Source organism: Oncorhynchus mykiss, chromosome 29 (assembly GCF_057628025.1).
Source record: "Oncorhynchus mykiss isolate SJ-2025 chromosome 29, ASM5762802v1, whole genome shotgun sequence".
NCBI lineage: Eukaryota > Metazoa > Chordata > Actinopteri > Salmoniformes > Salmonidae > Oncorhynchus > Oncorhynchus mykiss.
The window spans coordinates 35,732,776-35,804,864 of record NC_143050.1 but is presented as its reverse complement, the minus strand read 5'-3'; the positions used below and the strand labels follow the sequence as shown (position 1 = coordinate 35,804,864).

Below are 72,089 nucleotides of genomic sequence, written 5' to 3'. Positions count from 1 at the left end.
ATATATCTTTAGAGTTCATTTGGGAAACGGTAATGCATTAAATAAACTTTTCCCATGGTGCCCCAGATTCATACTTAATTAATTGTTATATGATTAATTTGAGTAATAATTGAACGTGGTATGTAATTATTTGATCAAATAATTTCCATTGCAATAATGGTACTAACATCACAACACTAGCTAGCTAGAAACATTTGCACAGCTTGCTAGTTAGCTTACATTAGGTAAAGCAGGCACAAGCTAAATAACTTTGTGCCCTTGAGTTTTTAAACAAAGGAAATCGGAGATAAAACTGTTCTATGTTCTACCAATGAAGGGGCGTAGACTTCGGAGCCAAACTTTGCTTGCCTCCAGAAAGAAATGTGTGAGCCTGAAAAACCGAAGGCCAAAATGAACAAAAACATCACAAAATATCTTCATAATTTATGCACGAAATCTACCGGATTGTTTCGGCTGGGAAGCATGCGGTGATTGGTCAGCAGCAGGGATTCTTCAATAAAGTCTTTGTTGTCTATCAATGAGAGACGACTCGTTTTACTGCACTTGTTTAAATAAAAAAATGTATACTGCACCAAACATCTTAGTTTGATGTCAAATTAAGCGACTAAGATCTCTTTGGCAAAAACATCAACATTAATAACTGATTTCTTGAGTTAATTCGGACTATTTTGAGGAAGTCTGTACTGGCTAGGTGTCTCAAAATGAACAAACAGCACTATTGCCGCTTTTTTTCTAGTTTTTCAAGCAAAGGTCTTTTAAGGGAGTATGCCAGCACACTTGTTTGGTTCGGCTAGCCGACTTTGGCTAGAAGCAAAACACCAGTCTCAACGTCAACGGTGAAGAGGCGACTCCGGGATGCTATGAGTAGTCCACAGCGTTGTACGAGATCTTCAGTTTCTTGACAATTTCTCGCATGGAATAGCCTTCATTTACCAGAACAATTAATAGACTGATGAGTTTCAGAAGAAAGTTCTTTGTTTCTTGCTATTTTGAGCCTGTAATCGAACCCACTAATGCTGATGATCCAGATACTCAAAATGAGTATTGCTTCTTTAACAGGTTTCAGTAGTGCTACCATAATTGCAAAAGGGTTTTCTAATGATAAATTAGCCTTTTAAAATGAGAAACTTGGATAAGCTAACACAATGTGCCATTGGAACGCAGGAGTGATGGTTGCTGATAATGGGCCTTTGTATGCCTATGTGGATATTCCGTTAAAAATCAGCCGTTTCCAGCTACAATAGTCATTTACAACATTAACAATGTCTACACTGTATTTCTGATAAATTTCATGTTATTTTAATGGTAAAAAAATGTTTATTTTCTTTCATAAACAAGGACATTTCTAAGTGACCCCAAACTTTTGAACGGTAGTGTAAGTAATCAGATCCTTTACTCAGTACTTGGTTGAAGCACCTTTGACAGCAATTACAGACTTGAGTCTTCTTGGGTATGACGCTACAAGCTTGGCACACCTGTTCTTCTCTGCAGATGCTCTCAAGCTCTGTCAGGTTAGATGGGGAGAACTGCTGTACAGCTATTTTCAGGTCTCTCCAGAGATGTTCGATCGGGTTCAAGTCCAGGCTCTGGCTGGGCCACTCAAGGACATTCTGAGACTTGTCCCAAAAGCCACTCCTATGTTGTCTTGGCTGTGTGCTTAGGGTCATTGTCCTGTTGGAAGGTGAACCTTCGCCCCAGTCTGAGGTCCTGTGTTCTCTAGAGCAGGTTTTCACCAAGCATCTCTCTGTACTTTGCTCCATTCACCTTTCCTCAATCCTGACAAGTCTCCCTGCCCCTGAAAAACATCCCCACAGCATGTGGCTGCCACCACCATGCTTCACCGTAGGGATGGTGCCAGGTTTCCTCCAGACTTGACGCTTGGCATTCAGGCAAAAGTTCAATCTTGATTTCGTCAACTCCAAACTCCAAGATCACCAGACCCGGGCTTTGTCTCAGCCCCAAGTCTTTTTCCCTGTTGGGAGGTTGCAAAGCTTGGCTACACTGCATTACACACTGCAATGAATACTCCAAACATGAGCCCTGGCCTGCCCTGCCTTTTTAGTGCTGCCTAAAACCAGCATTTCTGCAGGGTCAAAGTGGTTTTCCAAAGTCATTTTTGATTCATCCCAAAAACTTTTTTTTTTTTTTTTACAACACTCGTGGGCAACTGTTCATACTCTGAGGGAGAGAGTGCAAAGATGAGAAGAAGAACCGGAGGTAAACTTTGTTAGCTTGTTTTTACAACAGCGCATTTTGTTAGCCCATGATGATGTTATTCAAAGTTATTGACCTCACAGTAAGCCAGATTTTAGTAACTTAAATTTCAACATGTTGACTAAAAAGCTGCAATGACAGATAACGTTAATTAAGCTAACTAACTAAAGTGAGGGACTACCCAGTCTAGCTAGCCGTGCTGCTTCATGAGCAACCTATGAGATTTTATGAGCAAGGTTTTGACAGTACAGTTATTGATTAGCTATCTGGACATTGAATCCAACTGCTGGAGCTCTGTTACCACCCGACAAAGTATCAATAACTAAGCAATTACCGTTTAATCAAGTACTGTCCAAAGATGCACAAAAACAAATAGTAATAAAGATAGCTAGCTTACTTACAGAGACGGTTGTTGTATTTGTAGGAGTAAGTGAATAGGTTATGTGCTTACATCTAACAGTAGCTACATAGATGGCAAAGTGGCTGACAACGTCACGAAAACGATGTGCGTCCTTCCATGGGGCATAAGTCTGCCTGATTCTGGATGGCCAGATTGCTAGCAAGGGTGACACTGCCATGTGTGGGAATCATAAGTGGCTTATTTCAGCATGTTTCATCATGAACACAGGTATTGTGGTTAGTGACGGGTAAAACATTTGAATGTTAATCAGGTTTAAGATTGAGTGAACTGCTAATATCATTAAGGAACAGAAATGATCCCAGATTTGACCTTTAGCTCAATTCACATAAACATTATTTGCCTGTTGTTCATGTTGTGAATGTGTGCGTGTATTTTTCTTACGCGTGTTTGTTAAGAATTCGCCATGTTGCTACGGCACTGATACTATGCCGTCTCTGTAACAATATAGGAGATCTGAGAAAGCAGAACTTCAGACAGCAAGGAAGAGAGGGGAGCAGACAGGGCAGAGTGAGAACACAGGAGAACATAGAGAGAGGGGAGGCCCACACAAGACAAACATGGCACATTCCTCTCAAGTCAGAGGAAGAAGTCCTTGCTAAACGTCATCTCTCAAAAAAAGAAAGATGCCACTCCTGACATGTCCTGTGTATATAAATTGTTTACACCCTGATATGTTCCCATCACTGAAGGCAATCATACAGGCTGCGCTGAACATGCCAGTTAGCAGCTATGAGAGATCTTTCAGTGCATTAAGATGTCACATACCTGCACTAGTGGAAAAAAATGACTCAATTCTCATTCTTGAATAAAAGTAAAGATATCTTAATAGAAAATTACTCAAGTAAAAGTTACCCAGTAAAATACTACTCGAGTAAAAGTCTAAAAGTGTTTGTTTTTAAATATATTTCAGTATCAAAAGTAAATGTAATTGCTAAAATATACTTAAGTATCAAAAGTAAAATTATGAATAATTTAAAATTCCTTATATTAAACAAACCAGACGGCACAATTTTCTTGTTTTTTAAAAATGTATCTACGGATAGCCAGGGTCACACTCCAACACTCAGACATAATTTAAAATCAAAGCATGACCAATGACTCAAGATTGAATGCATCATGACAATTGACAAAGATATACATACTAACACACTTGGGAAAGAGTGAAGTCATAGACAGGTTTGCACCTACAGTTTAATTTGGTTTAATTTCTAATCTTTATGGATGGACTGTGTAATAGAAACATTGTGAATATTTATTTGGCGAAAGGATTGTATGCTGGTATGTACATGTGTGTAAAATTGTGAAGTGTTGTTACTACAGGAGTGTTGGAGGGGGTGTACTTGTTGTGTAATTAAGTAGGTAGAAATATTATCCTGTAGCTAATTGACCTTGGAATCTGTGATTGATTACCACAATTATTATAAAATCATGATTTTCAAGTGTGTTTGGTGCCCCCCCAACTAATCTACAGTTATAATACAAGCCTACTACTAATGAGTTTCTGGAGTTCCAACATAATCTGAAGGATGGCAGCCTAAAATCCTAATCCTGCCATATTGCACGTAACTACAATATTTTTGTTCATTGCGAAACATTCATTTGTGGTTTAGGCTGCCACCATTGGGATTATTTTGGAACTGCACAGTGTGCGCCACATGACTATCTCAGCAGTAATGTGACCAACATCAACATGAGGCTTTTTCAATTATTTTGTATTGCCAATCAAATATTGGACATGGTTTATGAAAACATTGCAACAAAATGATAAATACTTTTCCCAACAATTTTTCTTCATGGAAAATGATGAACTCTGATCACAGCACTGTCCAGATCCTTCCAACCTACCTTACAGCAGTAAACCCCTTGTGAAATCTGTGAATGTGTGGACTGAGGACAGCATAGAATCACTTAAGATATTTATTTTATGTACAGATTGGGACATTTGTCATGAATTAGACGTGCACAAGTCAACACTGATTGTCACAGACAACAAGTGTTGACTCTGTGATACCCAAAAAGCAAACAAAGGCAAACAACAAACAGCACATCACAATGGAGGTAAAGGACTGTATCAACTGCAAGAGGCAAATGTTCAAAAACAAGGACCAACAACAACTGCAACAACTGCTGGGGCGGCAGGGTAGCCTAGTGGTTAGAAGGTTGCAAGTTCAAATCCCCGAGCTGACAAGGTACAAATCTGTAATTCTGCCCACTGTTAACCCACTGTTCCTAGGCGATCATTGAGAAAGAAAGGTAAAAAAAAAAGTTATAAAATAAAAAATGTGTGCAAAAGGAGCTCAACCAAAAGCTCAGTCAGATAAGGAAACGCAAGGAATCAATAAAAAACTAAACTAAAAAAAAACTGTGGGAGTCAAGGAGAACAATCACCAAAACAAATCCTTGAACACACCAGATGAGCTGACCAAAGCCAATTAATTACATGTTTTTGCATGCAAGATTTGATGTGTATAATGTGATTGACTCCATTGTTATTGATGGTTGTGTTCGTAGGTTGGAAATCAACCCTATAGTTGTCACTGGAGTCTTCAAGCACACCTGTATGAATAAGGCAACAGGTCCTGATGACATCTCTGCTTTTCTTCTAAAAACATGTGCAGAGGAACTGACTATGGCAATGTTATTCACACTGTACACAAACGAATGCACTAGACTAATCCTGATAATTATATTGTCAACTTTTCTGATGATACCGGCATTTTTGGTCTGCTGTATAAAGATGCTGAAACTGCTGTGTACAGGTCAGAGATTCAAAAAAGTTAGTCAAGCGGTGTGATGAGAACCATCTCAATGTTAATGGTGTTTGACCCCAAGTACCTGGGTGTACACATGGACAATGTGCTGTGCTGGAAGGTCCAAGTAGAGAGTGTCTGCTGCAGAATCCAACAATGCCTCTATTTCCTACTTAGACTCAGGGATTTTGGAGTTGGCCAGAAAATAATGCTCTCGTTCTGCAGTGCAACCAGAGATTATCCTGGAATATGGCATCAACGTATGGTTTGGTATTTGATCAGTTCAACTGAAATCCCAAATTGCCCACCTGGTACAAACTGTCATGAAGGTCATGGGTGGCAATTATCATCAGCTGTTTGCGTCAAGGGTGTAGACATGGGAGGCCCACCAACTGGAAAGCCAGGCCTTGACAGGCCCATCCAAATAGATTTGATGTGGTTTAAGCATTATTGTGGACTTAGGGGATTTAAAAAATATATATTTTTTAATGTATGTTCTATTAAAAAAAGTGCAATTTTGAGTGAAAATCTGAATAGTATATATGAAAATATAGGATTTTTCACACAGGGGTGCCTTTCCTAAACTGGTGGACCGTTTGGGAACTTTTTGGCAAAAGTAGAGTTATACCCACTTCTTCAGGCACCACTACACCACTGCATAGGGCTGATGGAAAGACAGCAGTCACACACAGCATGATGTTAGAGCACCACTACACAGCGCTGATGGAAAGACAGCAGTCACACACAACATGATGTTAAAGCACCACTACATAGGGCTGATGGAAAGACAGCAGTCACACACAGCATGATGTTAAAGGACCACTACACCACTGCATAGGGCTGATGGAAAGACAGCAGTCACACACAGCATGATGTTAGAGCACCACTACACCACTGCATAGGGCTGATGGAAAGACAGCAGTCACACACAACATGATGTTAAAGAACCACTACATAGCACTGATGGAAAGACAGCAGTCACACACAACATGATGTTAAAGCACCACTACATAGGGCCGATGGAAAGACAGCAGTCACACACAGCATGATGTTAAAGCACCACTACATAGGGCTGATGGAAAGACAGCAGTCACACACAACATGATGTTAATGCACCACTACACCACTGCATAGGGCTGATGGAAAGACAGCAGTCACACACCGCATGATGTTAAAGCACCACTACATAGGGCTGATGGAAAGACAGCAGTCACACAGCATGATGTTAGAGCACCACTACACCAATGCATAGGGCTGATGGAAAGACAGCAGTCACACACAACATGATGTTAAAGCACCACTACATAGCGCTGATGGAAAGACAGCAGTCACACACAACATGATGTTAAAGCACCACTGCATAGGGCTGATGGAAAGACAGCAGTCACACACATCATGATGTTAGAGCATCTATGGAGAGGTGTATTTATACACCACATCAAAGCCTTTTTTAACTCCAACCATATGACTCGGCTCACTGATAAGAGTATATCCTAGAAGTGACAGTAATGCTTTTGAATGAGCACTTTTAGAACGCAATGAACTAAAGTGGTAACTGATAAATGAACCTGAAAGTAACAAACTGCACACCTACTGCCTTTTCAAATGCACTTTGGGGATATAACCTTATGTACTTACGGTTTTATCCCAGCAATATCGAAGCTCTTTTGCAAAATGTAGATGTGGAGTGGCCCCTCTCGCTCGAGTCTGGTTGATGCACAAACACTCCCCTAGATTAACACGTTTGTACTTTATGTAACGATGGTTCCATTGAAACTGAAGCGCACGCCTTAGTGTAAATGCCTGCGCCAAAGCCTGACATCTTATCGTCCATTTATCCACTGTACTTTGTTTTAAGCATAGATGTCATGTATTATAGATGATGCTTGTACCACATTTGACCATGATTGTTTTTAGTATCTCAAAAAGCAATTGGAGTTGTCCACAATGTGGTTTTAAAAATAAAATCTGGAGTGATACTTAAATTCATTTTTTAAACACAAACATACAGCAGGGTCGGGGAGGTCTAATGGTCTCAGACCCATCCGGCTGATCTGACCCTAGTAGCCTGATGCTGGAGCTGACCGGGGGCTCTCACAGAAGATATGCCCATGATAAAGACAGGGTAAGACACCCTGGACCTCTAGGAGGAGACCATGCCAGCAGCAGCCTGAAGGTAGGACAGTTCCTCCAAATCAGATCTCTGTGTCTCAGAGAGAGACAGGAGAGCAGTGGCTCAGCGGCAGTAGACAAAAAACAAAAAAAACAAAAAAAAAAGTAGCAACTGCAGCTTAATGAAGTCAGCACAGTTGATGTAATCCCCCTGAGTTCTCCTCCCGAAACACAGCCTTTCTGCCTCTCCCCCTTTCCATCTACCTCTTCTCCTCTATGGCATTCACCCTCTCCCTCATCATATCCCCCCACACCCTTCCTACCGCCTTTCCTGCAGTATAAATAATTTCCCAGCTCAAGTCAGGCATTTCTCAGGCCTGTAGGATGTAACTGTCCTCTCTTCCTCTCCCTCCCCATTCCTCAACCTCTCCTGAAAGAGTGGTAATGGGTAGAGGAGATGGAAATATAGAAGGACAAGGAATGAGTCCCAAAATACACAGGAAAAAAAAACAAAAAAAAACACGATGGGTAATTGGGCATCACCATCCTTTTCTTCTAGTAGCCATGGAAACACAACTTCATTAGGCTACAGGGGATTATAGCCCCGGGCAAATCTCCACTGACAACCTAAACCTAGACTATTCCCCCTCCACTTAGTAGTGCACTATATGGGGAATGGTGTCATTTAAAAGTTGTGAACTATAGTGAATACGGTGTCTTTTGAAGACAAGCAGTGGGTCAAAGAACCCTCAGTTCCCACCATCTTGTGGAAGACATCCGTATCAACATACTGTAGGCCTACTGTGAGAATGGATTAACACTAGTGTGACTAACTTAAAAACGAAGGAACTCAGACATTCTGATGTTCTGCCCGGTACAGGAGAAGGTGGAGTCAGACAGATGTAGACGTGCTTCAACACAGCAGTTTCCAAACTAACCAGCCGAATGACTCACTCAAGATCCTCGGGAATAACTAAGCAGAAGTTGTTTTTTTTAATGATATCGGCCAGTCCCTGAAGGAGTCAGTACGGTTCACTAATTCATATTAAACTGCTTATGGCAGTAGGCAGAGCATGGCATTAGTCATGTAAACACCTTACTTTGCTCATCTTAAAATCGGCACATGGGTCATAATCAAAGTAAGCATAAGTACGCTGATTAAAACTTGGTTTTAAGGGGCAATTTTGAATGATTACATGTAAACACCTTAAAATCACCGTTTCAAGAGTGTATTATGTCTGTGCATGTAATAGCACCAGCCGACTAGAGCGAGCCTCCCTCTAACACGAGTTACGTGTCCCTACGTCCTATCGGCATCGAACATGTCACCCTCCCTAGCAGAGGGGGTGACCTCGGCAATTTGTTAAAACGAGAGGCTGCCTGGATCTTTAAAGACCCTTGCTCCCGTCGGTTTCAACGTCGATTTTGATCTGAAGCCATTGTGATTTTGCAGCCCTATGTAGCCAAATTGTATCGATGATCGTATGCTATCCATTTTTTTTTTTTTTTTATGTTTTCTTAATTTGAGAATTAACCAATGATCTCAGGCCACACCCAGCCATGATTTGACCCCTCCCTGTATGTGTCCTTTGACGCTATAGAAAGTCACCCCCGCAGTGTTTGTCATTATACCCTGATGAAGACAGCGTGTCTAGCTAAACGTTGGATATTAGGTTATTGCGTCTGAGCCCTTAGTGTGCGGCTCGCTCTATTTTTTCAAGTGTTCTACTAACCAGCACCGCGCCTAAATAGGTGTGCGTTTCTTTCACTTCTAGATCAAACTCCCCAAAAACAACATGGTCAGTCAAGTAGAACCTTTATTTTGAGAGGCGATTTTCTGCATTCATCAAAGTCCCATCAGGTAGCCCGACTTCCTGTGTCCATGTAAACACGACTATTAGGGAAATTGTTCTTCTCGCAAAATATATGTGCACATATTTAATCAAACCACTATATTAATCTGACAACCCACAATAAATTGTATTGTGTGCAAGTAACCGTACTCATTACATAGAATGAATATGGAACATCTGCAGGGAGGCACAGAACTGGGATCATCTGATGGTAAATGTCACCCTCTGTTGGTGACTGGCCACATGTAGCAGAAGCAAGTCATATCGAGACTCAACTGCGGTACATGTACAGAACACACAACCCACCACAAGAGAGACTGTCAAAAAAAAAAAAAAGGGTCCCACCATCACCACCACCACAATCTACACGTCACCACTGGAAAAAGCATGAGGAGTTAAAGAGTTTATTGGTTTGATAAGAGGGGTAAACTGGACCAAGTAACATTGTACAGTACATACGTCAACGTAAACTGCTGTTTGAATATAATTGCTTGAACAATAACATTGTGTCCCACACCGTAAAGCCTAGGCTTTTGGTACATTTAAAACAATAACTGACCGACATTGAGGTTAGATCATCAAGTAGACTCTAGGATGAGATAAAGAATTGGACAGCAAAGAAATCATAAAAAGGAATCCAGAAAGTGCACAGAGCACAATGTTCTAATTTAGAAACCCCTACACCTAATGTGCAAATACACTTCCTGAAAGGGCATTGTGATTTCTGACATCACTGTCTAACCCCACTTCACCCCATTCTAAAGAAGCTGGAATCTTTCAGAGTGAATGTAAGGGAATAGGTGTGGGTTTTTTTGGTGGTGTGTATGTATATATATATAATAGATAGAGGGTGTATATATTTTAGTGTGGCAGCTCGTGGGGCACCAGTTTGTAGTGGGAGCCACAGGAGGGACAGCGCTGAGCCTCGCCCTGATGGAGCCAGAACCACACCACTGCTGTGTTATCCTCCTCACCTAGAAATGGAGAGAAGGGGGAAGGGGAGAGAGTGATTGAAGGAGAGATTAGATATGAGCAGAGACGAGAACAATCGGACAGCCAAGACAAATGAGTGGTATGGCTTCTGGCAACAGAGCGCTACCAGACAGCTGTTGCAAGACTAATATGAAGCCAGTCACGTACAGACACAGCCCACAATCCTCTTTGTGGTGACGGAAGGCACCAGATGAGGGTCAGCCTTGGAGCCAGCATACTCCTTGGGTTTCAGCATGCTGTAGGGGTCCTGGAAGGAATTCAAACAAGGCAGGTTCAGTAATAGAGCCTTATACAGTATGAGAGAGCGAACTACAATAAGGGCAAAGCCCACTAAGAAACCTTGTAATGATACTAGCTAAGTTAGCCAAGTAACATCAAAATCACACGGTCACATGCGTCGTAAAACAGGTGTAGACTAACAGCAAAACGCTTAATTTACCGTCTATTCTCAATGCAGAGAGAAAAATAAGAGGAATAAATACACAATAAGTAACGATAAGTAACTTGGCTACACACACACAGCGTACCAGCCCTGTTAAGAACTCTTTATTTTTTAAAATATGTTTTTATATATATTGACTTTCAATGCTTAATTTACCGTCTCTTCTCAATGCAGAGAGAAAAATAAGAGGAATAAATACACAATAAGTAACGATAAGTAACTTGGCTACACACACACAGCGTACCAGCCCTGTTAAGAACTCTTTTTATTTTTTAAAATATGTTTTTATATATATTGACTTTCAATGTGCAGGGGTCCGAGATAATCAAGGTAGATACAAAAGTATGTGGACACCCCTTCAAACTAGTGGATTTGGCTCTCAGCCACACCCATTGCTGACAGGTGTATAAAATCAAGCACACAGCCACCCAATCTACATTGGACAAACTTTGACCATAGAATGGCCTTACTGAAGAACTCTGGCACCGTGGCACCGTCACAGTATGCCACCTTTTCAACAAGGTAGTTTGCCAAATATCTGCCCTGCTAGAGCTGTCCTGGTCAACTGTAAGTGCTGTTATTGTGAAGTGGAAACGCCTAGGAGCAAAAATGACTCGGCCGCAAAGTGGTAGCCCACACTAGCTTACAAAAGGAGCTTGTTCTCTGGAGTGAGGAATCACACTTCATCAGCTGGCAGTGATGTAGACACCGAGGAACTTGAAGCTCTCAACATGCTCCATTGCAGCCTCGTCAATGTGGACATGCTCGGCCATCCGTTTCCTGTAGTCCACGATCAGCTCCTTTGTCTTGCTGACATTAAGGGAGAGGTATATGTCCTGGCACCACAATGCCAGGTCACGTCTAATCGGTGATCAGGTCTACCACCGTCGTGTTATCAGCAAACTGCAGTTCCTACATCCATTTTCTTTCTTAGAAAAATGTGATATTTACCCATTGATTCCTGACGAATGTAACAAAACACCTCCTGAACTTAGTTCAGCTGTCGTACCCCATCAGAACCCAAAATACCAACACTAGGCCTATATAGCCTCTAAACATGCTTTAAACAATCATTTAGATATCTTGGATGATCAGTCCTTGCATCCCTAGCACTATGAATTTGAGAGTGGTTACATTTCTCCAGGCCCATCACTCAGCTGTTTCAAATGCGGAATGCTGCTTTAAGGTCGATGTCCCTAGAGTTGGAAAATGTGATGAAAGCTACCATTGCTGCACTGCTGTGTTTAATCACTTTCATCCCTACATCCCATGAATTTGTTTACCCATAGAGATTTTACCCTATGACAAACAATGTCAGTTTACAACAAGTTATTGCTCACTTATACATCATTGGAAAAAATAGAGTCACACTTCAATCAGACACATTTTCGGGAATGTTGCGATCCACAGAACTTTGACCTCTAGGGTACATATCAGAATTACCCATTTAAAATGTCTTAAAAAAATTATAAAAAATAAATAAAATGTAAACTTTGTTTGACAAGTGGTTCTGTACGGTCATGAAATTACCTTCCAAGTGATAGTGTCTTTAGAAAGTATTCACACCCCTGATTCAAAACTTTGTAGAAGTACCTACAGCTGTGAGTCTTTCTGGGAAAGTCTCCAAGAGCTTTCAACATTTGGATTGTGCAACATATCCCATTATTCTTAACAAAATTATTCAAGTTCTGCCAAATTAGTTGTTGATCATTTCTAGACAACCATTTTCAGGTCTTGACATATTTTGAAGTAGATTTAAGTCAACTAACTCGGCCACTCAGGAACATTCACGGCCTTCTTGGTAAGCAACTTCAGTGTAGATTTGGCCTTGTTTTTTAGGTTATTGTCCTGCTGAAAGGTTAATTAATCTCCCAGTGTCTGGTGGAAAGCAGACTGAACCAGGTTTTCCTCTAGGATTCTTTTAATTGTTTTATCCTTAAACTCATCCTTAATAATTACAAGCATACCCATAACATGATGCAGCTTGAAAATATGATGAGTTGTACTCAGTAAAACAGAGTTACACATGGAATAAACAAACGTACAGTCAATAACACAATAGAAAAATATAGAGATAATTGTATGTGGGGTGTAAGGATAGCACAGTTACTCCATGCAATTGGCAACAACAAAAAACATGCATCTTTCGCTCCTGAAGTTTAGGCTTAACATAAAAGGGGTTGAAAACTTAAGACATTTCAGCTTAATCGTTTGTATTTAATTTCAAAAAAACAATTCCACTGACATTATTGGGCAGTGTGTGTAGATCAGTGACAATATAAATATGATATATTTTAAATTCAGGCTAGAAAACAAAAAGGTGGAAAAAGTCAAGGGGTGCGAATACTTTCTGAAAGCACTGTATAGAGGAAACTTTTGCTTCCTTAAAAATCAGTATCGGTCTCAAAAAAAAATCACAAATCGGCAGGCTCTGCTAGTGTCACTGGGCAGCTCGCAGCTGGATTTCCCTTTGTAATCTCTGATAGTTTGCAAGCCCGGTGGTCACGAGTCAAATTCCACGTTACTGTTTAGTCACGGTAATTAGGCTTCTCCAAGCTCCAATGCTGCTGGTGGTCATTACCAAACTTGCCAACTGCCTGGTACTCAGCACTCCATTTTCCCTCTAATCACTGACATCAATACAAATGTAATCGAAAATCTAATCAATCACTTCATGACCGCCCATGAGCTCATGTTGTAAAACATTTATGGGCTTGGCAATTGTGTGAGAAAACAGTTTTGATGGATTCCATCAGCTTTCTATAGGCTAGGCCTACTATTTATCAACTTTCCTAATATTAAACACATCACTTTGCTTTACAACAGGAGCATAGCCTACCTGGATGGCATGAAAATGAACCATGGGAAAAGCGTTCAGTCGCTATTTAAGTGCGTAGTTGACAGTTTTCCTTCTCATGCCCCAAGAATAGTTTGATGGGTGACAATAGTAGCCCATCACGTGGATCATGTATTACCACTTGTGAATGATACCCAGCTTGTGCAATAAGGAATAGTAAATGCCTTTTTTTTTGCGACTTTTTGAAAATCATAGTCGCACACCTTATGTAGCCTAGCCCAAAGGCTTATATGATATGGTTTATATTACAACTAAAAAGGCCAAATAGCGCCTTAAAATTAAGCACGAGTTAAGCACACGCATGAGTTAAGTTTGGGGAAGATATTAGTCACCATAAATACGCACCTTTTTAATAAAGCATTACATGCATAAATCGCATTGGCCTTCACTTTCCAGAAGTGTTTTCCCGCTAATTGATTGCAATTTGGAACATTTGCGATTAGAGCCTACTGCCATGTGCGCATTGCTGCGCTTAAAATGTGAAGAAAATCACATAACTTATCAACATATTAAGCTAAATGTTCTGATGTTGTATCAGCCTCATTTATTTTAAAAGATTGATGCGAGTAGTTGTATTAATTTGGGATATATCGCATCCCACAACTGTCCCAGAGTATGTTTGGAATATTGATTTCTTGCACAGTACAGTTGACTAATAGCATAGGTCAACTTTTGTACTATTAGGGATCGTAGATTGACATAGGCTTTGCTTTTCTTTAGGCCTACTTGTTGGCTGACGGAAATAAGGCTATATGGAAACCTCTAACATCTTCAATATGGGCGTCGGAATTGAATTATAGGCTACAGTGCCTTGCGAAAGTATTCGGCCCCCTTGAACATTGCGACCTTTTGCCACATTTCAGGCTTCAAACATAAAGATATAAAACTGTATTTTTTTGTGAAGAATCAACAACGAGTGGGACACAATCATGAAGTGGAACGACATTTATTGGATATTTCAAACTTTTTTAACAAATCAAAAACTGAAAAATTGGGCGTGCAAAATTATTCAGCCCCCTTAAGTTAATACTTTGTAGCGCCACCTTTTGCTGCGATTACAGCTGTAAGTCGCTTGGGGTATGTCTATCAGTTTTGCACATCGAGAGTGACATTTTTTCCCATTCCTCCTTGCAAAACAGCTCGAGCTCAGTGAGGTTGGAAGGAGAGCATTTGTGAACAGCAGTTTTCAGTTCTTTCCACAGATTCTCGATTGGATTCAGGTCTGGACTTTGACTTGGCCATTCTAACACCTGGATATGTTTATTTTTGAACCATTCCATTGTAGATTTTGCTTTATGTTTTGGATCATTGTCTTGTTGGAAGACAAATCTCCGTCCCAGTCTCAGGTCTTTTGCAGACTCCATCAGGTTTTCTTCCAGAATGGTCCTGTATTTGGCTCCATCCATCTTCCCATCAATTTTAACCATCTTCCCTGTCCCTGCTGAAGAAAAGCAGGCCCAATCCATGATGCTGCCACCACCATGTTTGACAGTGGGGATGGTGTGTTCAGCTGTGTTGCTTTTACGCCAAACATAACGTTTTGCATTGTTGCCAAAAAGTTCCATTTTGGTTTCATCTGACCAGAGCACCTTCTTCCACATGTTTGGTGTGTCTCCCAGGTGGCTTGTGGCAAACTTTAAATGACAATTTTTATGGATATCTTTAAGAAATGGCTTTCTTCTTGCCACTCTTCCATAAAGGCCAGATTTGTGCAATATACGACTGATTGTTGTCCTATGGACAGAGTCTCCCACCTCAGCTGTAGATCTCTGCAGTTCATCCAGAGTGATCATGGGCCTCTTGGCTGCATCTCTGATCAGTCTTCTCCTTGTATGAGCTGAAAGTTTAGAGGGACGGCCAGGTCTTGGTAGATTTGCAGTGGTCTGATACTCCTTCCATTTCAATATTATCGCTTGCACAGTGCTCCTTGGGATGTTTAAAGCTTGGGAAATCTTTTTGTATCCAAATCCGGCTTTAAACTTCTTCACAACAGTATCTCGGACCTGCCTGGTGTGTTCCTTGTTCTTCATGATGCTCTCTGCGCTTTTAACGGACCTCTGAGACTATCACAGTGCAGGTGCATTTATACGGAGACTTGATTACACACAGGTGGATTGTATTTATCATCATTAGTCATTTAGGTCAACATTGGATCATTCAGAGATCCTCACTGAACTTCTGGAGAGAGTTTGCTGCACTGAAAGTAAAGGGGCTGAATAATTTTGCACGCCCAATTTTTCAGTTTTTGATTTGTTAAAAAAGTTTGAAATATCCAATAAATGTCGTTCCACTTCATGATTGTGTCCCACTTGTTGTTGATTCTTCACAAAAATAGTTTTATATCTTTCTGTTTGAAGCCTGAAATGTGGCAAAAGGTAGCAAAGTTCAAGGGGGCCGAATACTTTCGCAAGGCACTGTATTTGGTTGACATTTTGATGTATATGCACAAACTCTTCCGAACTGTTTCGGCTGGGAAGCATGCAGACGCCTTAACACCTGCTTCCGACCAGAAATGTGGAATGGTCCAATAGAAATGCGAGTGCAATGTGAGAAGATGTCGTACCTTGGCTGGAGGCTGTGTTAAAGCCAGGTGCAACTTTGCTAAACTGCGTACGTTAAGTGCATCTTTTGTACATTAAAAATATAATTTCTCACTGGTATGAAAATTAGGTTCAAAGGTTTGCAAAAAGTGAGGATTAACATTTTTAACTAGTGATATACATATTGCCAGAGTCCATCTGTTTTATAGTAGTTAGTTTGAATAGGATGTGCAATCTTACTCTCCACTCTATTGATTTCAACATGAAAGCGGTACAAGTGATTAATAAATAAGTGTATGGGCCACCCCCATATCAAAATGCATCACTCCAAAAATGTAGCTGGCTGTCTTCAGTAACTTGTCTTCTAACGAGTGCTGTAAACAATATTTCCAGTTTCCATGTGTTAAAAATAAACAATATGATGACTAATGTAGCACATGCATGTGTAGGTAACACATTTGATGTTTAGGTTTTAAATATATCATGAACTGGTTCAGCATATTCATTGATTTAAACTGATCTTTGTTTTGACATTGGTCTATTTTTCAAAGGTTGTTGCCAACAGGATGTCGTAACGTCATTTTCAACTGGTTATAAGAATGTACCTTCAAAACTTTCGACAGTTCAATTCCAAAAGTATTGTACTTAATTTTGAACAAAACAGCGTAATGAGTACAAAAACGTGATGTGATTTTTTTTATTTTGATGATCTACCAGAAATTATTTTTTTTAAACTGATTTGACTTAACCTGGCCTTGGGTTCTCGAGAGCTACATCAACGCTAGCGTTCTAACGTTAGCTAGTTAGTGCAAAATACTAACTGACATTAAAATATTATTTTTTTAAATACTCCAAAATCTTGACCTACCGCGCCCTGTTGGGCAGCCTTCATAACGATCTTCTCCAGACCAGTGGCCTGCTCCTCGTCGGTGGGGATGCCTGAAAACATGTCATCGTCAGTGTTTGCTAGCAAGCTTAGCTAACTAGCTTGTCAGCTAGCTGATATGATTGGAATTAGCTAGCCAACTAGCAAAATTAGCACTGGGCTACTTTCGCGCTAACCACACTCAATAATGTCGACACTAAGCTAGAAGGCTAATGCACCATCTTTGGCTACGGTCGCTATAAAGACAAAATAGCTCAATATAGAACATGGAAAAATGGACATCTGCTCAGTTAGCTACTTCATTTGAACAAAAAACGGAACATATATAAAAATAATAGATATATATTTTGCTACAACGAACATTTTATGACAGCCATCTAATACTATACTGTTGTTAGCTAGCTCTGATTCATTTCAATAACTAAGCCTTGCGCCATTGCCTGGCATCGTCTGTCCTTGACATCAAATATGTCTAATATGATGCTTCTGCCCAAAAACTCAACATTACCGACTCACCTCCAGCAGCCATGCCGCGGGTGAGAATAGGGACCGGTGCGGCCCGGCAAGTTGTAGCGGCCCTGATGGACGATCGGAGCAGTAACCTTGCAGCCATTTCGACTTCTGGTTGAAAATACAACTGGCAGCACGCTGATGACGTTTAATATTTTTACCTACTTCTTCTTCTCCTTTGGAAGTTAATTGGCGGATCGCATCCAACTTTTAGGTGCACACACCGCCACCTACTGCACTAGTGCGTGATGCCATTCACGTCCTACCTACATTATATTCTTAGATACAATAAATCAAAATTGGGGAAAAGGAAAATTACCCTACCATCTATTAGTCCTCTATAAAAAAACACCACCCATTCCACTATTTAACACTATCTAGTCCTACTCCAGACCAATGGTCTGAAGGGACATATCAATACCCCTCAACACCCCCTGCAGCTGTTCTGCAGTAAATCTTCGCAATCTCAAGCACTTCTCTGCCGCTGCCACTACAACCTCTATTTTCGGTGACTTTCAATTAATTTCTGCTGTACAATTAACCACCATGGCTATAAATGCTAAAAAGCCCATGTTACTGAAGCACATATTATTCCCATTACTCTCTCTTGATCTCTGCCTCCTCACAGGAATCCTCTCACGATCTTTCACCCTGTAGCCATCTTCCTCTAACACTCTTCACTGCGTCGGCATACAACACTTTCTGTACTACCATAACCCTGGCAACCTCAATCTGCCTTTCTATCACCGGACATCTCCGATCTCCTGCCCCATGATCACCTCCACAACTAACACACACAACTTTCTCCACCGATACCACACTTTCCTTCGTCTCATGCCCACTCATGCACACTTCTCACATCTAGACATCGGCCAACACCATGGGTTTAGCACCTACAAAACCTACAGTTTACAAACAAGTTTTTCCACTGATACCACACATTCCTTTGTCTCATGTCCAACTGCACATTTCTCACATCTAGGAATTTCCCTTCTACACACTGCTGCCACATGACCATCATCTTGACACATAAAACATCGTAATGGGTTCGGGACAAAAGCTCTCAGGGGATAACTGACATCCTAAATTGACTATTTGGTCAAAACTCTGCATCAAAACTCAGTAGTACAGACATCTTAAACTTCTGTTGACCCTCAACACTGAATGCCACTCCAGTTATCACTCCTTTCAACGGCACCCTGCTCCGGGAAGGAAAGCAAGTCACAGCTTTTGTCCCCAGTCGCATGGTGCAGAGAGCACGCTCCCTCTGAACAGCAGAAACACAAAAAATCGACATGATTCCACCTACCCAACCTCTTCTCCACCCAACCTGGCACCACATGTGGATCAGACAGAGGACAAGGATCCATTCTCTCCAAAAAATCTCACTCCCACTGGGCAAAAAAAAGACCTTTATCACCATCTGGACCAGGCTCAAACTCAGCGGTCTTCACCGCACATGCCTCCGCAGTTAATTCATCATCACTCTAGTCCTGTTCAACTTCCATCTGCAGCACTCCCATACACTTAATATTTTGTACTTTCTTCCTTTTTTCCTGCCCATCTTCTTACCAACCTCTATGGGTTCCTTCGACTCCATCTCCAAATCAGACAGCCATTAGGGCATAGGCCTACCCGCCATTTTGTCCACCCGTCTTCTTTTGACGCGCTTGTCAAAGACAGTCTGTGCTCTTGTATTAAAAAAATAGATGGGGTGCGTTCAAAGGGCCAGGGTTCCAGTTCCTTAATACACACATACTAAAATAAAATTAACGTAACAAGTTCTAACTCCCTCCCCAAGCCCCGGGGCCTGAGAGGGTGGTACTGCTCGTGCAAGTACATCATGTAAATCCTTTGCCGAAAAAATCCTTCAGGCCCAGGAACTGCTCTGCCACATGCACAATAACGTACATTCTTCTGGACCTCTTCTCCACCTTAGCCATGCCATTGACCACCATTGCCATAAATAATATGTTTTGCAGATGTCAGTCAGTCACATTTTACCCATGGCGCATCATGGTTTTAATGCTCTCGAGCAACTGCTCCATTTGTGGTGGTTGACTGTACTTGAAAAGGTAGGCTATACACATACAGTACTTCATCATGCCAGCTAATTAGCTCCAGCTTTCTGTACATTCAGTATTCTATATGACATGGCTAATGACAAAGATGGTGGTATGGCACTATTCCTCTGCTAATAATCAGATGAGCCCAAATACGCTTACCCATATTTCGTAGTCGAGGGAAGATCATAAATCATCTAGACTTGACTGTGCTTCAAATGCTAGAAAAGATTACGCAAACGTAAACAATTGGACATGCAACCATCTTTATTTCATTTAAAAGCTCAATCAAAATCAAAACCCTGACAAGACAGATAGTAAAACACAAAACATCCCCCTGATCGCGTAGAAGACCATGAGTTAGAGCCTAATAGTCTAAGACCGGACTAAAACCAGACTAATAAACTGGCATTATCCCTGGGTTAATTAAGATACAGTAATCAAGTCAGTTTCTTTCCCTGACGTCTCTCCAATCTCCCCCTATAAATCTTACCTCGGTTCCCAGAATGATCCAACTCATGTTCCGCTTGGTTGTATAGGCATGTGGGGGCTTTGGGACTACAGGAGCTCAACGTAATTGCCAGGGAACATTCTGTGGCCTCCTCACCAATCCTTGTCCACCATATAGATCCCTGAAATGACATCATCTGAATCAGAGGTGATCGTAGAGTCATCAGCTGATGAGAGGATTGAGAGGTGAGAATAGATGAACGAAGGGAAGAAATAGAAAGATGACAGAAGACATGAGAGATGAGAAAATATGGAATGAGATAAAGAGGGATGTGTTTTGAAACCAGAGCTGGGCAACACTCACTGGCTTAGTAGTCACACAGGGCCCTAGTATGCAAATTCTGTCCACTGGCCTCCTCTCCCTGCTCCACTATCTGAGATAGAGATTGTTCAAGTGATTTTCAAGTGATTAGGAGTTAAAGAAAACCTAAAGACGATTAAAACATTGTATTCATAACATGGCTAAGGGTAATGTCGTCCTACTTCATGTAGACTCAGTGTTGGTGTAGATACCCTCATAAATGTTCTCATTTGTCTCAGCCAATTGCAGGGGTTCGGACACCTCGTCTGGGCCAATGGGCGCCTCTGTACCCGAAACCAGGGTGGCAACGGTTGGCTCAGAGAGATGAAAAAGACCTCAGATGAAAAAGCTGTAGTTTTTAAGCGGTAACAAAGTGAGATTGGAAATTAGTGCACGTGTGTGAGGCCTACTGTCCTCTAGTGCCGTGTCCTCTGGATCATCAAAATCATCAGACCAGTACTCCTTTTCAGTAAAAGAAGACTGACACACACACAAAGATTTTATTTTGACTGAAAGGCTGAAAGGGTTAGCGGCGTGCATGCATGTCTGACCTGTTTGTTGGACAGATGAGGGCGGGCAGCTGGTGATTCAGCCTGTGAGAGCAAAGGAGCAGGGGTTAAAGGGTTATTTATGATAAAGGTGTGTGCATGCATGTCTGACCTGTGGGTGAGACAGGTGAGAGCGGGGCAGCAGTTTTAGGGGTTTCTGGGAACAGGGGTTTCTGGGAGCAGTGGAGCAGTGGAGCAGGGGTTAAAGGGTTATTTATAATACAGATGTGTGTGTGTGTGTGGGTATTACCTGTGTTTTGGACAAGTGAGAGCAGAGCTGTCGGTGCCTCTGGCCCTGAGAGCAGAGGATCAGGGGTTTCTGGGAGCAGAGGAGCAGGGGCTTCTCGGAGAAGTGGAGCAGGGGATTTTGGGGACTGTGGTTCGATTGGCGCCTCTCTCTCAGTGGACATCTGAGACAGAAAGGGGCTCTTCAGATTCCCTGAAGGGGGGGGGGGGGTGTTATTGATATGTCATAATTATTAATTGAGAACCTTAAAGTCAAAAAGTGTTTAATGTTGACTGGTTTTCTAAGTCGATACCCATCTAGCTTGTTTAATTTTTTGTATTTTATTTAACCTTTATTTAACTAGGCAAGTCAAATTCTTATTTACAATGACGGCAGACCAAAAGGCAAAAGGCCTCCTGCGGGGATGAGGGCTGGGATTAAACATAAGAAAAAATTAAATAAATATCGGACAAAACACACATCACGACAAGAGAGACAACCCAACACGACATAAAGAGAGACCTAAGACAACAACATAGCAAGGCAGCAACACATGACAACACAGCATGGTAGCAATACAACATGACAACAACATGGTAGTTACACAACATGGTAGCAGCACAAAACATGGTACAAACATTATTGGGCACAGACAACAGCACAAAGGGAAAGAAGGCAGAGACAAGAATATATCACGCAAAGCAGCCACAACTATCAGTAAGAGTGTCCATGATTGAGTCTTTGAATGAAGAGATTTAGATAAAACTGTCCGGTTTGAGTGTTTGTTGCAGCTTGTTCCAGTCGTTAGCTGCAGCGAACTGAAAAGACGAGCGACCCAGGGATGTGTGCGCTTTCGGGATCTTTAACAGAATGTGTCTGGCAGAACGGGTGTTCTTTGTGGAGGATGAGGGCTGCAGTAGATATATCTCAGATAGGGGGGAGTGAGGCCTAAGAGGGTTTTATAAATAAGCATCAACCAGTGGGTCTTGCAACAGGTATACAGAGATGACCAGTTTACAGAGGAGTATAGAGTGCAGTGATGTGTCCTAGAAGAAGCATTGGTGACAAATCTGATGGTGTTGCTTATCTATGGGCAATTCCACGATAACTGAAATGCGCCAAGACTCAGAAACCATTGATTTCAAAGTTTAACAAACCATACTCTATGCACAACTACTTTTAACAATTTACACTGAACACTTTACCTAAAAACACATTTACTGAAAGAATTGTGCAGATGCCAAAAGTTTAGTAAAATAATTTATGTAAAATCTCCCTCAGTTTTGTTTTATTTTTATGTGATCTCGTTTTCCATGATGTCTGCAGAAAGAAGGAGTTTGAGTTTGAAAAAGTTTGAAAAAAAGTTTGAAAAAAAATCTATTTAGATTCTTGATCTACAGTAAGTGAAGTGGATTTACACCCAGTAACATAATTTAATTATTAATTTAATTATTAATTATTAGAGATTGACATCCATTATGTATTTCTGTGTAGTACAGATCAGGGACCCATAATCTGTACTACACAGAAATACAAAATGGATGTCAATCTCTTCATGGAGATGTATTCTAAATAGGCCCACAAAGAAAGGTAGAAATATGCAATATCCTCCTTTGCATATCTGGGTATTATTCTACAAACGGGCTATTACAAGTCTAAGCCAGGGGAATTGTTTTCAGATGGTCATAACAAGGATCATTTAAATATTTGATTTAATTTTTGGACCCCGTTCAGGTATAAAGATAAATAATACCATTTTGATTAAACATTGAATTTGGCCTTACTGCTATCAGCCCATAGAAACATATTGAGTAACAGATGCATACATGGAAAAACAGATAGTCAATAAATAAATAAATAAATAAGAAGTTTGTTTCGAAGTGTCTGTCCTGTATCTGAGAGATGAGATCAGGAAATTATATATACAGTACCAGTCAAAGGTTTGGACACACCTACTCATTCAAGGGGTTTTCTTTATTTTACTATTTTCTACATTGTAGAATAATAGTGAAGACATCAAAACTATGAAATAACACATATGGAATCATGTAGTAAGCAATAAAGTGTTAAACAAATCAAAATAGATTTTATATTTGAGATTCTTCAAAATAGCCACCCATTACCTTGATGACAGCTTTGCACATTCTTGGCATTCTCTCAACCAGCTTCACCTGGAATGCTTTCCCAACAGTCTTGGAGGATTTCCCACAGGTGCTGAGCACTTGTTGGCTGCTTTTTCTTCACTCTGCGGTCCAACTCATCCCAAACCATCTCAATTGGGTTGAGGTCAGGTGACTGTGGAGGCCAGGTCATCTGATGCAGCACTCCATTACTCTCCTTTTTGGTCAAATAGCCCTTACACAGCCTGGAGGTGTGTTGGGTCATTGTCCTGTTGAAAAACAAATGATAATCCCACTAAGTGCAAACCAGATGGGATTTCATATCCCTGCAGAATGCTGTCGTGCAGTAACGCTCCCCATCCAACCCGACAGAGTTTGAGAGGATCTGAAGAGAAGAATGGGAGAAACCCACAAAATAAAGGTGTGCCAAGCTTATAGCATCATACCCAAGAAGACTCGAGGCTGTAATCGCTGCCAGATGTGCTTCAACAAACTACTGAGTAAAGGGTCTGCACTTATGTAAATGTTATATTTAAGTTTTTTATAAAATTTCTACAAACCTGTTTTGCTTTGTCATTATGGGGTTTCGTTTGTAAATTGATGAGGGGGGCGGGGTGAACTATTTAATACATTTTAGAATAAGGCTGTAACGTAACAAAATGTGGAAAAAGTCAAGGGGTCTGAACACTTTCCGAAGGCACTGTATAACAGTCATAGCAATAAAAACCAAATATATTACCTTTACTGCGAATGTTATTGTACCTGAAGTGGTCTGTTGGTTTATTATGTAGATTTGACTACTTTGAACATCATTACTGCCAGTTTTAAAGAGTGGCTTTACCTAATGTCTCCGTTTGACAATGGCCTATGTGGCATTGATATGAATCAAAAACATTCATTCTAGTGTCAAAATAAACTATACAGTGTAAATAGGATAATGTTTGTCATTAAAGTCAGTCTCCTCCAAAACTGAGATTTGCGAGCTGATAGGACAAAATTCGGAATGAAGGGTATTCTAACAGTTTTCTTTTGGTTGAGTTTATTTCAACCCTGCCCACGTACCCATAGTTGGCATCACCCAAGTAATCGTCAAATCGGAGCGCGGCTGCACGCAATCACAATGCCCACGGTCAATTTTGTTCGCACACCAGCTGGCTGAAGCCAATTGGTGAAAGAAGTTGACTAGCCCTATCTAGCCTAGGCGACTTCAAGACCTTGTTAGACTGTTACAAGTTATCTAGAAGGGTAGTTACTGTAACTGTTGACTGTTTTGGCCACCTTTAAAGATTTTTGAAATAAGCTACCATAAAAGTACATGTGACAGATTGTATCAATAATAAATATATGTTGCAATCTTTAGTTGGTTCCTTTTTCCAATATAAAATGGATTTAAAAAGCGTTATTGTGATATCATGCTTACTTCAGTGAGATTGAATGTGCAGTATAGATTTAGCCATGACTAAAATACTTTCATTCAGAACTGAAAATTAACCTGATTTCAACGTCTGGAAAATACGTATGTCGACATCTGGAAAAGAGGTATTTTCAACTTCCGAAAAAAAATATTATTTTCAACTTTCATTCAGATCCGAAAATGAACCTGATTTCAACGCCTAGAAAATACATATTCTCAACATCCAGAAAATAAGTATTTTTGACGTCCGAAAAAAACAAACATATTTTCGCCTTTCATTCAGAACCTAAAATGGACCTAACTTCAATGACTGGAAAATGTTCCTTTTAGAGGTCTTTCAATATCATTTTGCTATCTGGGTTGTCTCATTAACTCATTGGAGTGTGGTGGGATTATGATAGGGATGGGTGCATGCGCATTATCATCATCGTACATTCTTCACTTCACACCACGAATATGTACATGGCCAATGCAAATCCAATCTAATTCAGTGTAGTGAAAAAACAGCGATATTCAGTGTGCAATCCAGACTAATGCAGATATGGCAAAGATATTCCAAAAATGTACACGTATTGCCAGAACTTTCACACTGATTTAAGAATGTTTTATTTTTATTTTAAAGAAATCAACTGGGAAAGATCAGGTTCTACACATGATTGATGGCTGGACTGGCATTTCTCCGCCCAAACGTCTTCCCTCCTCCCTTTCTCCTCCTTCCCTCCTCCCCCTGTCTACCTTCCTCCCCCTCTTTCCCTCCCCCTCCCTCTTGTCTCTTCACCCCCTCCCCCAGTCTCCCGGCGGCGGCCTAGCTCTCTTCCTTCCACTCCACTTCAGAAACACCAAGCGACTTTTCTTCTTTCCCACGCCAACACAGACACACAAAAACAGAACACAGACAGCCCGCGAGTAACTTCTTCTCGAAGTCACAACAATTACATTTTTCTCAGTTTTAACGATAATGGACGACGAAATAAGCAAGAAAGTAGGGCTGGTGAGCTGACTTCGCTTCGGATGGATTTTACTCGGGGGGGGAAACAGGATAAAGTTTTATGTGCGTGCGTGTTTCAGCGAACTTCGACGCACAACTTTTCATTGTTGTCGTTTTCCCTTTCAGTTGGAGGAGATACCTAGCTATATATATATATATTTTTACACCCGTATGCAAATATTCATGGATTTAACTTTTTGCTTCCGTCGGTGTGTTTTGTAACTTGTTTTTCTATCCCAGAAGACGCAAGGAACGAGGGGGACAAGTCAAGAAATCTGCTACCTAAATAGCTACTGTAGTTAGCTTAGCTACTGTAGCTAACAAAAATGAACAGTCGTTGAATGCTTATTTTTGCGGGGTTTGCAATAAATAGTCTCTTGTTTATGGGTTATATCGTTACTACCACTGAAAAGCGTGCAAATATAAATAATACCGTGTGTTAGCTAGGTAGCCAAGTGTTTTGAGATAGGGTTTTTGGAACTGGATATTTTCCGAACGGAGTAAGTTAACTGTTAGCTAGCTAAAACAGGACTTCCACAGCAAGACCACACTGTTTCGAAATCCAAGATGCCGCAGCTGGACGGGGGAGGAGGCGATGATTTGGGGGCAAACGACGAGTTAATTTCGTTTAAAGACGAGGGGGAACAGGAGGAAAAAACAGCCGAGAATGTGTCCTCTGAGCGGGACCTGGACGACGTCAAGTCCTCGTTGGTTAACGAGACGGAGAACAACAGCAGTTCGTCTGACTCCGAGGTAACTAGTTTGTCTACTTAGCTAATGTTAATGTGACGGAAGATTGAATCACTCTATAAACCACTGCAGTACAGTACTAGCCGTTGTCTTCTAGCTACCAATCTGTGTTGTTTTACAAACTATGTTTATGTGTTTGTCAGCAGGCAGGCAGTCACAGACGTCCACAGCAGCACAGACCAGATTGGGAGAGCTATGTCAGGCAGAGAGAGTTCTTTGCAGAAGGTATCTAAAACTTTACAAACTCAATAGTAAAACTATAACTGTAACTCTCACGGATCCTTTATGAATGCTCCCCCGTTTTCTCTCGTTTTCCTATGCATTATCTTTACAATCTCTTTCTACCTCCCAGTCTCCCTTTATCTCCCCATTCATTTAAATAAGCTTTGTTGAAATGAGGTCATTTTACACCCCTTATAAGAAACAACCAAAACCCTCCTTTCTCCCTCTTCCTATCCCTCCGCCCCCTCCTCTCTCTCAATTCAATGAGCACTGTTGACCCCAGTCTATCCCCCAGCTCAGAGGAGGGAGTGGATCAGCAATTGCTAAAGTTAACTGTGTGTGTCTTTTCCAGCTCTGAGACAGCAACACGACAGTGGGTTGTTCAAGGCATCTCCATATGCTGGCTATCCCTTACTGATGATCCCTGACCTGGGTAACCTAGCTAACCTGGGTCACCTGGGGAACCTTGGCAACCCCTACCTCTCTCCCGGAGCCCTCTCACCCGGCGCCAGGACGGTGAGTCAGTCACACATGCACGAACATGCATTAAACACACTCAATCTTTAGTTAATATTTTTTTGCAAGTAAGGCTGCTAGACTAACATAGCTTTCTATGTGGTGTGGCGGTGTATCTAGTGTGTGATGTCTGGTGTGTGTTATAAGGGACGGTGAACGATGAGTTCTGTGTGTGCTCTGACTCTGAGCAGTATAATATGTCTCGTAGCGATTAACGGTGTGTTATGATAACACACTAGCGTTTCAGCAGCAGGCAGGCCTCAACACCGTCCTGCTAAAACGCTGATGCAGGAATGTGTGCACGTGTGAGAGAGAGACATGTATAGATGCTACAGTATTTCTGTCATCACCATCCATGCGTACCTATGTTAGTTGTAGTCAACATTGTTTTTTTGTTTGCTTTCTGTATATTGGGGCCGAGGACCTATTTGGGTTTATCCCCTAAGTCCTTTCTGTTTGTGTCTAATAAGACATAAAATCTTAGCTTTTTAACTGAGAATTGAAAAATGGTCCCTACGTCACAACTGTCAGAAGCTGCTCTTTTAACATGTACGTTTACCCCCCCCCCCCCCCCACTCGCATACCCTGCCTGCCTCTACACTCCCCTCCCCAGGTATTAATGAGCTATTGTTGTCATGAGGAGGAGGAGGTGGAGAAGCTCAATTGACCTAATGTTGCTCTCCACGGGAGATCATTACCACATGCACACACAGTGGAGGTTGTGTTGACTTTAGTCAGCACCGTGGTTAATCCTCCTCATTAGATGGCATGTGTGTGAGAGATGCACGCCTCTCTGTCTGAGTGAAGATCTACATGCTAATGTAAATTGTACAATAACTGAATTGTAGCACACCACCATGTGTGTTGTCCAGCGTCTACCCTCACCAAAATATGGAACAAAAACTCTAGGGGTATCCAAAACAGTAAGGGTGAAATCAGGTGCACTCTAGACCATGACTGAAAGTTAAGTGTGTAACGTTCTGTGATCCGGGCTTGATATAGGTGGACCCCCCCACGGATACTGTAACCCCAGGGAGAGTTGCTCTGGCCCCTTTCCTCTTTTAACACACGCGTTTGAGTTGGAGTTAGACAGGAGTGTTGGGGATGGATTCAGCCTTAAGTTGCTGATTTTACTCACTTGGTGAGCTTTCAACACACACACACTTGGTTGTCAGTCACCCCTAAGCATTAGTGAATTTGTGGAGGGGATGCTGGGAGAGATTACTGACACTGTTCTAACACGTCTCGCTACCTCACTCTCTCTTTGTGAATGGTGTGTGTGCTGTCGACAGCCTTCTCTCCTGGTATTTTAAGTTCAGTGAGACAATGTGGAGTAAACACAAGCCAGAGGGCCTCACACTTTACATAAACACACACTGCAACCTTTACACACACACACACACACTGAGCGAGAGACACCGACCATCTGAAGAGTAAACTCACATGGGACAATGAGGTCAGTTGCACAAAGTCTGCAAGGCTGACATGGAGTTGACTTTTGTGTTCTCCACAGACCTGGGCAGAAAATAGTTTATAGTAGTTTATTTGAAAATGCCAACTTATCAAATACTCAAGGTAGTCAAAGATGGTTTGTTTTGCATTCAACTAAAAGGCAACAATTTGATATTCAAATACAGGTCTCAGAAAACCAAATCATATTTGAAGGTATTAGAACATATGCAAGTTATTTGAAAAATGTATTTATGACTGGCGAATATTTGTTGAAGAACCAAAATCTACAACAGTTGTATTAGTCTAAATATATGATCATAAGCACATGGTTTGGAGGGCACCTGGATATCCTTCTTAATAAAGCCTACAATGAAAGGCCCACCCAGTGCAGTAAAAAAAGATAGATTTTCCTGTTTTATACAGTGTCTTCAAAGTATTCATGCCCCTTGACTTGTTAAAAATTGTTATCGGCTCAATTAAATAAATAAAAAAATCTCGCCCATCTACACACAATATTCCATAATGAAATGCATATCTTTTCTGAAATGTTTGCAAATCTATTAAATTAAATGTAGAAATATCTTATTTACAATACAGTGCCTTCGGAACGTATTCAGACACTTTCACCTTTCCCACATTTTGTTACGTTACCGCCTTATTCTAAAATTGATAAAATAATTTCCCCCCTTATCAATCTACAAACAATACCCCATAATAACAAAGTGAAAGCAGGTTTTAAGAAATGTTTGCAAATGTATAAAAAAAAATACTGTATTTACTTTAAGTCTTCAGACCCTTTGCTATGAGACTCAATTGAGCTCAGGTGCATCCTGTTTCATCCTTGAAAGGCACAGAACTGTCTATAAAAGGTCAGAGTAAAAGTCAGAGTCAGAGTAAAATCCAAGCCATGAGGTCAAAGGAATTGTCCGTAGAGCTCCGAGATGGGATTGCATCCAGGCAAAGATGTGGGGAAGGGTACCAAAAAATGTCCGTAGCATTGAAGGTCCCCAAGAACACAGTGGCCTCCATCATTCTTAAATTGAAGAAGTTTGCAACCACCACTCTTCCGAGAGCTGGCTGCCTGGGCAAACTGAGCAATCGCGGGAGAAGGGCCTTGGTCAGGGAGGTGACCAAGAACCCGAAGATCACTCTGACAGAGCTCCAGAGTTCCTCTGTGGAGATGGAAGAACCTTCCAGAGGGACACATATTTCTGCAGCACTCCACTAATCAGGCAGAGTGGCCAGATGGAAGCCACTCTTGAGTAAAAGGCACATGACATCCTGCTAGGAGTTTGCCAAAAGGCACTACTATCTATGAGAAACAAGATTCTCTGGTCTGATGAAACCAAGATTGGACTGTTTGGCCTGAATGCCAAGCTTCATGTCTGGCCAATGTCTGGCCAATACCATCCCTATGGTGATGCGTGGTGGTAGCATCATGCTGTGGGGATATTTTTCTGCGGCAGGTACTTGGAGTCTAGTCAGGATCGAAGGAAAGATGAACGGCGCAAAGTACAGAGATCCTTGATGAAAACCTGCTCAGGGCCTCAGTCTGGGACAAAGGTTCACTTCCGACGAGACAACAACCCTAAGCACACAGCCAAGAGAATGCAGGAGTGGCTTCGGGACAAGTCTTTTAATGTCATTGTCTGGTCCAGCCAGAGCCCAGACCTGAACCCGTTCGAACATCTCTGGAGGGAGACCTGAAAATAGCTGTGCAGCTTTGCTCCCCATCCAACCTGACAGAGCTTGAGAGGATCTGAAGAGAAGATTGGGAGAAACTCCCCAAATATAGGTGTGCCAAGCTTGTAGCGTCATACCCAAGAAGACTTGAGGTTGTAATTGCTTATAACAGTGAACCTTTTTTTGTGGGATACACACAAGATACACAAGGTCTTGTGGCATATTTTGGTTGAACAATCCCAATTTTAGATTTTTTAAAATTGAATATATTTAACCTTCAATTAACCAGGCAAGTCCGTTAAGAACACATTTGTATTTACAATGACAGCCTAGGAACAGTGGGTTAACTGCCTTGTTCAGGGGCAGAATGACAGATTTTCTTACCTTGTCAGCTCGGTGATTTGAGCTAGCAACCTTTCGGTTACTTGCCCAACGCTCTAACCACTAGGCTACCTGTTGCCCCAAATGTCCTTGTGTGGCCCATCCAGAGCCCGGACTTGGACCCGTTCAAAAATCTCTGGAGAGACTGGAATATAGCTGTGCAATGGATTTGCAACCCTCTGCATGCGCAGTGCATTCTTCCGTCACATGTGCACTCTTCCATCAAATGTATAGCTGATTCTCAAGATCTTGCACACTAATGAGATGCTATTGAGCCCACACTACTAGACTGTCTGAGCCAAGAACTACATGCTTTCTGCTAAGTTTTGTTTACAATACTGGGCAGGGTGAATATATTTTATATTACATGATTCTTTGTTAATGTAACTACCCATCCCGGATCCGGGAGAATTGTCATCAACTGACACTAAGTAGCATAACGCAACGGACAAAAAAAATCTTACTAGAAAATATTCATATTCATGAAATCACAAGTGAAATATATTCAAACACAGCTTAGCCTTTTGTTAATCACCATGTCATCTCAGATTTTGAAAATATGCTTTACAGCCAAAGCAAGACAAGCATTTGTGTAAGTTTATCGATAGCATAGCATTATGCCTAGCTAGCAGCAGGCAATCTGGTCACGAAAATCAGAAAAGCAATCAAATTAAATCGTTTACCTTTGATGAGCTTCGGATGTTTTTTCTCACGAGACTCCCAGTTAGATAGCAAATGTTCCTTTTTTCCAGAAAAAATATTTTTGTAGCCGAAAATAGCTCCGCTAGTTCTTCACGTTTGGCTGAGAAAACGACTAAATTAGCTCCATAATATCGACAGAAACATGGCAAACGTTGTTTATAATCAATCCTCAAGGTGTTTTTCAAATATCTATTTGATAATATATCAACCGGGACAAAGCTTTTTTCAGTAAGACCGGGTGGAAAATGGCTACCTCTGTCTTTTGCGCGAGAAAGAGCCATCAGGTGGACACTGACGCAATGCTGTCGCTCAGGCTCATTTTTCAAAATAAAAGCCTGAAACTATGTCTTGTGATACTAGACACATTAAGGAAGCCATAGAAAAGGGAATCTCATTGATATCCCATTCACTGCTCAATAGGGAAGCATAGGAAGGGACTCTTATTTAGAAACCGCTGCGTCCCTGATTGGATTTTTCTCATTCTTTTGCCTGAAATATCAGTTATGTTATACTCACAGACAATATCTTTACAGTTTTGGAAACGTTTGTGTTTTCTATCCTAAGCTGTCAATTATATGCATATTCTATTTTCTGGTCCTGAAAAATAGCCTGTTTATTTTTCCAAAAATAAAAAAATGACCCCTAGATTCAACAAGTTAACTAGTAAATAGTAGCCTACAGCAAAGTGTTTAAATCATTTATAACTTAAGTTTCTGCTAGTTAGTTTTTGCCACCATGTGGGGTTTATCTTGCTTGAGCCTGCTATGAGTGTTGATTCACCTGTTTCCATACACATTTCATTTTAAAGGAGTTGTTTAATCTAACTGCCTAACTATTTATCTGTACATGGAATTGTATATATATATTTTTTTACTCATTTTGTTCTAATCTTTACATGAATTGCTGCGGGCACTATCTGATGTGTGGAAACATTTCACTGCAGCTAATGTAGAAGGAAAAGCTGTGTACATTTGCAAATACTGTGCCAAATCATATGTGAAGAATGCAACAAAGATGCAGAATCATCTGGCCAAGTGCATAAAGTTCCCTCAGCGCTCACAACAAGCAACCTCTGACAAAAGTCCCTCTACTTCTATTCGAGGTGAAAATTATGAATTAGACACCTTATCGATAGCAACAGCTCATGGTCCTCCTGGAATCAGAAGGTTTTTTGACTCAATGGAGGAACGCAGTCAGTGAAATGCTGATGAATGTCTTGCATAAGCTGTGTATGCAACTGGTTCACCTCTGCTCACAGGCAATGTGTATTGGAAGAGATTTCGGAATGTTCTTCGTCCAGCAAACACACCTCCAACCAGACATGCTTTATCTACTCATTTGCTGGATGCAGAGTTCAACATAGTTCAAGTGAAGGTCAAGCAAATCATAGAGAAAGCAGACTTCGTTGCAGTCATCTCTGATGGGTGGTCAAATGTTCGTTGGCAAGGAATAATGAACTACATCTCCATCCCTCAACCAGCATTCTACAAGAGCACAGGCACACCGGTCTCTACATTGCAGATAAGCTGAAGGCAGTTATCAATGACCTTGAACCTCAGAGGGTATTTGCACTGGTGACAGACAATGCTGCAAACGTGTAAGCTTCTTGGTCTAAAGTGGAGGAGTCCTATCCTCACATCACACCCATTGTCTGTGCTGCACATGCATTGAATCTGCTCCTCAGGGACATCATGGCACTGAAAACAATGGATGCACTCTACAAGAGAGCCAAGGAAGTGGTTAGGTACTTGGGGTCATCAGGTCATAGCAGCAATCTACCTCACCAAGCAACGTGAGAAGAATAAGAGCACCACATTGAAGCTGCCCAGCAACACCTATTGGGGTGGTGTTGTCATCATGTTTGACAGTCTCCTGGGGTGGGAAGGAGTCTCCAAAAAATAGCCATATAACTGTCTGCCGATATGGAAAGCCCCATCAAGAGGATCCTTCTGGATGATGTATTTTGGTTGAGTGGTAAGCAGCCTGAAACTCCTGAAACTTATTGCAGTAGCCTTTGCACGGATTGAGGGAGACAATGCCATCCTGTCTGATGTTCACTCTGCTTGCAGATGTAAGGGAAGAAATTCATACTGCCCTGCCCACTTCACTGTTGCTCCAAGCAGAGGAAACTGCAGTTGTGAAATGCATCAAAATGTGGGGGTCCTTGTTGGACCCCAAGTATGCTGGCAAGAGCATCCTGTCTGGTGCAGAGATCAACAAGACCTATGGTGTCATCACTACCGTGTAGTGCAAAAGACCCTCACTACCTTCACATCCTGTCGGGCTGTGTCAGAGCAAGGTTCTTGGCGGTCTGACGAAGTACACTTCCAAGCAAGGGCTTTGGGATGGAGATGCAATATGGCAGTCGTGCCAACATATCTCATCAGCCACCTGGTGGAAGGGACTTTGCAGATCTGAGGCTCTTTCCCCTGTTGCCTCCAACATCAGCCGCCTCAGAGCGCAACTGGTCCTTATTTGGGAACAGACACACCAAAACACGCAACAGGGCTGACCAATACAAGGGTTGAAAAATTGGTGGCCATCCGGGCATATTTGAGGCTTTTTGAGCCTGACAACGAGCCGCCCTCAACAAGGTTGGAAAGTGACAGTGAAGAGGCGGCCTCAGTCTGATGGTCAAGAGGTGGACATTGAGAAGGTCCAGGGAGAAGACATGGAAGCCTGAGAGGAAGACAACCAAAGCTTTAGTTTCTAGACTAATTTTACAGATGTATGTTGAAAAACATTTTTGGGGATGTGGTAGGTCATTGGGCGTCATTCGATATTCCCTTTTGTTTTTCAGTGAAATCATCCCATGTGAAGAGTCAACTAATTTAATTAAAGTTCAATTCGTAACTAAATTTTTATTTTATTTTGGAAGGATTTAATCATTTGCAATTGTCTACTTATGATAAGGTACAGTGCCTTGCGAAAGTATTCGGCCCCCTTGAACTTTGCGACCTTTTGCCACATTTCAGGCTTCAAACATAAAGATATAAAACTGTATTTTTACAGTTGGGAAGATGAATGGAGCCAAATACAGGACCATTCTGGAAGAACCTGATGGAGCCTGCAAAAGACCTGAGACTGGGACGGAGATTTGTCTTCCAACAAGACAATGATCCAAAACATAAAGCAAAATCTACAATGGAATGGTTCAAAAATAAACATATCCAGGTGTTAGAATGGCCAAGTCAAAGTCCAGACCTGAATCCAATCGAGAATCTGTGGAAAGAACTGAAAACTGCTGTTCACAAATGCTCTTCATCCAACCTCACTGAGCTCGAGCTGTTTTGCAAGGAGGAATGGGAAAAAATGTCAGTCTCGATGTGCAAAACGGATAGAGACATACCCCAAGCGACTTAATAATAATAAACTTAACTGTAATCACAGCAAAAGGTGGCGCTACAAAGTATTAACTTAAGGGGGCTGAATAATTTTGCACGCCCAATTTTTCAGTTTTTGATTTGTTAAAAAAGTTTGAAATATCCAATAAATGTCGTTCCACTTCATGATTGTGTCCCACTTGTTGTTGATTCTTCACAAAAAAATACAGTTTTATATCTTTGTTTGAAGCCTGAAATGTGGCAAAAGGTCGCAAAGTTCAAGGGGGCCGAATACTTTCGCAAGGCACTGTAAAAGGTTTGTTTCTGTCTCCATATGATATGGTAAATATATCCAATGCAAAAATAACATCTACATTTAAATGGTATTAATATTAATTCCCATATATTTCCATGGAATGTTTCCACCTCTGAATATCCCCAAAATGTGCAGCCCTAGTCATACCCAAGAAGACTGGAGGCTGTAATAGCTGCCAAAGGTGCTTCATCAAAGAACGGGGAAAAGGGTCTGAATGCTTCAACATCAACAAAAGGAAGGAGCTGATTGAAGACTTCAGGAGACAGCAGAGGGAAACTGCCCCCATCCACATTGACAGGAAAAACTTCAGGTTGAAAAGCTACAATCTGAAATGGTCCACCCACACAGATAGTGTGGTGAAGAAGGCGCAACGGGTCCTCTTCAACCCAAGGAGGCAAAAGACCCTCACTACCTTCACATCCTGTTGGGCTGTGTCAGAGCTCTCCAGAAGGTGGTGCGATCTGCCCAACGCATCACTGGGGGCACACTGCCTGCCCTCCAGGACATAAATAACATCCGGTGTCAGAGGAAGCCCAAGAAAATCATCAAGGACATCAGCCAACCGTGCCACGGCCTGTTCAACCCGCAACCATCCAGAAGGCCAGGTCAGTACAGGTGCATCAAAGCTGGAAAAGAGACTGAAGAACTGTCAAGTAGACTTAAATAGTCTAGTCACCACTAGCCGGTAACCTGTCCTGAACTTTGGTCACTGTCACTAGCCGGCTACCATGAGTATGGCCATGGAAGAACTGGGACATTTTCAGCTTCCAGGAATTGTGTGCGGATCCTTGTGACGTGAGGCCGTGCATTATCATGCTGAAACATGAGGTGGTGGCTGTGGATGAATGACACGGCAATGGGCCTCAGGATATCGTCACGGTATCTCTGAGCATTCCAATTGCCATAGATAAAATGCAAGTTGTTTGTTTTCTGTAGCTTATGCCTACCCATAACCTCAGCACCACCATGTGGCACTCTGTTCACAACGTTGACATCAGCAACTGCTCTCCCCACGGTGCTGTACATGCTGCATGCCATCTGCCCGGTATAGTTGAAACCGGGTTTCACACATTTCCCGCATGCCAGTGGCCGTCAAAGTGAGCATTTTCCCACTGAGGTCGGACATGACGCGGAACTGCAGTCAAGTCAAGACCCTGGTGAGGATGACGAGCACGCAGATGAGTTTCACTGAGATGGTTTCTGACAGTTTGTGCAGAAATTATTCTGTTGTGTAATCCCATAGTTTCTGTTTTGCCAAATTCTCTAAAACAATGGAGGTGGCTTATGGTAGATAAATGAACATTAAATTCTCTTGCAACAGCTTTGGTGGACATTGCTGCAGTCAGAATGCTCATTGCACACTCCCTCAACTTGAGGCATCTTTGGCATTGGGTTGTGGGACACAACTGCATATTTTAGTGGCCTTTTATTTTTCCCAGCACAAGGTGCACCTGAGTAATGATCATGGTGGTTAATCAGTTTCTTAATATGCCACACCTTTCAGGTGGATGGATTATCTTGGCAAAGGAGAAACTCACTAACAGGGATGTAAACAAATTTGTGCACAGCATTTGGGAGAAGTAAGCTCTTTGTGTGTATGAACAATTTCTGCAATCTTTTATTTCAGCTCATGAAACTTGTGACCAACACTTTACATGTTGCGTTTTATATTTTGGTTTAGTGTAAGCACAGAATGGCATGCTAATTTAAAAGATGGCTAGTCGCCTGGCCGGCGGACACTCCTGTATGTCAAGCTGTGTGCTGTTTACGCACCTTTTTCATTTATGGTGAATAGCATTCACAAACCTAAGTGGAGGGAAGGGTGTGTTGGTGTGTGTGGTTTCTATCTTGGTGTTTTGTAAGAAGCAGTAAGTTTAGCCTCCAGCCATGCAGCAACATCATGATTGTACAGCAAACTACTGATTGTTTAGGGATAAAGAGGGAGAGTTGTGTAGGCTTCATCAGTATGGTATTTCTAACAGCTGGTTTCATTTAGAACTCACAGCCAGAACTTCCTGGGGCCTTGGAATGGGGGTATATGTGTGTGTGTGTGTACTGGAGGCCGGTGTGTGTGTGCTCAGCCCCACTCTCCCTCACTCACTCACACACACACACACACACACACACACAGTGCCTACACTTTCTCCTTGTGCAGTGAACACACTCCCTGCACAGGCAAACACTTATTATGTTCTTGTGGTCCTCATTATTTGAGTTTTATTTGACCTGCCACACAATGGGACCCTTATCCATGATGTGCGTGTGCTCTTGTTTTTTTTCCTCAACTGAAAGTCAGCGACTCGGTGTAGCATGTTGGTCTGCTGTGAACATTATACCACAACCCTGACACACATTCCCCGACACTCCACTTTTCTACTCCTCTATATTGCCATGTCCATTTTTAGCCCTATATCTTATCCCTTCTTCCTTCCTGTCTCACCACCTTGGAGTGGTGACTGACCGCTGAGAGGTTGTGCCCTACGTTAAAAGCATGTGTGTGTGCCCGCTGCTTTTCTAAACTAATGCGCTCCCACACATAAACCTTCATGCAGAGAGACGTACAGCTGGAGTCTGACTGATACACTCACCAGATGTCTGCAGAAAGTAATCCGACGTGGAGAGTCATCGGAATTCACTTCTCATTCTCACCTCTCACACTAACGCACACACATCCTACCAGCTGTACCCATTTCATGATATGTTTTTTGTCCACAAAGTTACATTTTTTTGTGTGGTGCTTAATTGTTTGCACGCAGTCTTTAAATCTTTGAATTCTCTCTCCCCATTCCTTTGTCTTTCTCTCCAGTATCTACAGATGAAGTGGCCCATGCTGGAGGTTCCAGGAACATCCGCTTTAAAAGACCCTCGCTCCACCTCCCCCGCTCACATGGTGGGTTTGTGTGTCTTAGGGCTGGGCGGTATACTGTATTTTACTATATACCGGTATTGATGCACGGACCAGTTTGGGTTTTTACTTCACCTTTATAGAACATTTTTTCAATGTTTGGTTTGCTAAATGTGATACGCTACTGCGCCGTGTGTAGCGTCCATTTAATATTGTTTCCCCCGCAACTTGAGACGTCTCTCTCCTCTTCCTTTCTCTCTCTCCATGCCACTTTCCACACAGACCAAGCTCCCACCCCTGTCACTCAAGGAGCGTGCAGTTGTTGCGTTCAGTTTGCATGGTCAATGCAGCACATGCAACAAGATGTTGATGACCACGATGCTGATTTCCACTTTACTAAATATAAATCTACAAGCGTTCTATAATTACACTTTGTTTGTGTATCTTACTGTCTGCAAACAGCTAGTTGGTCTTAGCATGTTTCAAAAATGTATTGTTTTTGACACTAACGCTAACACTAATGTTTTTGACATTAGTTAGATGTCTGGCTAACTAGCTAGCTAATAAATCGACTGAGTCAGAGCAAACGTAGCTAGCTAATACAGCCTTGTACTAGTGATGGTGTAAGCCTAAATCAGCACGTTTCTTCAAAATCAAAGGGGAATAGGCAAAGCGTGAATGTTAGCTACATGATGTAGCTAAGAGAACATTTTAATGTAACCCAAGGTTATAGGATCCCCTAGGAAACACTGACCAACACTTTGGTTCCTACCCTGTCACAACTACTCCGTCTTTTTTATTTGTCATGTCAAACATTGTATTCGAAGTGCCCACTATTATATTCTAACTTTCCCCCAAGTGTTTTGATCTAAATCGCAAGTCAAATTGCAATTGCAATATTTAGTAAAAAAAATAAGGCCTAGATTTTTGCCCATATTGTGCAGCCCTATGTGGCAGTGTGGAAATGGTCTCAAAAGAGTGTAGGAAATGGATGAAAATGCTGAAATTTTAAAAGTATAAAACATTCAGTAGAGAGCCATTGAAATCACTTAGAATAATGTATTTGTTTCCACGTTATCGTCATGCACTACTTACCCATAAAGCAAATGTTATTGTTCAAAAACATAAAATACCGTCCAAATACCATCACACCAAAAAAAAATTGTTATATTTTGGCCATATTTCCCAGCCGTTGTGTGTGCTCGCTTCACAATCTAGCCACCATGCAGTGACAATGGTCGGAGCACAATTGGCCCGGTGTCGTTAGGGGAGGGTTTGACCAGGGTAGGCCCTCATTGTAAATAAGAATTTGTTCTTAATGGACTTGCCTAGTTAAGTTTAAATAAATAAAATTAAAACACCCTGACATCTAAAAGGCCAACTGTTGCTCAAGCTAGCTTCTTGCTAAGTACCTGGTCTTTCTTACAAAACTTACCTGGGTATGTAACCCTGCTCTGCTAGTATAAGCCATTTAGATTGCTCCCCCCCCCCCACACACACACACAGCACTCAGGTGACCTGACTCCTGACCTCCCTCAAACTCGCTGCAGACAGACACTGGAATGTTCATGCTGAATAGTGTTAATCTGCCTGGAGACACAGGACTTTCACACCTCGGGGTGTGTGTGTGTGTCTAAGACCGGCAGAGTGAGTGTGTATGAGATGAGCGGGATTATATTCCAGTGAGTATTAGCCAGTGTGTGTTGTGTATCTGAGGATAGACCTGCTCTGCCATGGAGGACTGATCCCCTGTCATTGATAGTCAGACAGAGAGGCCCTACCCAGAAACAACCCTAGCCCTTAGGCTCATGTGTAGATTTTAAGGCATTGTACAGTAGGGCTGGGAATTGCCAGGGACCGGACGCTACGATATTATCACGGTACTTAGGTGCCAATACAAAATGTATTGTGATTCTCACGATACTGATTTATTTTGATTCGATGTTCCAAACATATTGCTGCTCATATGTCTGCTGCAGAGGGACGAGAGTCATGAGAAAACAAGTTTGTCAGTCATGTAAATAAGTGCTGAAAAAAAAATGTGGATCCCTATTTAAAAAGATAAAAAACAAGCAAATAAGGCAAATAATATTGCGATATTGTCAAATGTAGTGAAAATTCCACCTAGGGGAGAAACTGTTACTCCTTGTGACCAGGCACCGTATGAACTTTCCTCTGTTCCTAATCTCTTGCTCTCATCCCTCTTGCTCTCTCCTCTCTAGTCCAATAAGGTACCAGTGGTGCAGCACGGTCACATGCCCCCCTTCTCTCCCCTCCTGTCCTACAGTCCAGACCCCTTCCCCCCGCGGACACCCCCTCCTCACCTCTCACCTGACACAGGTATGGAACCTCATCCCTCTCGCTAGTCTCTCTGTAACAATGGATGTGTTTATTTTTTTATATATATATATATATATATATATATATATATATATATATATATATATATATATATATATATATATATATATATATATATATATATATATATATATATATATATATAAAACACACATACAGTTGAAGTCGGAAGTTTACATACACTTAGGTTAGATTCATTAACTCGTTTTTCAACCACTCCACAAATTTCTTGTTAACAATCTATAGTTTTGGCAAGTTGGTTAGGACATCTACTTTGTGCATGACACAAGTCATTTTTCCAACAATTGTTTACCGACAGATTATTTCACTTATAATTCAATGTATCACAATCCCAGTGTGTCCAAAGTTTACATACACTAAGTTGACTGTGCCTTTAAACAGCTTGGAAAATTCCAGAAAATGATGTCATGGCTTTAGAAGCTTCTGGTGGGCTAATTGACATAATTTGAGTCAAATGTTGGTGTACCTGTGGATGTATTTCAAGGCCTACCTTCAAACTCAGTGCCTCTTGGCTTGACATCATGGGAAAATCAAAAAATCAGTTCTCAGAAAAAAGTTGTAGACCTCCAAGTCTGGTTCATTCTTGGGAGCAATTTCCAAATGCCTGAAGGTACCATGTTCATCTGTACAAACAATAGTAAGCAAGTATAAACACCATAGGACCACGCAGCTGTCATACCGCTCAGGAAGGGGACGCGTTCTGTCTCCTGGAGATGAACGTACTTTGGTGCGAGAAGTGCAAATCAATCCCAGAACAACAGCAAGGGACTTTGTGAAGATGCTGGAGGAAACCGGTACAAAAGTATCTATATCCACAGTAAAATGAGTCCTATATCGGCATACCGCTCAGCAAGGAAGAAGCCACTGCTCCAAAACCGCCATAAAAAAGCCAGACTATGGTTTGCAACTGCACATGGGGACAGAGATGGTACTTTTTGAAGAAATGTCCTCTGGTCTGATGAAACAAAAATAGAACTGTTTGGCCATAATGACCATTGTTATGTTTGGAGGAAAAAGGGAGGTGCTTGCCATTTTGAAGAACACCATCCCAACCATGAAGCACGGGGGTGGAAGCATCATGTTGTGGGGGTGCTTTGCTGCAGGAGGGACTTGTGCACTTTAGAAAATAGATGGCATCATGAGGTAGGAAAATGAGGGCTATATTGAAGCAACATTTCAAGACCTCTTCCAAATGGACAATGACCCCAAGCAAACTTTCAAAGTTGTGGCAAAATGACTTAACTTCTTGATGCACCCATCCCGTTAGCGGGATCATTTTCGTCAACCACCTCTGAATTGCAGAGCGCCAAATTCAAATTAAATGACTAAAAATATTTAATTTTCATGAAATCACAAGTGCAATATAGCAAAACACAGCTTAGTTTGTTGTTAATCCACCTGGCAGATTTCAATAAAGCTTTTTGGCAAAAGCAAAAGTCTATGTAAGAACATCTCTCTCGGTAGGCAAAATATTACAAACAGCTAGCAGCCAAGTAGATTGGTCACGAAAAGCAATAAATTAAATCGCTTACTTTTGGTCTTCGGATGTTTGCACTCACGAGACTCCGTTACACAATAAATGTTCCTTTTGTGCCATAAAGATTATTTTTATATCTAAAATAACACGCCAACCAAATGGAGGTATGTTCAGAAATCCACAGGCTCGAGCGATCACGACATCGCAGACAAATTCCAAATAGTATCCGTAATGTTCGTAGAAACATGTCAAATGTTTTTTTCTAATCAATCCTCAGGTTGTTTTTATAATATATCAACCGGGACTGTAGCTTCTTCAATAGGAGAGAGAGAGAGAGAAATGGCTGCTCCAAGCTGTTGCGCATACAAAACGCTGCTGGCACCCAGCAATACAGTGACGTGATGTGATCGATCTTGCTCATTTTTCAAAATAAAAGCCTGAAACTGTCTAAAGACTGTTCACGCCATGGGGAAGCCATAGGAAAAGGAATATGGTATCCCTTTAAATGGAGTGAAGGCAGGCTATGGAACATGGAGCTTTCAAAATAGAAGCCACTTCTGGGTTGGATTTTCCTCAGGTTTTCGCCTGCAATATCAGTGCTGTTATACTCACAGACAATATTTTGACAGTTTTGGAAACTTAGTTTTCTATCCTAATCTGGCAATTATATGCATATTCTGGGCCTGAGAAATAGGCAGTTTAATTTGGGTACGTTTTTCATCCAAACATCAAAATACTGCCCCCTACACTCAACAGGTCTGGGATATGGCCAAAAACCAGTGAAAATGCAGAGGGCCAAATTCAAATAAATTACTATAAAAATCAAACTTTCATGAAATCACACATGCAAGATAGCAAATTAAAGCTACACTTGTTGTGAATCCAGCCAACATGTCAGATTTCAAAAAGGCTTTTCTGTGAAAGCAAACAATGCTATTATCTGAGGATAGCACCATAGTAAACAGAGAAGCATATTTCAACCCTGCAGACGCGACAAAACGCAGAAATAAAAATATAGTTCATGCCTTTGACGAGCTTCTTTTGTTGGCACTCCAATATGTCCCATAAACATCACAAATGGTCCTTTTGTTTGATCCTTTTGCTTTTTATCCAGAGAAACACCGGTTCCAACATGAGCAACGTGACTACAGGATATCTCAAAAGTTACCTGTAAACTTTGCCAAAACATTTCAAACGACTTTTGTAATACAACTTTAGGTGTTTTTTAAACATAAATAATCAAAATTGAAGACTGGATGATCTGTGTTCAATACAGGAGTAAAACAAACTGTAGCATGCTTTCTGGTCACATGCCTCTATCTTCAAGTGACCCTCGTTCAAGATGGCCGTACTTCATTACACAAAGGAAAAACCTCAACCAATATCTAAAGACTGTTGACATCCAGTGGAAGTGATAGGAACTACAAGAAGGTATCTTAGAAATTTGGATTCCCAAAGAAAACTCATTGAAAAGAGTGACCTCAAAAAAAAAAAAAATCTGAATGGTTTGTCATCTGAGTTTCGCCTGCCAAATAAGTTATGTTATACTCAGACATGATTCAAACAGTTTTAGAAACGTCAGTGTTTTCTATCCAAATATACTAATAATATGCATGTCTTATCTTCTGGGGATGAGTAGCAGGCAGTTGAATTTGGGCATGCATTTCATCCGGACGTGAAAATACTGCCCCCTGTCACCAAGAAGTGAACTTCTTGCGTCGAGTAATCCCGTATCCGGGAGCGTAATCATAGCCTCAAGCTCATTACCATAACGCAACGTTAACTATTCATGAAAATCGCAAATGAAATAAATATATTCACTCACAAGCTTAGCCTTTTGTTAACAACACTGTCATCTCAGATTTTCAAAATATGCTTTTCAACCATAGCTACACAAGCATTTGTGTAAGAGTATTGATAGCTAGCATAGCATTAAGCCTAGCATTCAGCAGGCAACATTTTCACAAAAACAAGAAAAGCATTCAAATAAAATAATTTACCTTTGAAGAACTTCGGATGTTTTCAATGAGGAGACTGTTAGAAGCAAATGTTCAGTTTTTCCAAAGATTATTTGTGTAGGAGAAATCACTCTGTTTTGTTCATCACGTTTTGCTTAGTGAAAAAAACGAAAATTCAGTCATTACAACACCGAACTTATTTCCAAATTAACTCCATAATATCGACAGAAACATGGCAAACGTTGTTTAGAATCAATCCTCAAGGTGTTTTTCACATATCTATTTGATGATAAGTCACTCGTGGCAGTTTAGTTTCTCCTCTCTTCAAAATGGAAACATGCACGCACCTGGAGATTACGCAATAGTTTCGACGGAGGACACCAGGCGGACGGACACCTGGTAAATGTAGTCTCTTATGGTCAATTTTCCAATGATATGCCTACAAATACGTCACAATGCTGCAAACACCTTGGGGAAACGACAGAAAGTGTAGGCTCATTCCTTGCGCATTCACAGCCATATAAGGAGACATTGGAACACAGCGCCTCAAATCTGGGGTACTTCCTGTTTGAAATTTCATCTTGGTTTCGCCTGTAGCATCAGTACTGTGGCACTCACAGATAATATCTTTGCGGATTTGGAAACGTCAGTGTTTTCTTTCCAAAGCTGTCAATTATATGCATAGTCAAGCATCTTTTCGTGACAAAATATCTTGTTTAAAACGGGAACGTTTTTCATCCAAAAATGAAATACTGCCCCTAGAGTTTCAAGAGGTTAACATTCCTCAAACATACATGTCTCATACCATTTTAAAGCTATTCTCGTTGTTAATCCCACCACAGTATCCAATTTCAAATATGCTTTACAGCAAAAGCACCACAAACAATTGTTAGGTCACCACATAGCCACAGAAAAACACAGCCATTGTTTTTCCCCCAGCCAAAGAGAGGAGTTTCAAAAACCACAAATAGAGATAAAATTAATCACTAACCTTTGATCTTCATCAGATGACACTAATAGGACTTCATGTTACACAATACATGTGTTTTGTTTGATAAAGTTCATATTTATCAAAATATGAGTTTACATTGTCGCGTTACATTCACTAGTTCCAAAAACATCCAGTGATTTTGCATAGCCACATCATTCAACAGAAATACTCATCATAAATGTAGATGATAATACAAGTTATACACATGGAATTATAGATATACCTCTCCTTAATTAATGCAACCGCTGTGTCTGATTTCAAAAAAACTTTACGGAATAAGCCAGCCATGCAATCTGAAACGGCGCTTAGAAACATCTGTCACAATAGCTGCCATGTTGACGTCAACAAACAAGAAATTACATGATAAATATTCCCTTACCTTTGGTGATCTACATCAGAAAGGACTCCAGGAATCCCAGGTCCACAATAAATGTTTGTTTTGTTAGCGCGTTTGGTATACATATCCAAACGCTCATTCTGGTTAGCGTTACATCGGACAAAAACTTCAAAAGGTTATATTACAGGTCAAAGAAACATTTCAAACTATGTACTGAATCAATCATTAGGATGTTTTTAACATATAGCTTCAATAAAGTTCCGACCGGGCTATTCCTTCTTGTCTTCATGAGCCATGGAACGCAAGTGACTACCATGAGGAATAAGCATGATCAGAAAATGGCTGACTGCCAGACACCTGATTCTGCTATCATTCACTCCCACAACACCATAAGTCTCATTATAATTTCTATTGATGGTTGACATCTAGTGCAACCCCTAGACAGTGCAACATCATTCATATCTCAAGGGGATTTCATTAGGGACTCTGAATACATACAAAGCTCAGATTTCTCACTTCCTGTTTTGATTTCTCCTCAGGATTTTGTTTGCCGTATGAGATCTGTTATACTCAGACGTCATTCAAACAGTTTTAGAAACTTTAGAGTGTTTTCTATCCAATAATAATATACATATATTTGCAACTGAGACTGAGCCGTTTACTTTGGACAACTTATTCATCCAAGCTACTCAATACTGCCCCCCCAGCCATAAGAAGTTAATCCAACTGTGTTGTCAGATTTACTCTTTTTAGGCTTTACGGCGAAAGCATACCATGCGATTATCTGAGGACAGCGCCCCACACAAATACTTTTTCAACCAGCACAGGTGTCACAGAATCACAAATAGTGGTTAAATAAATCACTTACCCTTTGAAGATCTTCCTCTGTTTGCAATCCCAAGGGTCCCAGCTACACAATGAATGGTCGTTTTGTTCGATAAAGTCCTTTATATAAAAAAGGCTGTTTAGTTGGCGCCAATGATCTCAGTAATCCACTCATTCAACGTGCATACAAACTAATCCAAAAAGTTACCAGTAAAGTTCGTCCAAACAAGTCAAACGCTGTTTCTAATTAATCCTCAGGTACTCTATCTAAATAACGATAATGTTTAAGATGGAGAATAGTATGTTGAATAGGGAAGATAAATAATGAAGAGCGCGCACCTCATTCACGCTCTAACAAGACCACTTTTCTAATGAGACACCTTGTAGTTTTTCCAACTACTAAAACAAGCCTGAAACCCTTTCTAAAGAATTGACATCTAGTGGAAGCCATAGGAACTGTAATATGGGTCCTTTCTATTTGTATCTATTTGTATTGACCTCAAATTACATTTCCGGGTGGATTTTCCTCGGGTTTTCGCATGCCATATCAGTTCTCTTATACTCAACCCTCTGAAGTTTCTAAAACTGTTACAATGTCTTTCTATCTAATGCTACCAAGTATATGCATATCCTGGCTTCTGGGCCTGAGTAACAGGCGGTTTACTTTGGGCACGTCAGTCATCTGAAATTCCAAACAAAAACCAGTCTCCAAAACAGGTTAAGCAATTTAAAGGCAATGATACTAAATACTAATTGAGTGTATGTAAACTTCTGACCCACTGGGAATGTGATGAAAGAAATAAAAGCTGAAATGTATCATTCTCTCTACTATTATTCTGACATTTTACATTCTTAAAATAAAGTGGTGATCCTAACTAGCCTACGACAGGGCATTTTTACTAAAATTAAATGTCAGGAATTGTGAAAACTGAGTTTAAATGTATTTGGCTAAGATGTATGTAAACTTCTAACTTTAACTGTGTATATGTGTGTGTTGCTCTCTCTCCACTGTCCTTCTCCACCTTCCAGGTCTTCCCCGCACTCCCCACCCAGCAGAGCTCTCCCCCTACTACCCTCTCTCTCCTGGAGGCATGGGACACATGACACATCCTTTGGGCTGGCTGTGAGTCACACACTCACATTTACCATCTTGTGATGGATACAATGATGGTTTAGTTTATTTTGCTAACAATTTCTAGCCGAATGAATGATATTGCAACACAAGTGACGCTGTTTCCCCTCTCTCTCTTTGTCTCCAGGCCGGGCCAGTCTATGTACGGTATTCCAGCGGGGGGGTTTAGACCATCCTACCCTGCAGCTCTCGCCATGAACTCTTCTATGTCCAGGTACAGCTCACCTAATCACTCACACACATCCATGTATTACTGCTCTGGAGACTTAATACTATAGAGACTGGACTTATATCTGTAAAGCAAGGGCTCTCAAACTGTTTGTGGCCTGGACCCCTTTTGAAATAGAAAATTCATCAGTGACCCCCTCATAATATAGAACGACTTGAGTGAGATAAAAATAGAATAGAATCATTTTTACTATGACTTCGGCAGTGCGTGGCCGGACGAACCAAGTGTCGGGCCCTGGGAAAGAACATTTTTAAAGGCCTGCCTTTTGGCATCGGTGAGAAAATGTTGCAGTGTTCAAGCTAATTTTCTGCACTTCTACACAATTTGTCATGGGGCAGAGATTTATGTTGTTGCTGCATTAAAGCTAATATCCTAGAATTCTACACAATTTGCCATAACGCAGAGAGAAAACGTGGCCGCTTTTTTTTTTTTATACTTAAATACAAGAAGTATTGATTTGGATAATGAGTAATTGGTGGAGTACTATGGATACCAATATCCCTCTGTGAGCCTCCCTGGTCCATGTTGCCCCTGCCAGGGCTGTTAACATCTACTGGAGATTAAGAAAATTATATTGCTCCCTCAACTTATTACGCGAATCCCTTGATCAAAATGTGTTTCATCGGTTATTAGTAATATTCATGAAAAAATATGTTTATTGATCGTTATATTTTGAGCTCTTGCCCCGGACCCACTTTGAGAACTTCTGCTGTAATAAATGCAATCATGTCATTTCAAATGGTATTTATGCTTTATGGACCTGTGTGTGATTGACAGCTTGGTGGCCAGTCGTTTCTCGCCCCACATGGTCCCGTCCCTGCAGACGTCTGTCCCTCACCCTGCCATCGTTTCCACGGCGATCAAACAGGAACCAAGAGACGGCAACCGCCACGGGTACGCATCCAAACTATCACACACATGTTAACACCTCTTGCCGACTCACTGACTGTCTCTGTCTGGTGTGTAGGTGTGGCGTATCCATGGGGGACAGAGAGAAAGAGGAGGAGAAGAAGCCCCATGTGAAAAAGCCTCTGAATGCCTTTATGCTGTACATGAAGGAGCAGAGACCCAAGGTGGTGGCAGAGTGCACGCTGAAGGAGAGCGCTGCCATCAACCAGATACTGGGACGCAGGGTAAGTGGCAGCGTGAGCTTGCACACTGTCTTTCTTTGGAGGATTATACAATGGCTGTGTTCATACTGAAAACTGTTGTCGATGGCCTATGCTCCAGAAGGGAGTATGTGTTAACCCTTTGTGTGTGTGTCTCTACAGTGGCACTCTCTATCTCGTGAGGAGCAGTCAAAATACTACGATATGGCCCGTAAAGAGAGACAGCTACACTCCCAACTCTACCCTGGATGGTCAGCTAGAGACAACTACGTAAGTACTATAGTAAACATTTAGTAGGGATTTGATTGGTTGCTTTGAGATGATGGGTGTGATGTGATTGGTTGTTTGTGTGCAGGGGAAGAGAAAGAAGAGGAAGAGAGATGGCAGGCCAGAGACTGCTCCAGATGGACAAATAACACACACCCAGTCTGCTGCTCCAGAGGGTAAGTGACTTCCAAGACCAGAGAATTATGAGAAGTGACCAAACTATATTTTTTGACATTACTGGAAACTAACAGCAAAGACTGATCAGTGTTTTATTTTGTCTCTCCAGAGCACTTCTCTCCACAGCCCAAGAAGTCATGTGTGTCGTATGGAACTCAGGAGAGGCCCAGTGTTTCTCACACACACCTGACACACACACACCTGTCCCAGGCTAGTCCCGCCTCCTCCCTGGACTCTCCAGCCACGCCCACCACTGCTCTGGCCTCCCCTGCCGCTCCCGCACCCACACACACTGAACACACACACTCTCACTCTGAGCACACACATCCTGAGCAGGTCCAGCCCCTCTCCCTCACCACCAAACCCCCTCGCCCACACTCGCACAGGGAGACACACGGTCAGACTTACACCCACATCCAGTCTCACACACACCCACACTTGTTCACTCACACACACCTGCCCCTCACCACTAAGACCACTTCATCTCAATCCTCTTCCTCTCATCCCCCCTTTTCTCCCCACATGAGCTCATCCAGTAACCAGACTCCGCCGCTCCTTACTGGACCAATCCCCTTCACCTCTGGCTTAGCCCCTACCACCTCCATCCACCAATCGACGATGAGCTCCCATCATGTCATGCTCCAGTCCCAGCCTCTCTCCCTCGTCACCAGAAATAATCATTGAAACCCAAAGATGCTAACCACAGATCTAGGATACAATTTTGCTATGCCCAGTCCTAACCTTAAGCATTACACTAACCCTAACCACTGATCTAGGATCAGATTTTCCCAAACCGTAAGAATTACACTACCCCCAGATCCTTTATGCACAGTCTATCCATATTCATGGGTGGGATGAAAAACTATCTGACCCTGTATCAGTGGATAGGAGGGTACTCTACTCTGGTCAGGGGTGAACAACTCCTTGAGGGTTTTAGCTCCAGAGCAGCAATACACCCAATTTGAATAGTGGTTTAAATGAAGATCATGATTAGTTGGTTAGCTGAATCATGTGCTGGGCTGGGAAAAAGCCTGCAATAACCAATAACCTGTTGCCTTCGAATTAGGATCAACTTTTTCCTACTCTTTTTTTTTTGTTTTTGTTTTTTTGTCTCTGTTTGTAAATAAACTTTTTTTTTTTTTTCCTTTTCTAGATAGTAGATCTGGTTTTATATTAGTATGAAAAGAAAACAATTATTGGTCAATATTTGACCACCTCTTTTTAACTTGTCTTTGTGAAACCAAGCATATTTTTAGTCAAATGGTATTGTAGAATATTACCTTTTTTTGATGAATTTGTCCAATTTGTTACTTGTATGAAATACAAAAATGTAAAGGCACATTTTTTAAAAGAAAAATGAGATCAAAGTAATAATTTCTGTCTTTGGTAGTAATGAGTGCAGATCTGCCCCCCCACACCTACTCTTTTATAAATCCCCCCTCCTGTATGACTGAGTCTTTGTTGATAATAAACATCTACTTATTTCTGAAACGTGTCTTTGCCCGTATCTGTGTGTTTCTGTTCCTGTGTGGTCTTTGCCTTTGGTAGGATGGTCTTTGACATGAACTCAAGGCAACTTCAATGGATCTCATCATTGAAGCTAGTAGTTTCTTAACAAACAAATAAAATGTTTGACCAGCAGAAGTAACACGTTTTAGATATGGTCTTTGTCCAAGAACATGTTTCCTTAACTCAATCTTTTATTGCTACAATAAACAAACTACAAAGTGCAGTAACTGGGTGTGCTCCAGAAACACCCAATATGTTGCAGAAACTACCGGACTAATTTAATAATATATGATCGTCTTACAATCTAAGCAGGGTTTAGCATAATTTGGGTATGTGTGCGCACGGACCAGTTTGGGTTTCCCTGAACCATCCCTGGGTAAACTGTTTTTGTTGTATAATGTTTGCTCTATTAAACTGTTTCAGTTCGGTGTCTGATTGGCTTCCTGATGGAACACCGCTGACCGTAAATGAATCTTTAGAGTGAAAAGCAATAGCTCAGAAGCACAATTTTATCAGTAATGAATCAATAATGTGTGGCAGAGTTGGGGTCGATTCCATTTAAATTTGTCAACTCCGAAATCAAAACAAATGTTCCTAATTGACAAGCATTGGAACACTTATCCAGATCGACCTACAGGAGCAATTAGGGATAACTACCTTGCTCAAGGGCACAGACAGATTTTTCATCAGCGACCTTTCGGTCACGGCCCAATGCTCTTAACCACTAGGCTTCCTGCCATCATAATGTACTTTCTGAATTGAAATAGAATTTACGCCAACCCTGGTATGTGGTAGGTTTTTATGTGGTTTATCAGTGTGTTGTGTTTCTGTGGTACGTACAGTAGCAACAGTATATCCGGTTGTGGATAGCGTGACAGGCACTCATGTGTTCCTCTGTCCCATTCTTACCTGTCTGTGTCGGGAAATGCCCCTAGTCCTTCCAACAGCTCAGTATGTCTTCCTCACCTGCCCACCTACACATAAGTGGGTTTAATCTTTTAGTATATATGGGCTGTTGCTCCTCATTCCTCTACAGCAGAGGTACTCATATTTGGCTGTATCTTCAACTTCTGTATATAGACATTGTTTTCTTTGTACTGTATTATTGACTATGTTTTGTTTATTCCATGTGTAACTGTGTTGTTGTATGTGTCGAATTGCTATGCTTTATCTTGGCCAGGTCGCAGTTGCAAATGAGAACTTGTTCTGGTTAAATAAAGGTGAAATAAATAAATCAACTGTATCAGCCCAGTCAGAGCCATAACTCAGAATTAAACTAATTTGTCTTAGTTACAATACAAAAAAATACCTTGAACATATCAGTCAATTAATTAAATATCAGACAATTTCATCAAGGTCGTTTTAAGCACACTCAACTTACATTAAATGGTTTCAAATAAGAGCATAGCAGCAGAAGCTAAGTGATATCTAGCCATTTTCATCCTCTAGGATATTTTAAGACGCATTAGTTTGTTGAGGAAAGGGGCCATGATAATCTACTCTATGGTGAAACCATCAACACCTCCCAATCTGTTCCTGCATCCACATGTCTGATCATCACAATGTTATTTTTATTTCATGCACACAAATGTAACAGAGTGGAAATTCCTTTGCAACCTAGACCCACAAGCACAACCTTCTGACCAACAACACTCTAAGTCAACCGTACTAGCTGATAGAGCAATGGTCAAGCCTAACAATCCGAGAGAGACCGTTCTCTTCAGATCTAACAAAGGCTTTGGGTTCAGCTTATATGTTTGTGAGGTCTGTTGTACTCGGGGTTGACGAATGTTGCGGCAGAAAGTCCATTGGCCACGCCCTCCTTCCGGGCTCGGCAAATGGGAACACCTCTCTGGTCAATCGTGATACGAAGCAAGGCATTTCCTTTTCCCCCCCCAGCAGACGACCATTGGCCTCGAAGCAAAAGGCCACACGATGGGAAATGCATGTCAGAAGGCGTGTCAGTTCCAGGGCACCACCCCCTTCCTCCTCCAATAGGATGCAGAATGTCTGGAGGAAGACGGCCCCCAGAGGGTTCATGAACGCCCCGTAACCTGGTGCGGTGGCATACATAACTGCCGTATCCATGGGGATGGACAGGTATTGAGACAAGGTGTCCTCAATGATGTCACTTCCTGCTGAATCCGTCTCCACTGTCACCTCATCATCCAGCTCACCCCCACGACACGCCTAGAGAGAGAGAGAAAGATGATTACTATTGATTATTATCACTGACTGATTGAATGACTGACCTCACTGTTGTGGGTGTGGTGATGATGGGGTACTGACCTGGATGAAGAACAGTTAGAGTTTTCCCTCCATGTGTGTGTTGTTGAAGCAGGAGAAGATGTGGGACAGTCTAACCGGCATTCCGTCCGCCCCGAACACACAACCCTCCTCCCCGTGAGATGATAGCACCGCCAGGAAGCACTCTTTCACCGGCTGCTCGCTCTCTGCAATCAATCAATTAATCAAATTGTATTCATTTATACATTTTTGGGTCAGAAAATGCTTTATTGGCCTAGACCCACTAAGAGCAAGCAGCAGCACAGTGGCAAGTAAAAAAAACCTTGAGAGGACCAGACTAGCTTTCTGGCTGAGCCGGTTAGCAGAAAAAAGACAACTAGAAAATTCTATCTCCTGCTGTGGCATTTGACGATGGTGGCACTTGATTCCTCGAAACAGTCTGCTTCAACTAACAATTAGCTCACCCATCAGTCATCCTTCTGTCTGCAGGGCACAACACAGTGTGCACATGTCTGCAGGTGTTTGCAGAGTAGTTATTAAATAGGTGTGTATGGGACTGTGCAATGCATCACTAGGACATTATGTCTCTCTCGCTATGTGTGTGTGTCATAGTTTCATCCTGTCTGCGCCCTTTACATATTTCACATCTCTAGTAGTTTTTACTGTAAATAACAATGAAAGACAGTATCTTTCCTCTGTCTCCCCCCTCCCTAATATTTATTTAACCTTTATTTTGACAGGGAAGACATATTGAGACCTAAGTCTATTTACAAATGTACCCTGTATAATGCAATCTAAAAGAATAGAATATGTTCCGGGATTCATCCAATGGCTTTGAGGAGTATACCACATCAGTCACCGGCTTCGTCAATAAGTGCATCAATGACGTCGTCACCACAGTGACCATACGTACAGCACGTATCCCAACCAGAAGCCATGGATTAGATGCAACATCCACACTGAGCTAGAGCTGCCACTCAAGGAGCGGAACACTAATCCGGATGCTGATAAGAAGTCCCGCTATGTCCTCCAACGAACCATCAAACAGGCAAAGCGTCAATGAAGGACTGAGATTGAATCCTAGTACACCGGATCTGACGCTCTTCGGATGTGGCAGGGCTTGCAAACTATTATGGATTACAAAGGGTAACCAGGATACATACTCAGTGGCTGCACTGGCCAACTGGCAAGTGTCTTCACTGACATTTTCAACCTCTCACTGACCGAGTCTGTAATACCTACATGTTTCAAGCAGACCACCATAGTCCCTGTGCCTAAGAATGCCAAGGCAACCTGCCTAAATGACTACCACCCAGTAGCACTCACGTCTGTAGCCCATTCACATCGACGGGGCTGTAGTGGAGCGGATCGAGAGCTTCAAGTTCCTTGGTGTCCACATCAATAACAAACTATCATGGTCCAAACACACCAAGAGTCATGAAGAGGGCACGACAATGTCTATTCCCCCTCAGGAGACTGAAAAGATTTGGCATGGGTCCTCAGATCCTCAATGAATTCTACAGTTGCACCATCGAGAGCATCCTGACTGGTTGCATCACTGCTTGGTATGGCAACTGCTTGGCATCCAACCACAAGGCGCTACAGAGGGTAGTGTGTCCGGCCCAGAACATCACTAGGACCAAGCTTCTTGCCATCCAGGACCTCTACACCAGGCGGTGTCAGAGAAAGGCCCTAAACATTTTCAAAGACTCCAGCCACCCTAGTCACAGACTGTTCTCTCTGCTACCACACAGCAAGCATTACCGGAGTTCCAAGTCTAGGTCGAAAAGGCTACTCAACAGCTTCTACACCGAAGCTATTAGACTGTTAAACAGTTAATCAAATGGCTACTCAGTAAAATCTTTGAAATTATTTGATGTTACATTTGTATTTTTGTTCAGTTTACAGTACCAGTCAAAAGTTTGGACACACCTACTCATTCAAGGGTTTTTCTATGTTTTTACCATTTTCTACATTGTAGAATAATAATGAAGACATCAAAACTATGAAATAGCACATATGGAATCATGTAGTAACCAAAATAGTGTTAAACAAAACATTTGAGGTTCTTCAAAGTAGCCGCCCGTTGCCTTGATGACAGCTGTGCACACTCTTGGCATTCTCTCAACCAGCTTCACCTGGGAGGAATGTAGAGATCTACAGGTCTTTAGCGAAGTTAAGCCAACGTTTTGATACAGGATACAACGATGGGTATCAAAACTGTCACCTGTAAACAAAACGAAGGGCACTATGGGTGGTGGCATCCAAAGGTTTAAGAGTAGGAGCAGCTGCACTTTGATAAATAACATCACCATAATCAAGAACAGATAAAAAGGTTGACTGAATGATCTGCTTCCTACCTGCTTAGAGAAAGGCATGATCTGTTTCTGTAGACAAAGCCAACTTCAAATCTTAGCTCCTTAACCAGCTCATCTATATGTTTTTTAAATGTCAAACCCATACAAATACAAGTGCCTAAGTATTTACAAGTGGGAAAACATTCAATCGGAGAACCATCTAATGAGTGAACATGTAAGTAATTTGAAACGTTCTTACGAGAATTTAAAAACAACATGAATATAGTCTTGCCCATATTAAGCACAAGTTTTAAATCAGCTATAAAACCTGACTGTAGTTTAGACACAGCCAGACCAACAGTCAGGCAATAACATACATAATACTATCGTCCGCATATACAGTGCCTTGCGAAAGTATTCGGCCCCCTTGAACTTTGCGACCTTTTGCCACATTTCAGGCTTCAAACATAAAGATATAAAACTGTATTTTTTTGTGAAGAATCAACAACAAGTGGGACACAATCATGAAGTGGAACGACATTTATTGGATATTTCAAACTTTTTTAACAAATCAAAAACTGAAAAATTGGGCGTGCAAAATTATTCAGCCCTTTACTTTCAGTGCAGCAAACTCTCTCCAGAAGTTCAGTGAGGATCTCTGAATGATCCAATGTTGACCTAAATGACTAATGATGATAAATACAATCCACCTGTGTGTAATCAAGTCTCCGTATAAATGCACCTGCACTGTGATAGTCTCAGAGGTCCGTTAAAAGCGCAGAGAGCATCATGAAGAACAAGGAACACACCAGGCAGGTCCGAGATACTGTTGTGAAGAAGTTTAAAGCCGGATTTGGATACAAAAAGATTTCCCAAGCTTTAAACATCCCAAGGAGCACTGTGCAAGCGATAATACTGAAATGGAAGGAGTATCAGACCACTGCAAATCTACAAAGACCTGGCCGTCCCTCTAAACTTTCAGCTCATACAAGGAGAAGACTGATCAGAGATGCAGCCAAGAGGCCCATGATCACTCTGGATGAACTGCAGAGATCTACAGCTGAGGTGGGAGACTCTGTCCATAGGACAACAATCAGTCGTATATTGCACAAATCTGGCCTTTATGGAAGAGTGGCAAGAAGAAAGCCATTTCTTAAAGATATCCATAAAAAGTGTCGTTTAAAGTTTGCCACAAGCCACCTGGGAGACACACCAAACATGTGGAAGAAGGTGCTCTGGTCAGATGCAACAATTGCAACAATGCAAAACGTTATGTTTGGCGTAAAAGCAACACAGCTCATCACCCTGAACACACCATCTCCACTGTCAAACATGGTGGTGGCAGCATCATGGTTTGGGCCTGCTTTTCTTCAGCAGGGACAGGGAAGATGGTTAAAATTGATGGGAAGATGGATGGAGCCAAATACAGGACCATTCTGGAAGAAAACCTGAGGGAGTCTGCAAAAGACCTGAGACTGGGATGGAGATTTGTCTTCCAACAAGACAATGATCCAAAACATAAAGCAAAATCTACAATGGAATGGTTCAAAAATAAACATATCCAGGTGTTAGAATGGCCAAGTCAAAGTCCAGACCTGAATCCAATCGAGAATCTGTGGAAAGAACTGAAAACTGCTGTTCACAAATGCTCTCCATCCAACCTCACTGAGCTCGAGCTGTTTTGCAAGGAGGAATGGGAAAAAATGTCAGTCTCTCGATGTGCAAAACTGATAGAGACATACCCCAAGCGACTTACAGCTGTAATCGCAGTAAAAGGTGGCGCTACAAAGTATTAACTTAAGGGGGCTGAATAATTTTGCACGCCCAATTTTTCAGTTTTTGATTTGTTAAAAAAGTTTGAAATATCCAATAAATGTCGTTCCACTTCATGATTGTGTCCCACTTGTTGTTGATTCTTCACAAAAAAATACAGTTTTATATCTTTATGTTTGAAGCCTGAAATGTGGCAAAAGGTTGCAAAGTTCAAGGGGGCCGAATACTTTCGCAAGGCACTGTATATGAAATGTACCATTTTTAACAGATTGACGTATGATGTTTATATAAATAGAGAACAGGTCCCAAAACTGACCCCTGTAGTACACCTTTATGGACTTTAAGAAATTCAGACTAAACCGCATAAATCTCGATGGCCAGAGTTCTGTCACTAAGATAATCATGAAACCATGAACAGGCGTCAGAGCTCAGGCCTATCGAGGCCTATCAACTTAGTCAAAAGCTGATGACAAGATCATTAACAATTAAAGTGTTTCCTGTCATAACGCTACGCCAGGCCTAAACCCTGATTGGCTTACGTTCAAAATACATTTCTCCGATCATTTTCTTTTAGCAAAGTTGTACAATTACCAAGGATTTGAGAATCTTAGCTAGACAAGGACATATTGAAATGGGGCGATAATGATTAAGATCTCTACTATCTCCGCAATTATGGAGTGGCAGCACAAGAGCTGATTTCCCATACTTTTGAAATATTTCCTGATAACAACGTTAAATAAAAACGGTGGGTTATTGAACCAACAATGATGGGCGCTGCACAATGAAGCAGACCAGGATCCAAATTGGTCAGCTCCAGCTCCTATAGATTTCTTGTTGTCTATTTGCTAGCAAAGCATCCAGGAGTTCCTTTTCTGTAAATAAACAAAAAGAAAAGCACTGGCTATCAGCATCCAGCCTAATATCATTGTGAATAGGCTAAGAAGTTATTTTCAAAGAGATAGCCCAAATAAAATGGTGATTCAATTATGACATTTTTGTTGTTGTTGTAATGAAGCCAGAGTCTGAATTAATTTGTTGTGGCAGAGAGGGGGAAGTAGAACTATTCAGGGATTTTTACAGTTTTCCAGAATTTAGCCGGGTTCCCATTACAATCTGAAAGCACACTTACTTAATAATCAGATTTTGCCTTTCTGATTTTTTTTTACACAATGATTCCTCAGTTGCTTAAAAGCTTGCCAGTCTGGGCCTAAGCCTGTTTTTCTGGCCTTGACCCAAGCCTTATCTCTTTTATGAATGACTTGATAATTCCGGAGTGCACCAGGAAGTCAAACTACCTTTAACCCTTAATTTTTTAAAGGGAGCATGATTATCCACAATAGCATTGAAGACATCTGCAAAAGGCTCAAAGTTAAATCAGGTTCAGGTAAAGCTGAAATACAATCAAGCTCACTAAAATAAAGATCCTGTAAAAAAGTCTATTCACTGTGGTTTTTAAAGTTCCTATTTGTCATGACACAAGGCTTAGATTTTTGTGTTCTCACATCTCTAACACAAACAACTGGGCAATGGTCATTAACGTCTTGGGCAAAGACACCAGTAGAAATCAAATCAAATCAAATGTTATTTGTCACACGCGCCGAATATAACAGGTGTTCACCTTACAGTGAAATGCTTACTTACAAGCCCTTAACCAACAATGCAGTTTTTAAAAAAATACCTAAAAAACAGTAAGAGATAAAGTAACAAATAATTAAAGAGCAGCAGTAAAATAACAACATTTAACATATAACATATTTCTCTGGTGTATGTGTTAAAACAAGATCAATCAGTGTTGACTTCGAAGGATCTTGAGGGTTGGGCTGTTTTCAGGAGATGAACAGTTAACAATTCCTCCCAGAATCTGAGACCTTCGTTGACTTTTGGGTTAGAGAACATGATAAGTGTGTTTGTATGTGTGTGTATACATTTTCCATTGCTTTGTGTGCTGGGCTGCGGCGGACTCCGTGACCGTCCCCTAATTGATAACATTATGTAGCAACTCTGATAAGTTTGATAACGTTGATAAAACCAGGTTATAAAGTATTTATTATTGTTTTGGAGCTGATTTGTAGCAGGGGCGTGTGTATAAGATGTGTGTTACCTGTCTTGAAGAGTGTGTAAATCTCCTGAGCGTTAAGATCCATGTGAATGTCCACCCTGTAGCCCAGTCTGGTCAAGGCACCGTGGAGTCTCTTGGTGTCTTTCTCTGCCCCCGGCCTTCTGCCCAGTGGTACCCCGTGGTCAAAGTTTGACTCGGAGACCAGCACGGCCCGGTTGCACTCCTCATCGCCAGCATTTGTCCGTCTCCACAGCGGCATGTCCAAATATATAGAGACCAACGGCCCAGTCACGTTGTTGCAGTCTGGTTCCTCTCAAGATTTCTACCTATCCCCTGGGAGTGTGTCCGTGCTCCTGTCTTCCCCTGCTTGCTCTCTGGGGGTTTATGTCAGAGTCTGTGACAAATGTACAGCTATATTGTGCACAAAGCGTGACACAAGTCCAATGTAATAGAAAGAGGATCAGAGCACTGAATGAAGTGAGCTCTCTTCCCTTATGGGGTAAGGTCCAACAGGTAAAAACCCACCTGAATAGACCACCAGCAGGCAAATATCCACCTGAGCTGAGTGTCAGTCAGTGTAAAGTCAGAGAGTGTCCGGTTCATGTGTGTATATGTATTTTATACTGCAGCTGTTCCAACCGGCAGACAGGAAGGCTACCAGCTACAGCCACGCCCTCAACACTAACACACCTGGGTGGTTGTTGGCAAAATGTCACGATCGCATGCTGTTGCATCACAGTTCCTGGTATTACCTGTTATTTTCTACATTCATTCCTCCTTCCCTCTTCCATTCCTCTTTGCTGTCTACTGGGAATGCCAGCTCAGTAAAACATGTGCTAGCTCATCTCTGGACTTACCCACCTTTTACATTCAATAGCAATTCATTACCAGCTCATCTATCATTTTTACAGGGCTTGCTGGACAGACTATCATCAGTAGCTTCACTTTCACAATGACTTGGGACTTAAAAGGTCACATTATATGAATAGGGGTAAAGGGTTCTGAGAAATCACATCACTGCAGGGATTGACATTAAACCAAAGTCTGAAAGGCACATGCCCATCAGGCAGGTCAGGATTTTTTAGGTGTTGCCCAAAGATTATGATCACTTGCCTGAACATTTAAAGTATTTGTTTTCACCTACACACAGGGGAGGAACCACAAAGACCAGACTACTGTCTTTATCTTATTTTTACTGAGTACTCAATTCAAGGTTAGTAGTCAATAACTAATGCTGCGTTCAAGTGGGATACTCAGAAAGTACTACTTGTAAACTGGGAGCAAAGAGTTGTGTGCATTCACGTGCTTTCAACTTGAGAACGCCGCAAACAAATTGTAGTGTTAAAAACCATATTAATGTATTGTTTTTCACAAATAATGTTTTGTTGTTGCATTTAACTTCTGAAAAATGCTGTTATCGAGGTAATTTCCTTAGTGTGTAACGTCAGAGTTCAGCATGTAACATAGGTCGGAGCTCAGAGATGATAGACAAGTTTCCCACTACTAATTACCAGTTGCCTGCTATACAAATTGATGGAAAGTGGTGTTGGGGGAAAACTATTATAGACATCATAAAATCCAAGTACACAAACAACAAGTGTGCGATTAAAATGGGTAAAAAACACACACATTTCTTTCCACAGATGCAGCTTAAGCTCCACCCTCTTCAATATATATATCAACGAATTGTTGAGGGCACTAGAATGGTCTGTAGTACCCGGCCTCACCCTACTAGAATCTGAAGTCAAATATCTATTGTTTGCTGATGATCTGGTGCTTCTCTCCCCAACCAAGGAGGGCCGACAGCAGCACCTAGATCTTCTGCACAGATTATGTCAGACCTGGGCCCTGACAGTAAATCTCAGTAAGACAAAAATAATGGTGTTCCAAAAAAAGTCCAGTTGCCAGGACCACAAATACAAATTCCATTTAGACACTGTTGTGCTAGCCTAGAGCACACAAAACACTCTACATACCTTGGCCTAAACATCAGCGCCACAGGTAACTTCCACAAAGCTGTGAACGATATGAGAGACAAAGCAAGAAGGGCCTTCTATGCCATCAAAAGGAACATGAAATTCGACATACCAATTAGGATTTGTCTAAAATGACCTGAATCAGTTATAGAACCCATTGCCCTTTATGGTTGTGAGGACTGGGGTCCGTTCACCGACCAAGAATTCACAAAATGGGACAAACACCAAATCAAGACTCTGCATGCAGAATTCTGCTAAAAATATCCTCTGTGTACAATGTAAAACACCAAATAATACATGCAGAGCAGAATTAGGCTAATACCCGCTAATTATCAAAATCCAGAAAAGAGCTGTTAAATTCTACAACCACCTAAAAGGAAGTGATTACCAAACCTTCCATAACAAAGCCATCGCCTACAGAGAAATTAAACTGGAGAAGAGCCCCCCTAAGCAAGGTGGTCTTGGGGCTCTGTTCACAAACAGACCCCACAGAGGTCCAGGACAGCAACACATATAGACTCAACCAAATCATGAGAAAACAAAAAGATAATTACTTGACGCATTGGAAAGAATAAAAATAAAAAAACAGAGCAAAACAGAACGCTAAACAGGCCCTAAACAGAGTACATTGAGCTGCACTTCCTAATATCCTGACAAATGTATGACCATATTAGAGACACATGTTTCCCTCATATTACACAGACCTCCAATTTTGATAAACTCCCATATCTATTGGGTGAAATGCCAGTGTGCAATCACAGCAGCAAGCTGTGTGACCTGTTGCCACAAGAAAAGGGCAACCAGTGAAAAACAAACACCTATATTTATGTTTATTTATTTTCCCTTTTGTACTTTTACTATTTTCACATCATTACAACACTGTATATAGAGCTATGACATTTGAAATGTCTTTATTCGTTTGGAACTTGTGTAAGTGTAACGTTTACTGTTAAATATTTGTACTGTTTATTTCACTTTTGTTAATTATCTATTTCACTTGTAAATATGTAAACATATGTTTCCCATGCCAATAAAGGCCCTTTAAATTGTAATAGCCTATAATAGATTGGAATAGCAGGTCTACATCCTGTCTGCCTTCAAGTTTACTATTTTTCTAAAACGGAACCTATTGCATTAATTAGGGTGCTTAAGACCGAATCTTACACTAGACTTAGTAAAACACATTATATGAACACACTGCAGAAAGTATGGTTTCACATAAAACTATTTTCAAAATAGAGTGCCTTCAACCTCACACCGTTACGTCTCTAACTGTTCTATAGTATAGAACAGTTATAGTTCACAACATCCTAATTCTATTTGTGAGTACGGTGTACAGTAGAAGTCGGCGTTAGAAAGCAGCTTGGACTCGGAAGAAAACACCGGAACCACGGCAAAACCAGCCGGGATCCCGCATTTTGCGACACAAGGGTTGAAAAATCACGTGATTAAATGAAGCTTCGGACGTCGTTGATGACGTCCTTTTGATAAAGCGAAAAACGCGTCCGCCACCCCGCACACTGCTTCGAATTCAGCTGCTTAGCGAGTTCGCCACCGGCCTCGGTACTCCGGTATCACTACAGACAACTGACTGACAACCCAATGGTGCTTTAGAAAGACCGTGTCAAAATTGGTCTAGCAATATCTGCTATGCTTGTATTCAGGTTTAAATTGGGGTTCCTCTCCTGCCATAACACATCCAAACCACTAGGGGAGAACAGAGACATTCTGACCGCAAGATACACTAGACTCTCCTTACGTCATCCAAACACGGCAGCTGAAAGGTGGAATGTGATTCATGCTAACTTGCTTTCGGTTGCATACATTGACTTCTGTTTTCAGGTCAAATGAAACACGGTTCATGTTAACTGTTGAGAAGAGTTAATATTTGACTGGGTGAGTAAGGAAATTGTTGACGACGTTACAGCAAAATATGTGCCTTGAGAACTAACGTAGTTAGCTAGCGCTGGCTAATCCTCGGTCGACCGCCCAGACATTTGTGATACCTTTCTCAATACGTCTGTGTTGTCGATATAATTTGATAGCTAACGTAGACATCTTTGGTTTTGCTGCTAGTGGCTAATACACTTTTTTTTTTATTGCAGATCATGTTGATTGTATAAATAAGGTTAACTGTTACCCAAAAGTGAACCCAAGAAAAAGATGCCTCCTCGCAAGAAAAACGGGATACCGGACAGGTAAATAGCCACTGTTTAAACGGTTAACTATTTAATGCTAATGTTAGCCCCCAGAGCTGGACCTCAATCAGTAATGTAGACGGGATTCTAGACTGTCATATTGATGTCCTACAATCTCTCCTACAGATGGGAAGACTACCAGGCCGTAGGGAAGATTATATCTGGGACGCGGTTCATCGCTTTTAAAGTCCCTCTGAAACCGGTAACAGTCAAGAGCTGTGTGTGTGTGTGTGTGTGTGTGTGTGTGTGTGTGTGTGTTAAGTCACTCAACTCCACGATGTACTTGATGTGAAATACATGGTGGATTTCAGTGACTTCGCTGTGTGTCCCCCTGGTGTGTTGTCAAGCACTGGGTAGTCTAGGAAACCCAGAACTAGAATCTAGCGGAATTGTCAGCTGCTCAATGTTATGTTTTATTTAATTTAACTAGGCAAGTCAGTTAAGACCAAATTCTTATTTTACAATGAAGGCCTAACATTATGTGAGTCTGTCCAAAAGAGATTAAGCACTGGGTTACGGGGTTGGTGTTAGTGGCCTTGGGGTTTGTAATAGGTATACTGGGATGTATTTGTTATTCAGATTCCGTTGCAAAACGTTTTGCAACAGAAACCTTTTACTCTAGGATGCAAACAAAACGGTGAGGGACCTACCTGAATATGTCAAATAGAAAATCTTGTTTGTTGCAAAATGTTTTCCGTTTGGAGTAAATTATTTCTGTTGCAAAACATTTTGCAACAGAGTCCGACTAATGGTACACCCCTGGTAGCTAGGAGTGTTAGTAGTTACTAGGCTAATAACTGTGTGTGTGTTCCAGTCCCTGTGTCGTCATGTTGAACGTTCACAGGCGTTTGGTCCATGGGAGCTGATGCAGACTATGGAGAAAGAGGGACAGGAGCTGGGACTGATTATAGACCTCACCTTTACTACGCGCTACTACAAACCTGAGGTACGCACACACAATCACTTCCCCACACACACACACACACAATCACTTACTGTGTAGTCTAGTGTAGTTTGTGTGTGTGTAGGACCTTCCAGACTCCGTGTTCTACCTGAAGATTTTCACAGCTGGTCATGAAGTTCCCAGTGACCCCACAATCCTTAGCTTCAAACGTGCCGTCCGCGGGTTCCTACGAGACAACACACACAACGGTCAGTGTCACACCACACACACACACACACCCACACCCTCACTTGTGGTTTGTGAAACTGATTGTCTGTGTCTTGTTAGTTAATCGTCAACACATCAGCAGAAATACAAGATAATGTAAACGTATTTATTATCTTTCTCTTTCAAAGATAAGCTGATCGGAGTACACTGTACTCATGGGCTCAACAGGACAGGCTACCTGGTCTGTAGGTAAGGAGCTTTTAGCAGATTTTGTGGAGTTTCTGGTAGATTCTACATGTGCTTAGTTTGTAACCTACATCTTTCTTTTCCTCTTCTCACTCTCCCCTCTTCAGGTATCTGATAGATGTAGATGGGATCGATCCTAAAGAGGCTGTGGAGTGTGAGTACTGAACCTCATTCAAAAATTGTGTGCACACATGCATGTGTGTAATGTATTTTCCATGTGTTATTCCAGTGTTTAACTCTTCGCGGGGTCACCCCATAGAAAGAGAGAACTACCTGAAAGACCTACAGACTGGGCCAAAGAGAAGGTAATTTGTGTCTCGGTTGGTTGATCGGTCGGTCTCTCTATTGTTGTCTCTGTCCATCCATACTTTTATTCATCCATCCCTCCTCCCTCCCTCTGCAGTAATGATGGGATGGAGGAGTCGGAGCAGGAGCCAATCAGAGGCCGCTCTGGCAGTCGTCATAACATTCTCGACTCTCCTGCCCACGACCGCGACAGACATTACGACAGGCATGACTACAACCAATTTGTGTAAGCACCCTGTCCTCTAACCCTTATAGACATACAGGTATGTCTACATACAGTACTATCATAAAGTATTCAGATCCCTTGACTTTTTCCCCAAAAATGTAAAGTTGCGGCCTTATTCTAAAATTGATGAAATATATCAATCTACACACACCACCCCATAATTTCAAAGCGAGAGCAGGTATTTAGACATTTTTGAAACCAGATACCTTATTTACATGTACAGTTGAAGTTGGAAGTTTACACACACTTAGGTTGGAGTCATTAACTCGTTTTTCAACCACTCTACACATTTCTTGTTAACAATCTATAGTTTTGGGAAGTCAGTTAGGACATCTACTTTGTGCATGACAAGTAATTGTTCCAACAATTGTTTACAGACAGATTATTTCACTTATAATTCACTGTATCACAATTCCAGTGGGTCAGAAGTTTACATACACTAAGTTGACTGTGCCTTTAAGCAGCTTGGAGAATTCAGAAAATGATGTCATGGCTTTAGAAGCTTCTGATAGGCTAATTAACATCATTTGAGTCAATTGCAGGTGTACATGTGGATGTATTTCAAGGCCTACCTTCAAACTCAGTGCCTCTTTGCTTGGCATCATGGGAAAATCAAAAGAAATCAGCCAAGACCTCAGAAAAAAAATTGTAGACCTCCACATGTCTGGTTCATCCTTGGGAGCAATTTCCAAATGCCTGAAGGTACTACGTTCATCTGTACAAACAATAGTATGCCGTCATACTGCTCAGGAAGGAGACGTGTTGTGTCTCCTAGAGATGAACGTACTTTGGTGTGAGAAGTGCAAATCAATCCCAGAACAACAGCAAAGCAAAGGGTACAAAAGTATCTATATCCACAGTAAAACAAATCCTATACGGACATAACCTGAAGTCCGCTCAGCAAGGAAGACGCCACTGCTCCAAAACCGCCATAAATAAGCCAGACTACAGTTTGCAACTGCACATGGGGACAATGTCCTTTTTGAAGAAATGTCCTCTGGTCTGATGAAACAAAATATAACTGTTTGGCCATAATGACCATTGTTATGTTTGGAGGAAAAAGGGGGAGGCTAGCAAGCCGAAGGACGCCATCCTAACCGTGAGGTACAGGGGTGGAAGCATCATGTTGTGGGGTTGCTTTCCTGTAGGAGGGACTGGTGCACTTCACAAAATAGATGGCATCATGAAGTAAAAGGATGTGGATATTTTGAAGCAACATCTCAAGACATCAGTAAGCTTGTTTGCATATAGGTCTTCCAAATGGACAATGACCCCAAGCATACTTCCAAAGTTGTGGCAAAATTGCAAAGGACAACAAAGTCAAGGTATTGGAGTGGCCATCAGAAAGGCCTGACCTCAATCCTAAAGAAAATGTGTGGGCAGAACTGAAAAAGCGTGTGCGAGCAAGGAGGCCTACAAACCTGACTCAGTTACAGCAGCTCTGTCAGGAGGAATGGGCCAAAATTAACCCAATTTATTGTGGGAAGCTTGTGGAAGGCTACCTGAAACATTTGACCCAAGTTAAACAATTTTAAAGGGAACGCTACCAAATACTAATTGAGTGTATGTAAACTTCTGACCCATTGGGAATGTGATGAAAGAAATGAAAGCTGAAATAAGTAATTCTCTACTATTATTCTGACATGTCACATTCTTAAAATAAAGTGGTGATCCTAACTCACCTAAGACAGGGAATTTTTACCTGGATTGAATATCAGGAATTGTGAAAAACTGAGTTTAAATGTATTTGGCTGAGGTGTATGTAAACTTCCGACTTCAACTATAAGTATTCAGACCCCTTGCAATGAGATTTGCAATTGAGCTCAGGTGCATCCTGTTTCCGTTGACCATCCATGAGATGTTTCTACAACTTGGAGTCCATCTGTGGTAAATTCAATTGATTTGACATGATTTGATAGGCGGACACACCTGTCTATATAAGGTCCCACAGTTGACAGTGCATGTCAGAGTGAAAACCAAGCCATGAGGTTGAATGAGTTGTCCGTAGAGCTCCGATACAGGATTGTGTCAAGGCACAGATCTTGGGAAGTGTACCAAAAAAGTGTCTGCAGTATTGAAGCCCCTGACAAACAGTGACCATCATTCGTAAATAGAAGAAACTTGGAACGACTAAGACTTCCTAGAGCTGACCGCCTGGCCTAACTGAGCTATTGGGGGAGAAGGGCTTTGGTCAGGCAGGGGGCCAAGAATCCAATGGTCACTCTGACAGAGCTCTAGAGTTCCTCTGTGGAGATTGGAGAACCTTCCAGAAGGACAACCATCTCTGCCCTACTCCACCATAGTAGTGGCCAGGCGGAAGCCACTCCTCGGTAAAAGGCACCTGACAGCCTTCTTGGAGTTTGCCAAAAGACACCTGAAGGACTAAGACCATGAGAAACAAGATTCTCTGGTCTGATGAAACCAAGATTGGCCTGATTCCATGTGTCACATCTGGGGGAAACCTGGCACCATCCCTACGGTGAAGCATGGTGTTGGCAGCATCGTGCTGGGGCAGGGACTTGGAGTCTCGTCAGGATCAAGGCAAAGATGAATGGAGCGAAGTACAGAGAGATGCTTGACGAAAACCTGCTCCAGGGTGCTCAGGACTTCAGACTGGGGGGCGAAGGTTCACCTACCAGCAGGACAACATCCCTAAGCAAAGACGACGCAGGAGTGGCTTCGGGACAAGTCTCTGAATGTCCTTGTGTGGCCCAGCTAGAGCCCAGACTTAAACATTATCGAACATCTATAGAGAGACCTTTAAATGGCTGTGCAACGACGCTCCCCATCCAACCTGACACAGCTTGAGAGGATCTGCGGAGAAGAATGGGAGAAGCGCTCCAAATACAGGTGTGCCAAGCTTGTAGCTTCATACCACAGACTCTAGGCTTTCATTGTCGCCAAAGGTGCTTCAACAAAGTACTGAGTAAATTGTCTGAATACTTATGTAAATGTGATATTTACGTTTATAATAAATTAGCCAAAATGTTATTATTTTAGAATAATGCTGTAACATCAAAATGTGGAACAGGTCAAGGGGTCTGAATACTTTCCGAATTCACTCCATATGTTTAATTTTGGTCTGACGGTTCTGCTCTCTCTCTCTCTACAGGCCTCTCCACCAGAGGGGTATGAACCACCAGACTCACGGCTTCCCCCCTCCTCTGCCTCCTTATGGCATGTGGCCTCCCCACCCGAGCCTTCTCCCCCATCTTCCTCACTTCAACAACTACCAATGGAGACCCCCCCAGCCACAGAACAACTGGAGGAGGCCCTACCCACCAGAGGAAGACAGGAGGGGAGGGGAGGACAGGAGGGGAGGGGAGGACTGGAGGTCCTCCCACCACGAAGGCGAGAGGAGAATTCGTTGCCCTCCCCCTTTCCCTGTTCTTCCTCGTTACTCCCCCAAAGGGTGGACTAATGAGCCTGAGGGGTCTGCCTCCTCCCTCCCCTCTGAAGAGATAAGTGGCCCACAGAGGAAATTCCGCCCACGACACAAACGCAGCAACGACTGGACTAAATAGAGGAGAGAGGGGGAGTGCAGTGTGCTTTTTAAAAATTAAAAGTGAACCTTCCCGGTGTTTGACTGCTACAGTTCCATGGGGGCTGAATAGTTTGATTTGCTTTTAGAAACAGATTTTAGGTTTTAATTGAGAGATGTGTACGGTTGAGACGGAGAGAAAGGCCTTAGTTCACTTACATAAAGTGCCTGACTGACTGTTTTCTGACTGACTAACCTTGTCCCCAGGCTATTGCGTAATGTAAGGCTGGTACATCAACTATTCAATGTTGGCCTTACTGGGTAAAGGGGCATTTTATTTGAGAGAATAACACTTGTGAAAGGCAATGCTCTGCTTGTGGTGTGTTAGCGTATGGGGGAGGTGTTATGGGAGATGATTGGTTGGTATATTAAGCTGAGTAAGTTGACTCCCATGCACCTGGAGTTTCTCCAGGTCTTTCTGTATTGGCTAACGGAGGCCAAGTTTAACACGTTGGTCCACCAGTGTTTTTGCGCAATTTGGGTGGAATTGCTTGGGAATGAGATGACTTGACGATTGATTTACTGACTTTTGGCTGACTGACTGGTTTCCTTTAGACATGAGTTGCCAATGCACTCTGTTTCATGTATGTATCATGTATGACAGGCAAATCATATACATGCATGAAAATCTCTTATGTGCTTTTTGGTCTGAGTGTTTTTGATCAAAGGTAATAAAGAACATTGGGAGCGGGAAAAACATGGTGTCTCATGGTTGAATGGTCGCTGTCTTAACTAACTACATGGTCTGTTCCTACTGTTCAAACTACAAGAATGAAACAATACTTTTTGAATTGCTGTAAAGACTAATGTCTCCTGGTGATAATGGCGCCGACGGTGATGGCTGCTGTTTTATGATACCGTAACCAATTGTGTATGTATTTTTTTGCGTTTTGTAACTTATGTTGTACATAATGTTTCGGCCACTGTGTCTCATGACCGAAAAGAGCTTCTTGATCTCAGGGCAGCGATTACTCACACTGTACTTGAGGAATTCTTCAACGATTCGGACGGGAAGGATTTACTCCAGACACCCGACAAGGCCCTCATCCCTGTCATTTGCATGGAGGAAAAGACGGGGGTATTGTAGATGACGGTCCGGGTGCCTTGTAAGGATCCATCGGGAAGGATCCATCGGTCCTATTAGCCAACGCACAATCAATCGATAGTAAAATAGATGAACTACGAGCACGTGTATCCCACCAACGAGACATTAACTGACATAACTTATGTTTCACCGAGTCGTGGCTGAACGACGACATGATTAACATGCAGCCGGCGGGTTTTAAGCTTTTTCGGCAGGATAGAACAGCGGCCTCTTGTAAGACAAGGGGAGGTGGCCTATGCATATTTGTAAACAACAGCTGGTGCATGAAATCTAAGGAAGTCTTGAGGTTTTGCTCGCCTGAGGTAGGTTATCTCATGATAAGCTGTAGACAAGTTGATTTACCAAGAGAGTTTACATCTATATTTTTTCGTAGCTGTCTATGTACCACCGCAGACCTATGCTGGCACTAAGACCGCACTCAATGAGCTGTTTTCCTCCATAAGCAAACCGGAAAAGCTCATCCAGAGACACGTACAACGCTCACCCTCCATTTGGCAAATCTGACCATAATTCTCTCCTGATTCCTGCTTACAAGCAAAAACTAAAGCAGGAAGCACCAGTTACTCTGTCAAAAAGAAAGTGGGCAGATGAAGCAGATGCTAAGATACAGGACTGTTAGCCTAGCACAGACTGGAATATGTTCCGGGATTCTTCCGATGGCATTGAGTACACCACATCTGTCACTGTCTTCATCAATAAGTGTATCGACGATTTCTTCCCCACAGTGACTGCGTACATACCCCAACCAGAAGCCATGGATTACAGGCAACATCCTCACTGAACTAAAGGATAGAGCTGTTGCTTTCAAGGAGTGGGACTCTAACCCGGAAGCTTATAAGAAATCCTGCTACTCCCTCCGACGAACCATCAAGCAGGCAAAGTGTCAATACAGGACTGATTGAATCGTACTACACGGGCTCCGACACTCGTCGGATGTGGCAGGGCTTGCAAACTTAAACTACAAAGGGAAGTACAGCCACGAGCTGCCCAGTGACACGAACCTACCAGACGAGCTAAATTAGTTATATGCTCGCTTCGAGGCAAGTAACACTGAAACATGCATGAGAGCACCAGCTGTTCCGGATGACTGTGATCGCTTGGGGTATGTCTCTATCCGTTTTGCACAGCGAGAGACTGACATTTTTTCCCATTCCTCCTTGCAAAACAGCTCGAGCTCAGTGAGGTTTTGCTTTATGTTTTGGATCATTGTCTTGTTGGAAGACAAATCTCCGTCCCAGTCCTCCTGTACATAGCCCACCTATAATTTAGCCCAAACAACTACCTCTTTCCCAACTGTATTTAATTTATTTATTTATTTTGCTCCTTTGCACCCCATTATTTTTATTTCTACTTTGCACATTCTTCCATTGCAAAACTACCATTCCAGTGTTTTACTTGCTATATTGTATTAACCTTGCCACCATGACCTTTTTTACCTTTACCTCCCTTCTCACCTCATTTGCTCACATTGTATATAGACTTGTTTATACTGTATTATTGACTGTATGTTTGTTTTACTCCATGTGTAACTCTGTGTCGTTGTATCTGTCGAACTGCTTTGCTTTATCTTGGCCAGGTCGCAATTGTAAATGAGAACTTGTTCTCAACTTGCCTACCTGGTTAAATAAAGGTAAAATAAAAAAATAAAAAAATAAATAAACATGGGGGCCCCTCAGGGGTGCACGCTCAGTCCCCTCCTGTACTCCCTGTTCACTCATGACTGTATGGCCAGGCACGACTCCAACACCAAATTTGTCGATGAAACAACAGTGGTAGGCCTGATCAACGACAACGATGAGACAGCCTATAAGGAGGAGGTCAGAGACCTGGTCGTGCGGTGCCAGGACAACAATCTCTCCCTCAACGTGATTAAGACAAAAGAGATGATTGTGGACTACAGGAAAAGGAGGACCGAGCACCCCCCCCATTCTCATTGACGGGGCTGTAGTGAAAGTAACTATTTCTCGTTAAGGTCTACTCCGGTTGTATTCGGCACATGTGACAAGTAAAATTTGATTTAGATTTGATTTCATAATATGATTACATATTAACCTTTACCGGATTGGTAGGTCCCCCTCGGGGCGGTTGAGCTAACATGGGCTAATGCCGTTAGCATGAGGTTGTAAGTAACAAGAACATTTCCCAGGACATAGACATATCTGATATTGGCCGAAAGCTTAGATTTTTGTGAATCTAACTGCACTGTCCAATTTACTGTAGCTTTTTACAGTGAAAGAATACCATGCTATTGTTTGAAAAGAGTGCACAGTTATGAACTTAAAGTTATTAATAAACCAATTAGGCACATTTGTGAAGTCTTGATATAACATTTTGAACAGAAACGCAATGGTTCATTGGATCAGTCTAAAACTTTGCACATACACTGCTGCCATCTAGTGGCCAAAATCTAAATTGTGCCTGGGCTGGAATAATACATTCTGGCCTTTCTCTTGCATTTCAAAGATGGTACAAAAAACCCACAAAAAAACGTTTTTTTGTTTGTATTATCTTTTACCAGATCTACATTCATTTCACATTAACACAACCTTCAAAGTGTTTCCTTTCAAATTGTATCAAGAATATGCATATCCTTGCTTCAGGTCCTGAGCTACAGGCAGTTAGATTTGGAAAATTGAAAAAAATGGTCCGATCCTTAACCCTGAAAGTGCCACC

The 72,089-nt window shown here is 41.7% G+C and overlaps 3 protein-coding genes and 1 pseudogene across 6 annotated transcripts; 2 read left to right on the top strand and 2 right to left on the bottom strand.

The window, feature by feature from the left end:
* Positions 1–9,737: 9,737 nt before the first annotated feature.
* Positions 9,738–17,869, bottom strand: cox5ba (cytochrome c oxidase subunit 5Ba). Its single transcript, XM_021590664.3, has 4 exons — positions 17,585–17,869; positions 17,051–17,121; positions 10,491–10,590; positions 9,738–10,324 (listed from the first exon to the last, which is right to left on the bottom strand). The coding sequence occupies exons 1-4, from the start codon at positions 17,679–17,681 to the stop codon at positions 10,212–10,214; spliced, it is 381 nt and encodes a 126-aa protein (XP_021446339.1). The 5' UTR covers positions 17,682–17,869; the 3' UTR covers positions 9,738–10,211.
* A 7,636-nt stretch (positions 17,870–25,505) lies between these two features.
* On the top strand, positions 25,506–50,313 carry tcf7l1a (transcription factor 7 like 1a). Of its 2 annotated transcripts, none has more exons than XM_036967494.2 (12): positions 25,506–26,501; positions 26,642–26,723; positions 27,073–27,236; positions 37,900–37,983; positions 40,161–40,278; positions 46,938–47,031; positions 47,168–47,254; positions 48,047–48,163; positions 48,237–48,402; positions 48,541–48,648; positions 48,734–48,821; positions 48,932–50,313. In XM_036967494.2, the coding sequence occupies exons 1-12, from the start codon at positions 26,316–26,318 to the stop codon at positions 49,504–49,506; spliced, it is 1,869 nt and encodes a 622-aa protein (XP_036823389.2). In that variant the 5' UTR covers positions 25,506–26,315; the 3' UTR covers positions 49,507–50,313. The 2 variants fall into 2 exon arrangements, with proteins under 2 accessions (XP_036823389.2, XP_036823390.2); XM_036967495.2 differs by having other exon boundaries at positions 25,529–26,501; positions 26,645–26,723.
* A 1,116-nt stretch (positions 50,314–51,429) lies between these two features.
* LOC110509322 (caspase-7-like) lies at positions 51,430–59,293 on the bottom strand (annotated as a pseudogene). The gene is made up of 3 exons (XR_016493364.1): positions 58,750–59,293; positions 52,621–52,784; positions 51,430–52,521 (listed from the first exon to the last, which is right to left on the bottom strand). The product of XR_016493364.1 is annotated as a caspase-7-like (transcript).
* Positions 59,294–62,011: 2,718 nt separating this feature from the next.
* On the top strand, positions 62,012–69,008 carry dusp11 (dual specificity phosphatase 11 (RNA/RNP complex 1-interacting)). 2 transcript variants are annotated; one of them, XM_021590667.3, is made up of 10 exons: positions 62,012–62,579; positions 62,789–62,881; positions 63,008–63,083; positions 63,696–63,827; positions 63,910–64,033; positions 64,181–64,241; positions 64,346–64,392; positions 64,468–64,543; positions 64,642–64,770; positions 67,883–69,008. In XM_021590667.3, the coding sequence occupies exons 2-10, from the start codon at positions 62,847–62,849 to the stop codon at positions 68,292–68,294; spliced, it is 1,092 nt and encodes a 363-aa protein (XP_021446342.3). In that variant the 5' UTR covers positions 62,012–62,579; positions 62,789–62,846; the 3' UTR covers positions 68,295–69,008. The 2 variants fall into 2 exon arrangements, with proteins under 2 accessions (XP_021446342.3, XP_036823781.2); XM_036967886.2 differs by having other exon boundaries at positions 62,111–62,579; positions 63,726–63,827.
* Positions 69,009–72,089: the final 3,081 nt, after the last annotated feature.

Coding starts and splice junctions, on each gene's coding strand:
- cox5ba (XM_021590664.3), bottom strand. CDS start 17,681: ATGGCTGCAAGGTTACTGCTCCGATCGTCCATCAGGGCCGCTACAACT. Junction 10,591..17,050: donor AGGCTGCCCAACAGGGCGCG/GTAGGTCAAGAT, acceptor AATTCCTTCCAG/GACCCCTACAGCATGCTGAA. Junction 10,325..10,490: donor GAGGATTGTGGGCTGTGTCT/GTACGTGACTGG, acceptor CTCCATTTCTAG/GTGAGGAGGATAACACAGCA.
- tcf7l1a (XM_036967494.2), top strand. CDS start 26,316: ATGCCGCAGCTGGACGGGGGAGGAGGCGATGATTTGGGGGCAAACGAC. Junction 26,502..26,641: donor GCAGTTCGTCTGACTCCGAG/GTAACTAGTTTG, acceptor TGTGTTTGTCAG/CAGGCAGGCAGTCACAGACG. Junction 48,822..48,931: donor CCAGTCTGCTGCTCCAGAGG/GTAAGTGACTTC, acceptor TTGTCTCTCCAG/AGCACTTCTCTCCACAGCCC.
- dusp11 (XM_021590667.3), top strand. CDS start 62,847: ATGCCTCCTCGCAAGAAAAACGGGATACCGGACAG. Junction 63,828..63,909: donor CGCGCTACTACAAACCTGAG/GTACGCACACAC, acceptor GTGTGTGTGTAG/GACCTTCCAGACTCCGTGTT. Junction 64,242..64,345: donor ACAGGCTACCTGGTCTGTAG/GTAAGGAGCTTT, acceptor TCCCCTCTTCAG/GTATCTGATAGATGTAGATG.